The sequence below is a fragment of the Lonchura striata genome, chromosome 5, assembly GCF_050655825.1.
Source record: "Lonchura striata isolate lonStrDom1 chromosome 5, ASM5065582v1, whole genome shotgun sequence".
NCBI classification, from domain to species: domain Eukaryota; kingdom Metazoa; phylum Chordata; class Aves; order Passeriformes; family Estrildidae; genus Lonchura; species Lonchura striata.
Window position 1 is genome coordinate 2,198,033 of NC_140707.1, and position 70,457 is coordinate 2,268,489.

At 52.8% G+C, this 70,457-nt stretch overlaps 1 protein-coding gene across 1 annotated transcript; it reads right to left on the bottom strand.

The window, feature by feature from the left end:
- Window positions 1–24,314: 24,314 nt before the first annotated feature.
- On the bottom strand, window positions 24,315–27,005 carry LOC146767108 (uncharacterized). The gene has a single exon (XM_085581107.1). It carries the CDS (start codon window positions 26,542–26,544, stop codon window positions 25,303–25,305), a length of 1,242 nt encoding a protein of 413 aa, XP_085437233.1. The 5' UTR covers window positions 26,545–27,005; the 3' UTR covers window positions 24,315–25,302.
- Window positions 27,006–70,457: the final 43,452 nt, after the last annotated feature.

Here is a 70,457-nt window from a genome sequence, read left to right on the forward strand (position 1 = left end):
GGCATTGGGGTACACTGTGCACCAGTGTCAGCTAAGGCTTCATATTTCTGTGGCACTGATGTGCCAGGCCATCGGATCCACACTGACAAAAAGATCTGGTTTTCCTGTGCCTCTCCCTGGCTAGAGACAGGGCCCCTCTAGCCCTGGTTGTTATTTCTTTCCTAAGCACACATGATAGAGGTACTTTAAAGGGGATCTGACAGATCATACTCGACAGCTCAGTCATGGGAGGCTGAGGCTACCTTCACTTCACTGGAATTCCCTTGGTCAGTGCTTCCCTCCTTGAGCTGACACACCCACGCTGCCAGGACAGAAATGGGTTTCCCATCCCACCTTCCCATGTCTTCCCCATGGTCACGCAGAGAGAACTCCAGGCCAGCCCGTGAGGTGTACCCTCTCTCTCTGGCTGGGGAACGTTGGGCTCTGACTTTGGGGCCTGTGACTCGCACTGGGGCAATGTGGGAACTGTTCCTCCTCACCTCCATCCTCATCTCCCTCATCTCCTCTTTGAGTTCCTTGCCCACAGCAGAGCCATGAGCCTGCACTGGGCCATGGATCATACTCTCACAATTTCTCAGCTGTTGGCAGCAGAGCCCACTGTCTCTCGGCTGTTATCAGCATTAATCGTGGCAGTGAAGGTGGTGTACTGAGATGGCCCCAGCCTTGCCAGACTCCACAGCATTTTCCCTGTGCCCCTGACCTTGTCGGGGTCATTATCATGCTGTCCATCCCTCCCAAAGAGTACCTCCAATGCTGCCACTTCCCTCAGCTGTTGGATCCCTTCCTCAAGGGTTTTCCAGCACGTTCTATGCTGGTGCTCCTGCATTCTCTCCCTGTGGACAAACCTCTCTCTGACACTCTTTAAAATCCACTCCAAGAGGGAAAGGGACCCTGGCTCCCTTACAAAAATCTGATTCATACCTGAGCCTTGGGTCAAGGGTCCCAAATTCCTTGCCTCACCACCGTCCAGCTGGACACCTGTACCCATGAGGTCTCAGACTTGAAGCAGTCAGGTTGTATAAGCCTCACGTCTCCGTCGTACAATGTCCTTGTGCAGCTTACGGAGACTTTTGTACGTCAGGGACTCGGTGATGATCACAACCTCTGGCTCCCCTGTGGGTTGTGAGGGCCTTCCCTTATCTGGGTGCTCTGATTCCATCTTAGACCTCCTTTTTTCCACAGGGGTGACTGCTGCTGGCTGTGGCTGCCTTTGTGGTTCAGCTGGAACCTGGACAGTTGTAACATCTGTGGGTTCCACTGCTGCCCCATCAGAATCTCCTTTTTCGAGGCAGGGGGAGGGCTTCTCACCAGCTGGGGAAATGCACTCCTTCAGCATCTCCTGCATCTCCCTCACCAGACCCCCACCCAGTCTGGGTGGTTCATATCTGGGGTGGCTGTGGGGCAGGGTCAGGCTCTGGGGCAGCAGCATCCCTGGTCTCTGGGGCCGTGTCAGGTTCTGGGCTGGGTGTCAGGGTGGTTATCCAGGTTAATCTTCCCTCGTCTCTCAGTGCCAAATAGAACAGGGCTAACAGCAACACAGCCCCTGTATGAGATCATTGGTATTTGGAGTGGATCTGAGCCCTTCACAAACTGGTGGGGCAAACCCAAAGAGATGGTTAAAGGCTTGGGAGAAAATTTCCCCTGGTGTCATTTCCTCACAGCAGGTGCCATTATTAAAGTAACCCCAAAAGCACACAGTCAGTGTGTGACAGCTGTGAATCCATGTGCCTGCTTCCCAGAGGAAGTTAAAAATCCATTAATTCTTCCCCTTATTCACCCATAAAACAAACCGGAGAACAGCCACAGCAGCCTTGGCTGTAGGAGCCGTGTTTAGATCAGGGCCTGCAAATGGAGAAATGCAGCCACGGTTCCGTGCCACCCAAACCAGGGCAGGCTGGAGGACAGGGTGCCGCTGAACGAGGTTTCTGTAGCAGCACACAGAAATTGGATTACTCAAGAACTGTTATTCCCTTTTTTGTTCCTGTGCCCTCGAGCCACACGTTGGGTGCCAAAATCCGTCCTGGTTTGCAAAGACAGGAGTCTGCTAAGGAAGGCAGGAGCCTCCCCTGAAATGGGAAAAAAAATGTAGATCCTCTCCCTCTGAATTGCTGTAAATTTGAAGTTAAGGGGGGCTCTCAGGCAAAAAACTGGGAGAATGAGGGAAGAAAATTAAAAGATAAAATAAACAATACAGTGAAACAACCTCTAACAGACATCATTTGAATACATCTTGTCTTGCAATATAGGACAATAACTTACTCAGCATGAATCACATCCATTTACCACATGCTCCTTAGCCCCAGATATTGCCCACCTGGGACTGACATCCCAAAACAGTTTTCTTAAATTGTGCATTTTTCTTAATAATTAGAATTAAGTTAATTTTTAATTAAGTTAATTAAACTAATTGATTTTTGATAATAATAATTAAAATTTTATTGCTTATGCATAAAAATATTATTCTATATTTTAACATTTCATCTTAATGCTTCTATAAAAAAATCTCTGTATGTTTTTTGCAACCAAAAACGGATTGGTCATTGGTTCTATGTAACACAATTCCCTTCATTAATTCATTGACCACTATTGGCTATTGATTTTACCCCCTTTATTGTATTTTCTTTTATTTGTATTATTTTTGTCATCATTTTTTACCATGTTCGGGGTCCGGGGGAGCACTCGGGGGAGCTTGGGGAGATTTAACCGGGTTCCTCAGGGCGCAGGGCGCGGCAGGAATTTTAGGCGCAGCACTGTGTTCTGAGGGGCTCTGGGGCCGTGGGGGATGAGAGGAGAGGAATTCCCAGAAGTGGCTGTACCGGGCACCTGTGGGGCTGGGAGCACTCAGGGGATCCGAGGACGCTTTTGGGGGGTCCCGAATGGGCGCTGAGGGCACTTGGGGGTCCCGGAGGGTCTGGGGGAAACTTACATGAGAGATGGGGGCGGTACCGGGGTTCTGTGGAGCGCGGGGCATGACGGGCATTGTAGTCCCGGCCACAATGGGGCTCTATGGGGCTGCGGGGCATGACGGGAGTTGTAGGCAAAAGAAAAGATGGCGCAGACTCCAGGCACCGCCCCCAAAGACATGATCCCTGGCGCTGATTGGAGGCAATGATGATGGGCGGGAGCCTCGGCCAATGGGAGGTGGCAGGGGCGGGAACAGCCCATTCAACCCTTCAAGACCCTCCCAGTACAGCCCAGTTCATCCCCAGTACAGCCCAGTACAAACCCCAGTGACCCTCCAGTCCCTCCCAGCCCAGCCCAGTCCCTCCCAATACACCTGAGTTCATTCCCAGGCCCTCCCAGTTCCTCACAATGTCATCCCCAGTATGCCCCAGTGTTGCCCAGTCTTCCCCACAATGTCCCTAGTTTGTCCCAGTATCCCCCAGTTTCATTCCCAGTTTCACTCCCAGTATGTCCCACTGTGTCCCAGTGTACCCCCACAGTCCATCCCGTCCACCCAGATTCCCCCTCAGCATTCTTCATGTTCCCAGGCTGTCCCAGTCCCCCACAGCAACACTCCCAGTATGTCCCAGTGTGTCCCACAGCATTCCCAGTGTTCCCCAATGTGTCCCAGTCCTCCCCAGTGTTTCCAAGGACAGTTTAATTTCTCAGGGCTGCCGTGGCAGCCAAACCCAGCAGTGGGGTCAGTGCAGTGCCCATGGCCACAGCCCCTTGCAGTGCCCAGTGCAGCTGGGGCTGATGATCCACCCTCACAGCTGGCCCAGGGCCGGTCTGGAGTGGTTTAGGTGGCACCCTGGGCTGGCACACACCTGAGGAGGGTGTCTGTTTTCATGGGGAAACTCAGGAGTTTTAGATTGCTCCAAACATAGAAAAAGGGAAAGCCCCTCTTAGGCTGGGTGCAGCCAGCTCTGCAGGCACAGCAGGTCCCAGGGGAGTGAGGACAGACAGGATGGGCTGGGGCAATGTGGAGCAAGGTTGTCCACGCTGGGCCAGAGCTCAGGGCACACTTCTCTGAGCAGGCCAGAGCTCCTGAGGGGAGACCCTGGCTCAATATCAATCACAGAATGCTGCAATCGCCTCTGACCTAAAGAGAAATGTAATAAAATACACCCTTTAAAACGGGAATGTGTATTTCTTAAAAGCACTTTGAAATCTTTCTCCACAACTGGAATAGGAAAACTTTAATGACCCTCTCAGGGCTTTGGTGTTGTTTACATCAGACTCAGTCCCTGAGCATGTTTTCAAAAAACTTCTCAAGAACTCAAAGTTAAATTAAAACTCCAAAGTTTCTTGAAGTTTTAATGGGTCCCACTGAGGGACACGACTGAGAAAGTGTCCCCAGGTTCCAGTTAGAGCAGAACACTGGAGGCAGAGATGACAGCTGGGGACAATCAAGGGAAAGGTGTCTCTGGTGCTGAGCAAACCTGGATGTGTTTCAGGAATGCAAAGGGCCCAGGCCTGAGCCCCAGCCCCTGGCAAGGCAGATCCTGTCCCTCCCTCATTGCTCAGGGCTCTTCCCGGGATGGGCACTGGCACGTGGGGATGTGCAGTGCCAAGGGCAGGACCATGGGGCGGCCCCTGCCAGGCTGCTGAGCAGGGACAAGGAGGCACTGAGGCCCCAGGGCTGCAAGGGTCACTTGTCCCCTGGTGGCCTCAGGCCCAGGGCCAGCAGCCATGGCCAAAGGGCTGCACAGGTTGGCTCTGTCAGGGCCTTGCAGCTGCTGCACATCCCTGAGCCCTCTGCAGCCCAGGCTGTCCCACGGTGTCCCTGCCCTGCGCCTCTGTCCCTGCAGGCTGTCGTCACCCCCGGCTGCCCCACCTCGCTGGCCCTTCCTTTGCTGGCAGCTCTGCCTCCTGCTGCCCCTGCCTGGCCACACAAAGCCTTGGCCTTGATACCAAAAGGTCTAATTCCATTTTTACCCTCCCTGTGAACTTTTAACACAGGAACAAGGCATGCAGGAGCTGCTTTTCCAGCAAGGACAATTGGAAGTGTAGAAGACATCTGGCTCAAGGGTGCAGTGATAGAAAAAGCAAGGACTGAACCTGGGAACTTGGGGTGGGTTTTATGGAAATGGGTAAATTGTAATACACATTTAGTGACTGTGTATAAGCAACACACTGGCAGAGTTACGTGTCCACATTAGGTTAGGAGTTATCCCTCACTAGACCTAAGGCCTGAATAAATGATCACCTCCTATATAGCAAATTAGTGTTAAGGAGTCTTGTTCTGATATTTCAGAGATTTGGTGACCATGGGGCCTCACAGAACCCAGGAGTCAGCTGTGACTCTGTGCAAACTCATGGAACAAGGGGTCCATGGTGACACAGCGAAACCCCATGGAGCCAAAATCCATTTTGGCACACTGGGGCCACATTGAACCAATGGTCCATTGTGATACCACGGATCCAAGGAGACCATTGTGACCCTGAGAAACCTCTTGGAACCAAGGGGCCATTCTGACACAGCAAGGCCTTGTGGAACCACAGGTCCATGGTGACACTGCAAGGTCACACGGAACAAAGGTGGCCATGGAACCAAGGTTCTGCCATGGAACCTCATGGAACAAAGGGACCATGGTGACACTGTGGAACCAGGGAGACTGTTTTTGGCAGTAGGAAAGCTCATGGAACCCCAAGTCCATTGTGACACGGGGAGGCCTCATGGAACCAAGGGACCTTTGTTAAACTGTGTGGCCTCATGGAACCATGAGCCATTGTGACACAGCGTGGCACCTCATGGAGCCAAGAGTCCATTGTGGCACTGTGGGGCCCTGTGGAACCAAGGGGACCACAGTGACTTTTTGGGGCCTCATGGAACAATGGAGACTGTTCTGACACTTTGGGACCCACTGGAACCAAGGGGCCATGAGAGCATGGCAGGGCCTCATGGAACCAAGGGGACTGCAGTGAACACTGTGGGTCTCCATGGGATGAAGGGTCCAATGGAACCATTGTGTCACCATTGTGTCACTCTGGGGCATCCTGGAACCAAAGGTCCATTGTGACCCAGCAGGGCCTCATGGAACCATGGAGACCATTTTTACATTTTAAGGCCTTGTGAAACCAAAGGGCCTCTGTGGCACTTCAGAGCCTCGTGGAGCCAAGGGGACCATCGTGACACTGTGGGGCTCAGTGAAACCAATGGTCTGTTGTCACACTGCCAGGCCTTAGGTGTGGGTTCTCTGCTTGTTTTTTCTACCTGTGTTGTGGTCAGGATTGAAGGTACTTGAAACTATAGTTAGTGTTCAGATTCAGGTGCTTCTTGTTTCTTATCAGTGCTGCAGCCTCACAACTGTGAGTTCTGCTGGCTTTCATTAGTAAGTCACAAAATGGCCAAATAATCTCGTTACAAATTACACCAAAATTATTTTCCCTTTTAACCCAATAACTGATCCCTCGAAGCCCGCAATGCGGACTTTTCATGTTCCCAGGAACATGTTCACTCAAACCCATGAATAAGAAGGTAAGAAGAAGGTAAATAAGAAGAACCTGTCTCCACCCTAAAACTTCCATCTTGCTTCATATTTATTACTGTGTTCCAAAACCCCAAACTCTTAAGTTTTCCACACTGTGGTAGTATACACCTCTAACCAACTACACACCTGTAACCCCAGTGCTATTAATCAATTTCGAATCCTTCTCCACAGCCTCAGGTCAAATGCAGTGTTCTCTTGCAAGTCTGTGCCTTTCAGCACAGCAAGTTTAACATTTTCAGCATCCAGGGTTCCAACACTCATGGAATCAGGGACACTATGTGACACTAAAGGCCTCACTGAGCCATTGTGACACCACAAGGCCCCATTGAACCGAGGGGCCACTGTGACGCTATGGAGTGTTGGCAGGCCAAGGGGCAGCTGTCACACTGAGTGGCACCATGGAACCAAGGAGCTGCAGGGGCCATGGAACTAAGGATTCATGGAACAGTGTGGGACCCCATGGAACCAAAGGTCCATTGTGGCATTGTGGGGGCCGTTGGAATCCTGGAGGCCATTCTGACACTTTGAGGCCTTGTTGAACCAAGGGGCTCTGCAGGGCCCCATGGAGCCAAGGAGACCCTTCTGACACTGTGAGTGCCCATGGAACCAAGGGTCCATTGTGATCCTGTGGCACCAAGGAGACCCCTGTGACCCTGCAAGGCCTCATGGAAGCAAGGGACCATTGTGACACTATGGAGCCCCATGGAAACAAGAGGCCAGCGTGACAAATCTGGGCCTCATGGAACCAAGGATCCAATATGACACCACCAGTGTGACACTGCAGGGCCCCATGGAAACAAGGGGCCGGTGTGACACTGCAGGGCCCCATGGATCCAAGGGAACAGGTCACAGGTCTGGTTGGCTTGGCCTGACTGGTCCAACTGCCCTTGGCATGTCGAGGGTTTCTTCTCATGTACCCCTGAAACAGAGCCCTGGGGCTCTGGGCTTTCCTTCCAATGGAAAAGAACTGCCCTTCTCATTCAAGCATCCATGGCCAAAATGGGATTCTCCCCTCAAAATTCCCAGTATCCAGGGATTGCCCCTAAACAAAAGCTGCCATTACCAACAAGTCTGTTTGACCTTGTCTTCCTGAGAGCTGGCTCTCACCTGCCTTCAAACACTGAGGCTCTGTGCTTTTCTTCCTGTGGAAAAGAACCATCCCTCCTGCATAGGCAACCATGGACAAAATTGATATTTTTCCTCCAAAATTCCCTATATGCAAGGGTTTCTCCCAGACAAAAGCTGCCAGGACAGACTGCTCTGGCTTGCCTTGGCCTCTGGTGGTCTCCCTATTCTGCCCTGTAACACTGGGGCTCTGCTCTTTCATTCCTGTTAAAAACAACTGTCCCTCTTCATCCTTCATCCATCTTCTTCTTTTGGCCAGGTGTCCATGGCCAAAATTAGGATTCCACCTCCAGCCCTATAGTCAAAGATTGCTCCAACACAAAAGCTGCCATTACAGACAGGTCTGGCTGGCCTTGGCGTCCTTAGGGGGGGCTCTCACCTGCCTTCCAAACACAGGGGATCCATGCTTCCCTTCCTATGGAAAAGAAATGGCCTTCTCCTCCAGGCACAAATGGCTGAAATTGGGATTCAACATTCACAATTCCAAATATCCAAGGGTTGGTCACAGACAAACCTGCCAGGACAGACAGGTCTGCCTGGCCTTGGCCTCCGGTGACTGCAGAGTTCATCAGATCCTGAAACACAGGGGCTCTGTGGTTTCCTTTCTGTGAGACCATTGTGACACTGTGGGGCCTTGTGGAACCCAAGGGCCATTGTCACCCTGGGGGCCTCATGGAAGGAAGGGGCCACACTTCATAAGCAAGCAGAACATTGGGACACTGCAGAGCGCCATGAAACCAAGGGAACATGGAACAGGTCTGGCTGGCTTGGCCTCCCAGGGGCCACCTGACAGGTCCAGCTGATCTTGGAATGTTGAGGGCCTCCTCTCTTCAGCTTCTGGAACACTGGGGCTCTGTGCTTTCCTTCCTATGGAAAAGAACCATCCATCTTTGCAGGTGCTCATGGCCGAAATTTATATTCCCCCTGAAAAATTCCCTATATGCAAGGGTTCTCCCAGACAAAAGCTGCCAGGACAGACAGCTCTGGCTGGCCTTGGCCTCTGGTGGTCACCTCTCATCTGAAGGAAGCCCTGAGGAAAGTATTTGAGCACGTTTGGCTGCTGGAACATAAATGAGTCTCTCGTTCTCTGAAAAATTCAGATGCTCTTTTGATCCTATGTGTATTTTTTTCCTCATTGTGCATTATGTGTGAAATATAATTTTCAGCTAAAAAATATTATTCTTATCACATTCCCAGTGTTATCTGACACAAAACACCTCATCTACATATGGATCCAGGTCACCTGTATAAGCAAACCCAAGAAAGAGTACACCAGGCATTATTTGTCTCTGCTCCCATCTGTCACATCTCCTCTGGAGCTGGAGGTGCAGCCCCAGCACTTGGGAGGGCTCAGGGGGTCACAAGCTCAGCTCCCACACAGAGAACCTGTGGAGCCTGGGGTGCTCTTCCTGCCCCTGCCCGCTCAGCCAGGCTGAGATGGACACTGATGGTTTCTGTGCCAGGCTCTCCCAGCCCAGCCCAGCTCCCTGCCAGCTCTGCCAGCTGCCCTGAGCTCTGGGCAGCACCAAGGGCCTCTCCCCAGCACAGCCCAGCCGGCTCTGGCCCCACAGCTCTGCTCAGCCCAGGCTGCTCTGGGAATGGAGCAGCTGAGGAATGGAGTCACATCCAGGGGTGTCCCCAGGCTCAGGACTGGGGCCAGGTCAGTGAAATCTCTTTTTTGTTGATCTGGATGAGGCCATCGAGGGCACCCTCAGTCAGTTCCCAGGTGAGCCCAGGCTGGGTGGAAGTGTGGCTGTGCTGGAGGGCAGGAAGCTCTGCAGAGGGATCTGGACAGGCTGGAGCCATGGGCCCAGGACAATGGGATGAGGTTCACCAAGGCCAAGGGCCGGGTCCTGCCCTGGGCTCACAACCACCCCAAATCCCTGGCCATGCCCTGCCCCTGATCCCCACAGCCTGTCCTGCTTTCTTCATCCCTGAATTGCCAGGGACTTTCTGGGACAAGGGAGCTCTGCTCTGGGGATGGAGGGAGGTCCAAGTGCCACCACTGGAGTGGGAACCACAACTCATCAGGTTTGTGTCCTTTGGGGGTCAGGAACTGGTGAGACTCAGAGGCACAGAAAGTTTCTCTTCATGGCCAACAGACCATGGTTGAACAGGACACAATTTAATAACAATCACGCTCTTCCCTGAGCTATGTGCAATGTCCCAGCAGAGTCTGATGAGTCCACCATCCACAAGTGATTTTCATGCTAGAATGAATTTCTGACAAACGTGGTTCTGTGATAAATATATGCACAGTTAGGTTCTTGTATCAGGATGCTCATCCTGAAGTGGGGGGAAAACAGCTCAAACAATTCCTGATGTGCAAAGCTGTCAGTGGTGGATGGAGAAGGGAGGTCAGGCTGATTTTGGTGCTGAGGAAATGCTGAAATCAGCCTGACTCATTTCATCTCCTCCTGGCCTGGCTGATCTCCCCTCTTTCCCCTTACACCCATTGGATTTTGTCTCCCACCAGGCCCCCAGTGAAGAGCCTGGCTCTGTGTTCTCCATCCCCTCCTCGCTGGCACTGCCAGGCTGGGATGAGGAGCCCCTCAGCCTTCCCTGCTCTGGGCTGGACAAGCCCAGCTCCCTCAGCCTCTGCTCACAGCCCAAGGGCTCCAGCCCTACCTTGGAGGCTCTTCCCTAAGCCTGCTCCAGCTGCCAGACATCTTTCCTGCCCTGGGGAACTCAACCCATGCCACAGGCACCTGGGTAATCCACGTCCTTGATGTCCTGGTCACACAGCCCTGGCCCCTTTTCTCCATGTCAGACTCTGGGGTGGATCCTGTGGAACATCCTTTGGTGGAGGCTGTGGCTCCAGGGGGACCGGGGGGATACCGGGGGACAGGGACCCTGCTGGGCATGAACAGCATTGGACTTGTTGGGAGAAACTGTGAGGGGGAGCTGGGGCGGAGTGACCAACCCAGTGACCTCACAGACCCCACCTGGGATGTCACACAGCCCCTCTGGGATGTCACAGAGCCTCTCTGAGATGTCACAGCCCATTCTGTAATGTCACACAGCTGGTCTCTGATGTCACAGCCAACTCTGTGATGTCACAGTCTGCTCTGCAATTTCAAAGCTCTGTCCTGTGATGTCAAAGCCTCTCTGTGATGTCACAGAGATGGTCTATGATGTCATAACTTCTTGATGACATCACATTAACCACTCTGTGATGTCATGGACCATTCTGTCATAGATCACTCATGTGATGTCATAGCCCACTCTTTGACCTCATGTAACTAGATGATAAATTGTCTCCCCCAGGTGAGCTGACACCTGGAGCTTGTTCTCCAAAAACCCAGGCCGATAGAAACCACACAATGCCCATTGTGGGACAAGGGGAACTGGAAGTTCACCAGCCTCAGTGTCCTGCCAGCTCAGCCAAGCCCACAGGAACATTTGGGTCCACGACCACCAGAAACCACCAGAGAGACCCCCAGGACAGAAGAACACATGGGTAAAGGGGAGGGGAAATATGTTAATGATTCTGGGGAAATTATTATCAGATGTGTGTTTAGTCCAGCACAATCAATGAATATGTGTGCAAAATACAGAATATGAACAGAAACTTTCCTGTACTCAGCATGCTCAGCTTTGGGAGGAGCTACCCCCCGTGCATCCCCCTGAATAAAGAATGCTGCTTCTTAATGCTGCACTGGTGTTAAGGAGTTTTCTCTTTTACCCAATTTTTGGTAACATTCCACTCCCAAGGAAAGCTCTGTCTCCTGCTGTTCACAAACAGAGAAGGGCTGGTGGCAAATGTGGGGGTCGGAGGCTGCCTGGGGCACAGGGACCATGAAATAATCAAGTTTTCAATGATCTGTGACAGAAGGAGGGGCAGCAAAAAAACTTCAACACTGGAATTAGGAAGGGCAGACTTTGGCCATTTAGGATGCAGGTTTGGGGAGTACAAAATCAGGTACTGAATTTTTTTAAGGGAAAGAGCCCTTAAAAACAAAGGGGTTCAGGAACGATGGACACATTTTGAGAAAGCAATCTTAAGGAGGATGGAGCAGCCTGTCCCAGTGTGGCAAAAGATGAGCTGGTGTGGAAAATCACTGTCCTGACTGCCCATGGAGCTTTTGTGGGAACTCAGGATAAAGAAGAAGGTGCATCAACTTTGGACAGGAGATCAGGAAACTTAACAAGTGTTTAAGGATGTTGTTAGATTATGGAGGAAAAGCTGAGTGGTGAAATCTCAATTAGAGATTAACCTGGCCACTTCTGTTAAAAATATTAGAAAATGTTTCTATAAATAACTCAGTAGCAAACTATGGGATAATGAGAACCTCTACTCTTTATTGGATGCAGTGGAGAACTGAGTAATTCTAAACTCAGTAATTTGAGTAATTCTAACCAAAGATAAGGAAAAAGTTGAGTTAATTAACATTTTGTTTGTCTCAACTTTCAATATATGGAGAGGTTGTCCTCAGGACAAGAGTTCTCCTGAGCTGGTAGATGGGCACAGGGAGCAGAACAGCCCCCTTTAATCCAGGAGGAAGCAGCTAGTGACCTGCTGAGCCACTCAGATGCTCACAGGTGGATGGGATGGGATCCATCCTAAGGGGATGAGGGAGCTGGGGGATGAGCTCCCCAAGCTGCTCCCCATCATTTACCATCAGTCCTGGCTCACCAGGGAGGTCCCAGAGCACTGGAGGTGCCAGTGTGAGCCCATCCCCAAGAAGGGCTGGAAGGAGGATCTGGGGAGCTCCAGGCCTGTCAGCCTGACCTCGGTGCCCAGCAAGGTTATGGAACAGATCACCTTGAGAGCCACCACAGGGCAGCCACAGGATGGCCGAGGGTCAGAGCCAGCCAGTGTGGATTTAAGAGGGGCAGGTCCTGCCTGAGCAACCTGATCTCCTTTTATAACCAGGTGACCCACCTGTGGATGTGGGAAAGGCTGTGGATGTGTCCATCTGGACTTCAGCAAAGCCTTGGACACTGTCTCTGACAGCATTCCCTGGAAAAGCTGCAGCCCACGGCTGGGGCAGATTCCCTCCTGGCTGGGAGATGGAAGAGCTGGCTGGAGGCTGGGCCCAGAGAGGGGTGGGGATGGTGCTGCACCCAGCTGGTGTCCAGTCCCTGGTGCTATCCCCAGGTATCTGTGTTGGGCCCAGTCCTGTTTAACATCTTCACCGATGATCTGGGTGAGGGGATGGAACCCACCATCCCCAAATTTGCAGGTGACACCAAGCTGGGTGTGAGTGTGGATCTGCTGGAGGGCAGGACAAGAAGACACAGCCTCCAGCTGCACCAGGGGAGGTTTAGGCTGGACAAGAGGAAGAAGTTCTTCACAGAAAGGGTGAGTGGGCATTGGAATGGGCAAGCCAGGGGGGAGGTGGCAGAGTCACTGTCCCTCTCTAGTGGCACTCAGTGGCATGGTCTGGGTGACAAGGCGGTATTAGGGCATTGGTTGGACTTGATGATCCCAAAGGTCTTTTCCAGCCTGTTTGATTCTGTCATTCTGTGATGATTGGGACACTCTGGGGCCATTGTGACACTGCAGGGCCTCGTGGAACTAAGAGGACCATGGTGACACTGTGCAGCCCCATAGAACCAGGGCTCCATTGTGGTGCTCTGGGGCCCAATGGAACCAGGGAGTCCCCGTGACACTGGGTCCTGGTGGAACCACAGAGGCCATTGTGACACTGCGGAGCCTCGTGTGACCGAGGGGTTTCATTTCACCACTGTGACACTGCCAAACCAAGGAGAGCATTGGGAGAGTCCAGGGCCCAGGGGAACCAAGGGGCCCTTCTGACACTGCGGGGCCTCCTGTGAATGAGGGGACATTGTGACACTGCAGGACCTTGTGTAACCAAGGGGCCACTGTGACACTCTGGGGCCTCAGGGAATCTGGAAGGCCGCTGTGACACTGTGTGGCCTCGTGGAAACAAGGAGTCCATTGTGACATTGAGGGGACTTGTGGAAGCACAGAGAGCATTGTGACAGTGTGGGACCTCATGTGACCATGGGGCCTTTGTGACACCCTGGGGCCCCATGGAACCAAGGGGCCACTGTGAAACTGCGGCACCAACGAGAACATTGTGACACTGTGGAGCTCCATGGAACCAAGGAGTCCATTGTCACATTTTGGGGCCCCATGGAACCAAGGAGACCAGTGTGACAGTGCAGGGCCTGGTGTAACCAAAGGGACATTGTGACATTGAGGGGCCCCTTGGAACCAAGGACATCTTTACAGATGACACCAAGCTGGATGGGAGTGTTGATCTGCTGGAGGGTAGGAGGGCTCTGCACAGGGCCCTGGCCAGGCTGGATCCAGGGCCCAAATCCAACAAGGTGAGGTTTAACAAGTCCAAGTGCCGGGTCCTGCACTTTGGCCACAACAACCCCTGCAAGCGCTACAGGCTGGGGACAGAGGGGCTGGACAGCAGCCAGGCAGAAAGGGACCTGCAGGGAGTGATGGACAGCAGGCTGGACATGAGCCAGCAGTGTGCCCAGGTGGCCAAGAAGGCCAATGGCTCCTGGCCTGGATCAGGAATGGTGTGGCCAGCAGGAGCAGAGCTGCTGTGCCAGCACTGATCTGCCCCCAGCTCTGCACACAGACATTGCTGCTGCAGCTCCAGAGAAGGCAAGAAAAGGGCATCTCTGCAGAAAACTGTGCTGGGAGATCCTTTAGTTCCTTGAAAGCCACCAAGCGCGCAGCCCCTCATTGACACAGTCTGTGGCCACAGGGAAGGTGGAGAGAAACAAAATCAGAAATGGCACAAAAATGAAATTTATTGTGGACAGTATCAAAAAAGTAAAACAAAGGAAAAAAATCCCCACATCTAATTCAACACGAAGTATCAAAGATGATGTTAATTTAAAGTGATTTGCTGAAATTAGGCTGGCAGTTTAATGTCCTTGAAAGCATCCAGTCATCAGTCTCCTCACTGCAGCCTTGAGCTCCTGGTTCCTCAGGCTGTAGATGAGGGGGTTCAGGGCTGGAGGCACCACCGAGTACAGAACTGACAGGGCCAGATCCAGGGATGGGGAGGAGATGGTGGGGGGCTTCAGGTGAGCAAGTATGCCAGTGCTGATGAACAGAGAGACCACGGCCAGGTGAGGGAGGCAGGTGGAAAAGGCTTTGTGCCGTCCCTGCTCTGAGGGGATCCTCAGCACAGCCCTGAAGATCTGCACATAGGAGAAAACAATGAACACAAAACATCCGAAGAGCAAACATGCAGTAACAGCAAGAAGCCCAAGTTCCCTGAGGTGGGAATTGGAGCAGGAGAGCTTTAGGATCTGTGGGATTTCACAGAAGAACTGGCCCAGGGCATTGCCATGGCACAGGGGCAGGGAAAATGTATTGGCTGTGTGCCGCAGAGCATTGAGAAAGGCACTGTCCCAGGCAGCTGCTGCCATGTGGGCACAAGCTCTGCTGCCCAGGAGGGTCCCGTAGTGCGGGGGTTTGCAGATGGACACGTAGCGGTCGTAGCACATGATGGTCAGGACATAGAACTCTGTTGCAGCACAGAAAAGAAAAAAAAAAACCTGTGCAACACATCCTGTGTAGGAGATGATCCTGATGTCCCAGAGGGAATTGTGCATGGCTTTGGGGACAGTGGTGCAGATGGAGCCCAGGTCGCTGAGGGCCAGGTTGAGCAGGAAGAAGAACATGGGCGTGTGCAGGTGGTGGCCGCAGGCTACGGTGCTGATGATGAGGCCGTTGCCCAGGAGGGCAGCCAGGGAGATGCCCAGGAAGAGGCAGAAGTGCAGGAGCTGCAGCTGCCGCGTGTCTGCCAGTGCCAGCAGGAGGAAGTGGCTGATGGAGCTGCTGTTGGACATTTGCTGTGGCTGCACATGGGAATCGGTAAGAAAAAGAATTATTGAATAGTTGAGTGTGGAGAGGACTTTAAATATCCCAGCACAGCTTATGGGCATCTTCCCCCCACTGCCTGCCCAGGGCTCTTCTGCCTGGGGCTGTCTCTGCCAGCAGCTGCTTCCCTGTGCCCAGGGCTGAGCCCTGCCAGAACTGCCAGAGCCCAGCCCAGCCCTGGAGGCTCAGCTCTGCCCTACAGACCCCTCCCAGCTCAGGCACTGCCCAGGAGCAGCTCTGGCTCTGCAAGCTCTGATGATAACATCAGAGCAATCCTGAGCAGGCTGGAAAAAGCACAAAGATGATGCATCTAAGAGGCCCTGTGCTGAATTCTGTTACTGCCTGGTTTATTCAGATGTGAAAAAAAACTTTTTCTCAATATGAACTGAGAGATGCATATCTATAGGGAATTCCCCATCCAGGCAACAAAGATTAGTACATAAGAAAGCAGAAATTTCCCATTTATGCAGTTCCTGTCTTGCTATGCTCCCTGTATAATCCATTTGGAAAAGTTCTGGAGTTAAATGCCATGCTGGGAACAGTCCTGAACAATACAGCATCCTCACCACACAAGGATTACATTCCAAGACTTAACAGCTGTCTCCTTCCCCCCAGATCTTGTCCCCCAGCGCTGGGAGCAGCTCCAGGGCCGGCTGAGAGCTGTCCCTGGCAGGCAGCAGAGTCCCTGGCCCAGCACAGCGCCCTGGGCTGCAGGACCCTGCTCTGCAGGACAGCCCTGGGCACCCCTGGCTGCTCTGCACAGGAGATGAGCAGAGAATGCACTCACAGGCTCTGTGGGCATTGGCATGTTCCAGCTTTAGGAGATCTCTCCCGGAGCTGCAGCTGCATTGTCCTGCTGCCAGAGGTTCCTGTGCCAAGGGCTGGCAGTGATTCTGCCCCAGGCACTTCTCAGCCCCTTCCCAGCCCTGACTGATTGAAGCTCTCTGTGCCTCTGTGCTGTGCCCGGGCTGGCTGCAGGCAGTGCCCCAGCCCTGCTGGGCTGGGAGAAGAGCTGCTCAGCAAGAGAAATGTGCTTTTGAAGCTCTGCTTGATTACCAGGATCACCCTCTGTGCCAGGAGCCCGGCCCAGCTCAGCAGCACAGACACAGCACAAGGACTTTAATGAACCTCTGGGGCTTTGTGCTCAGCCCTGAACATCAGGCCCTGAGAGGGAGCTGCAGAAACCTCTCCAGAACTCCAAGTCAGAATCCAACTCCAAAGTTTCTTGGACTTTTAATGGGTCCCACTGAGGGACACGACTGAGAAAGTGTCCCCAGACCCCAGGCAGAGCAGAGAACTGGAGGCACTGATGCCAGGTGGGGACAAAGAGAAGCCAAGTCTTGGTGCCCTGGGGCACAGCAGGGTCTGTGCCACCAAGGGCTGTGAGGAGACACCTTGGCCTGAGGCCCTGGGGCCTCCTGGCACAGCCCCAGCCAGGCTGGGCACTGTCAGCCCCTGGTCCTGCCCTCAGCATCCCCCCCCTAGCCCACATCCCAGTGGCCTGAAGGATCTGCTGGAAGGAGTCCCTGGGGAGCCTTGGTCAGGAATGGCCCTGGGGGCTCCTTCATGCTCCCAGGGACTGCAATGTCCTTTTTCAAAGTGCTTTGGCTTTTGCTTTTGCCTTGGAGTCTCTGAGAGGTTTCTGCAATCCTGGCCTCCAATATTTTGCTGTAATTAATCCTTTGCGAGGATTTGTCAGTAACAACACTCAGTGGGGCCCATTAATGCTTCAAGGTACTTCAGTTATCTGAAGGTACTTGGTGTTTCCCTTTTGCTACAGACTCTGTGAGAGGTTTGTGCAATCATGGCCCCATTTATCTGCTTTAATGAGTCCCTTGGGAACTTTGTACTGACAGTCAGTGGAGCTCATGAATACTTTAAGATTCTTAAATTTTGTATGGTACTTTGGATTTTCCTTTCCACATTGAGAGCTCTTTGTGCCATTTTTGTCCCTGAGGAAGAACCGTCCAGTGGTATCTCTGCAAAGGTTATTTTCTATTGATGCTTGGGACAGAAAATGCAAAGCGTGGAGCACCATCTGGATGAAGTGGAATGCTGAAAAAACAGTCCTTGAGATCAATGATCACAAGCGACCAGTCCCTCGGGATCATCGAGAGAGATGGAAGCCCAAGCTGCAGTGGCCCCATGTCCTCGATGACCTCGTTGATTTTCCTGAGATCATGAAGCAGTCTCCAAGACCCTGAAGTTTTCTTGCGAATGACAAACACTGGGGAATTCCATGGGCTGTCTGTTGATTTGATGTGTCCCTTCTGCAGCTGTTCCTGGACCAACTTTTTCAATGCACTCAATTTTTTCCTCTCCAGGGGCCACTGATCCACCCAAACAGGATCATTTGTTTTCCATGTCAATTTCAGAGTGGCGAGTGCCACAGTGACCCCTGTTAAAAATCCAATTCTAATTCCAGTCCCCATTGTGCCAAAAGGTCCCTTCCCCATACTGTGATGGGCTTTTGCATGATGAAAGGACGGATAACTGCTGTCTTTTTTCCCGGACCTGTGACAACAATTGCGTTCTCACTTTGCATGCACAGGGAACTCCCCCCTATGCCTGTGAGAGAACCCAAAGGTGCAACCAAGTCCCATTCCCGAGGCCAAAAAATGTATGAAATAACTGTAACATCCGCTCCTGTGTCAAGCATCCCTGTAATAGCAATTGTCTTTTCATTACAAGTCAACTGACAAGTAACAATGGGCTGATCTCGGCTCAAATGTTTCACCCAAAATGCATGCACCTCTGCTTGATCACCAGGAAAAGAGTCCCGTTTGTTGAACACCGGCATGGCTTGCCTTTCTGGATGAGATGGCAGAGCCATAGCTCGAGCAATCGGTGTGTTTTGTGGAATTGTCAGAGGTGGTCGCAAGGCTTTTGCCGTGACCATCAGCTCCTCATTACGGTTTGCTGAAATCAAAGATGGATAAACAACAAGTCCAAGGATACTGCTCCTGTCCCTGGCCATTATTAAAAAATCCTGCCTTTTCCAAGAAGTCCCTGTGACACCTGTAGGTATCACTGCATGGCTATTGTCCAAAAGACACGTCAATTTGGAGGTTGCCAAGATGCATTGGAATCCGGGTGGTACCAAGTCTGGGTCGCTGGGGATTTTGGAGATTGCTCTGCTGAGGGGTTCTGTTTGTTGCTCCCCAAGGATTGTCCCTGCTGGTTCTGTGTCACTGCCAGGATTTGTGTCTGAGCAAGCTGGCGTTGATTTGCGCTCTTTTTTCCATTTCCCGGAATAGGAAGAAGTTTCCCATCCATATCTGTCTGTGAGTGACACTCACTTGCGAGATGTTTCCCTCTCCTGCATCGAGGGCAAAGGTCTGGTGGTTTGTTGGGCTTTGCAAGTTGTGGGCAGTTCCTTTTAATATGTTCTTGTGCCCCACACCCAAAGCACCGTCTCTCTGCATTAGGGTTGCCCTTTGTATAATTTCCAAGAACTTCCCTAACACGTTTTTCAATTCGATCCCCCAAGTGTTCCTCCATGATGGAAGCAACATGTTGTGGTGTCCCCACCTTGCTGCACGCCTCGATCATGTCTGCCAAGTGGCCTGGTGAGGCATCATGCTGATGATCCGTCTGCACTCCAGATTGGCATTGGAGAACACGAGGCTTTTGGTCAGATGTGGTTTTGCTCCCTCCTCGGTCACCTGCCGCTCCACCGCCTGAGAAAGACGATCCACAAATGAAGAAAATGGCTCTGCAGGACCCTGTTTGATCTCGGTGTAGATGGTGTCCTGGACCCCCACTGGAGCAATCTGAAGAATCGCCCTCCGTGCTGCCTCTTTGATGTCGCTGAGCATGTGACACAGGAGTCTCACTGCCTGTTGAGTTGGATCGTCCTCAGGAGGATCACCAGCAAGCTGCGCCATGGTGAGGTTAGCATTCGGCCCGCCCTGGTATCTGGCTCTCAGCTCCTCCAGGGATCTCCTCCATGCCTTCTGCCACACGAGAGCTTGGGTGTCTGTAAGAACTGATGTTGCAAGATATTTAAGATCATACGGTGTTAAGTCATACATTCCAAAAATACTTTTAAACATTTGCTTGAAATATGGTGATGACAACCCATTGTCCTGAATGGCCTTAGATAAATCTTTGATTGCTCCACGATCCACACGTTCCCATCTCGGGTTTTGGCCCTAAGTGTCATAGTTCACTGGCATCATTATATTTCCCGAGCCCTGCAATAAACCTTTCTCTTTCTCCAACTCTGCTCGAATGTCCTGCCAGTCCACTTTTGCGCTCTGCAAAGCTGTAAATTCAGTGGGTACTTGCCTGTAGAGTGGAGTCATCTGTTGTGGCTGCAGTTCTGGTGCAGCAGCACTCACCGATACCAACGGCGTCTGCAGCATCTGCGAAGATGAAGGCTGGAAGTCTCTGGAGAAAAGTGAAGCATCTGCTGTGGAGGAGAATACACGACTGCCCTGCATTACTTGGAAAATTTTTGGAAGATGAACCAACAGTTCTGGCTGTGACTCCAAGGCTGTGCTTAAATATCGTAAAAGAAATTCAACAACCCCCTTTGATATTAAAATTGACTCTCCCTGCCCCGAAAGTTTGGCAGACCTTGATTTTGGAATTGTCCAAGCTGGAACACTCTCCGAAGCGGTGATGCGTATTGTTTCCTCCCGTTGCTGCGCCTCAGCAGAAGTGTCCTGAGTCCCGCACGGTTCTGGTGTCAGTGGAGGTTCCTGCTGCCGTGCAGATGTGACCTTTTTCACCCTGGAGTTTTTCTTGTAAGAAACTGGAAAAAAGTCCTGCAATGTCACAGTCCCACCACTGGGTGGCGCAGTGCCTTGACCGGACAAGTTCTGTGCCGCCTGGTGCAATGTTGTGGTTCCGCCGCTAGATGGCGCTGCCGCCTGACCAGCTGAGGTGGGAACCGCACTCTGCTCTTCAATCTGCACTTCGATAAACATTTTAGCATTTCTTCTGACAATTTATTTACATTTGCAAATCCTGCACTAATTCCCGATAAACCTTTGAGCATTTCTCCTAATAACTGATTCACGTTTGCGATCCCTGTAGTCGGTGAAACTGACTCTCGTTGCAATAACTGTTCTAATTTGGCCATGTCTGAAGCTGACAGGGATTGGCCGTGGACTTGGGCTGTCTGTTGCCATGGGGAACGATGATGGAACCGCGCCCTGAGGAATGTTTACCTCCTGGCCACGCCCCATCCCTGCCTGCGCCATCATGGGGGTGTGGATGCCCCTGCTCCTACCCTGGCTATACTTTGGCCTCGCTCCGCCCCACACCGCCTCTGAATCAGAGCCACTGCCATCCCCCCCAAGGCTGACGTATCCACCCTCCTGTTCCCATTCCGGTCCTGATGTCTCCGTCTCACTTTGCCCGTCTCCTGGCTCTGTGCCAGCACCCACAGCCCGCGCACGCCGGCTCCGCCCCGTCTGTGCCCGTCCCGTGCGTTCGAAATGTGAGAAATCCCCTCCACCCGTGGCTGTCGGGTTTTGCTCGACCTTCACACACGTGCCCACCGCCTGAGCTGCAGCGAGGAACGCCTCCCGCTGTCCCTCTGCTGCTTCCTCAGCAGCCCTGGCTGCTGCGGTCAGGGAGCCAAGTTCCCGCACCTCTTGGGCGGCCGCTTCTGCAGCCTCACGGATTCTCGACACCGAACGCGTCCCCGGGCGCTCCGAGCGTACCACCGCCGCACTCACACTCCCCGCTTTCGCCCCGATCCGTCCCGCCCCCGCCTCTCTCCCCGGCCTCGCTTTCTGCGCGGGCTGTTTTGAACTCTCAGCCTGCGCAGATGTGGAGGCGCTTTCCTCTCCCTCCTCCCCCTGCTCTGCACTCACGTTCGCATCCTCCCCCACCGGGGCTGCGGCTGCTGCCGCCCCACCGTGGGTTTGGACTCGGGCAATGCCTTCCCCCCACTGAGGGTCGTGGCTGTGCCTGGCTCGCTTGCCTCCGTCTGGGGAATTTCTGCGTCGGAGGAGCTTAGGGACTCTTGGGAAACTGAGGAACAGTGAGAGCCTGGGGACACGGGAAGCAATGGGGTATCATCTACCTGATTTTCCACAGGAAGCAATCCTGCCTGTCCTGTGCCTGTGTTGAGAGGGGCTGTCCCAAGCTGCTGGCTGGACTGTCCCCCGTTCTGTTTGTCACCAGGAGCCGTAGCTGCCTGGCTTGAGCTGCCACGTTGTGAGAGTGACTCTAAAACTGTTCTTGCTGAAGATAAAAGTTTTGTGGCAAGCTTATTATTTCTTATAGCCTGATAATATAATTGCTTATTAATTTCCTGCCAAAAATTTGGCTCAAACGATAAATCTGGATCTGAGTGTGGGAAGTTACACCTCACCCACAATAATAAATCTTTCACCTCTTTTTGTGCAATCTCCACCGGATGGGCAGAGATGATGCCCTGGAAGGCAGATACAATTTCTTTTTCCTCTTGGGAGAATTCCCTTCCCATGTTCTTAATTTTGACCGTTCTCACCAAAAGCTGAGTCGGCCCGAGGTCAGTCCGGAGATGGCACTGATCACCATCCAGCAGGTCACAGGTGAGAGATCCCAGGCGCGCTTCTGGGTCGTCTCCTCCCTGAAAGTCCCCGAGACGAGTTGTTTCAGTGAAGCTCAGGTTCTAATCTCGAGCTGTCTGCTCCCTCTCTTCTGGGAATTTGCTGCGAGTGTGTGTGCTCTGCTCTTCTCTTTTTTTTCTTCTCCGCTGATGCAGGTTGGAGGTTGTTTGATGTTTCTTTTCGGTCTTCTTGCTGATGCCCGCAAAGGGACGCCAGATGTGAGAACCCTAGGTTTGGTTTGGGGTCTCGTGTGGTGGTAAAGCTTCTCCTCCAACCCGTGCGTCCAAAGAAAAACTCCGCAGCCTCTTGTTATTTGGTCTCAAGAGGATTTATTGCTAGTTATCTAACAGATTATGTTCTTGGGCTGCGGCCCTTTGATCAGCGGCCTGGGTAGAGACGCACACACTCCTGACACCCTGACTGTCCAGTGTCTTCTTCTCTCTACCAGCCCAGGGCTGCTGCTATCTTTTATGAGATATATTATGTATTACATGTTTACAGTTATTCCCCGATACCTACTACATATATTACCAAGTGCTTTTCTACTCTAAACCAACCTGTGAGTGCCAACATCACCAAGAACATGGAGGCAAGGAAGAAGAAGGAGGAAGAACAGGATCATCCCACTTTCCTCCATCTTAGAACTTCTGACCCCCATGTACAATAGAAACCCCCCCCCCGTACATGTGCTAAAACCCCCCTGTACAATACTAAAAAAATTCCCCTCTACTTTGTAACTACTTTTACTATTCTATCTAACCCTTTGTGACTGCTTGTTCCACCTTCAAATTTGGTAATTCATTCCATGGTTCAAACACAAAATCACAGCTGTTTCCAGCTGTCTGCCAGGGTCAAAAATGCTTCTGACCAAGGCCTGGAACCTCTAAAAATATCTGAGGGACATTTTGAGTTCCCACAACCTGGGAGCCTTCGGCAGTCCCTGCCCTCAGTGGGGCCCAGTGATGCTCCAAGGCACTTTGAGTTTTGCTCCTGACTCCTTGAGCAGCTTCTTCAGCCTTCTCTCAGTACCTGAGGGTCCTGGACTCTGTCCCAAAACCACGGTGGGGATCGTCAAAATACAGAAAGCCCTCACGGGTGCTTTGTCTTTATTCAATTGTCTGCAAGCCTCCAGGGCTTGTGCAGCTGACTGGAGTCAGTCTGGAGTTCTGTTAAGGAGGAAGATTTCCACATGCACCTCATGACCTTTTATTCTTCAATCAAATGAGTGGGGTTTTTTATTTCCCAGTTTGGAGAAGAGCAGATAGAAGCATTCCCCAGGTGATCCTGACACTGAATTTCTCTATAGGAGGTCTGGGCATGTACCAGAATGAGCCCCCTGAGGACTGACCCTGTTTGGACAAGCTGCTCCTCACCCCCAGCCTCACCATGTCTGACATCGCCCACCTGGCACTGACATCCCTGTGCCCTGCAGCAGAACCTTGTCCCTGGGCTCTGCAGCTCCATGTCCCAGCCCATTGCACCGTGTCCCACCTGCTCTCCTCAGGGCTCTGCCTGCACACAGGCCCAGGAGAAGTTTTCCTCTTGGGAAAGAAAGAATGGAAAAGCCTGAGCAGGTTTCCTGAACAACAAACCCCACTCAGGAACCACCTGCTCAGTACAGGCTGCATGGAATGGTTTCACCTTTCTACAAGGGACAGTGTGACCAGAAATGATCTCTGGAAGCAGAATTCTCTGAGTCTCCCAGCTGAATTCTCTGTCCCTGTCCTTTCCCTAGATCCATGTTGCAGATGGAAGCTGCTGGTGCCATCCTCACCTTTTACCTCTCTTTGGAATGCAAACAGATGTTCCCAGGTGCGTTAAACAGGATTTGCTCAATGTTTCTATAAATCTTTTGTGCCACTCATGGAATGAAGGGGCCATTTTGGCACTGAGGGGGTGACGTGGAAGCAAGGAGTCAATTGTGACCCTGGGGTCCCATGGAACCAAGGGGCCACAGTGACACAGCAGGGCCACGTGGATCCAGTGGTCCATTGTGACACTGTGGATCCAAGGAAACCATGGAGACACCCCCAGAACCTCATGGAACCAAGGAGTCCATGGTGACCCAGCAGGGCTGCATGGAGCCAATGGTCCATGGTGACACTGCCCATCCAAGGAGGCCATTTGGACACTGCAGAAGCTCATGGAGTGAGGTGGTCATTGTGACACTGAAGAACTTCATGACACCAAATATCCATGGGACACAGCAGGGCATCATGGAACCCAGGAACCGTTGTTGGCAGTGCAGAAACTCCTGGAACCAGGGGCCGTGGTGGCACTGCAGCACCAACACAGCTGCTGCACCTTGTCCCCTGCCCTGCACAGCTCCTTGGGAGGCACGGCAGGAGCAGCACCCTGGGAGCCTCGGGAATGCCCCTCTGGGATCCATGGCACACACTCCTTGGGGATGGAATTCCATTTCCCAGCCAGGAAAAGATAATCCTGCCCTTGAAGGCAAAGCTCTTGTGGAAGAGTCAAAAGCCAAGTGGAGCAAGATCTTAGAGTGACATTTCACTGCCAGCCTTCATAACTTCACCCATGGTGGTTGTAGTTCATGGATTGGGAATGAAATCAGGGCAGGGCCTTTGGTGGGAGCTTCCCTGGGTCAAGGGAGACACTGAGAGATAAACAGAGCAGGCAAAGGAAGGCAGGAGAGAAAGGAGGACACAAACACAATCAACTGAGAAGGTGGCACTCTGAAAAGCAAAACAGAACTGACTGAAAATTAATGGGACAGGAAGCAATAATTCTGAATGTTTTATTTACTTTCAAAATATATCCCATACACCCAGCTGCACACAATCGTGATCCCACACCCTTTAAATTTGGATCCCTCTTCTCCCAATTTCCCTCCTACCCCATCTCACACTGGAGGCTGTGGAATTGGTTCTTTTGTCATGGGTTAGAGTTTTTTGAGGTGGAAATAAGCCATTTTGAGGTGGGGTAAGATTTGGGTGTTTTCAGTGAAACTGAGTCATTTTGAGGTGACAGATCAATCCATCTTGACTTTGGGAGGGCAAAGATGTGGAGAACACAGCCTGAAATCCCCCAAGAACCCACAAATCCTTCAGAATATGTCCCCAGACTATAAATTTCATCTCAAATACCTGTTAAAGGGTTGGACTTTGAATCTCTGAATAATTACTTTCTTTTCAGTCCTATTTCAGGTGTTTTAATTGATAAAGATATATCTGAAGAATGTTAAGGCCAAACCAAAAAGATGACCAGTCAGGTGTCTTCCCAACATGGATCACAGGGAATGTGGGTCACCAGGCCTTTGCACAGCATGGGTCTTCCCATGGGGGATAAGGCTGGAGCAGGGCACAAAGATCTTCATGCAGTTTGGGGACTCTCAGGGCTTCCTTTACTAGTGTCTCCATTGGTGTTTGGTCAAGTGAGAGCTCTGGGTGAAGCTCTTCCCACACTGGGGACACTGGCAGGGCCTCTCCCCAGTGTGGATGCGCCGGTGCTTGACAAGGGAAGAGTTGTACTTGAAGCCCTTCCCACAGTCGGGGCAGCGGAAGGGTCTCTCCTCTGTGTGAATCCGCTGATGGCAGAGGAGATTAGAGCTGGTCTTAAACTTCTTCTGACACTCAGGACACTCATAGGGCCTCTTGTCAGTGTGGATCATTTGGTGGATGATCAGGTTGGACCTCTGGCTGAAGCCCTTCTCACATTGCTCACACTTGTATGGTCTTTCCCCAGTGTGGATCCTCTGGTGGCGGATCAAGTTGGATCTTGTGCTGTAGCTCATCCCACATTCCTTACACTCATAGGGCTTCTCCCTGGTGTGGATGTGCCAGTGGGTGACGAGGGTGGAGTTGCGCTTGAATCCCTTCCCACAGTCCGGGCAGTGGAAGGGCCTCTCATCCGTGTGAATCCGCTGGTGCAGGAGGAGAGTGGAGCTGGTGTGAAACCTCTTCTGACACTCAGGACACTCATAGGGCCTCTCCCCAGTGTGGATGCTCTGGTGGGTGACAAGGGCAGAGCTGCAGCTGAAGCCCTTCCCACACTCCCCACACTCGTAGGCCCATTCCCCAGTGTGGATCATCTGGTGGCAGATCAGGCTGTTGCTCTTCCTGAAGCTCTTCCCACACTCCAAGCACCTGTAGGGCTTCTCCCCATCAGGAAGCTTCTCAGGCACCACCAGCTCCGAGCTCTGGCTGAAGCTCTGCCCACCTTCCTGGCCCAGAGTGGGTCTTTCCTCCTCAGAGCATCCTGGGCTGGGTTTGCAGCCCCTCCTCCTGTGGGATCTCTGGGGCTTTTCCTCACTGTTGTATTCCTGCACCATGGAGCTGCTCAAAATGGCCTCTTCCATGAGGTTCTGCTGCGGGGATTTATCCTCCCTGGTCTTTATCTTCTTCTCCTTGTCTGGGGGAGGAAGAACAGGGAGAGGATGGGATTTGCCTCCGTGCCGCAGGGAAGGGCAAGGAGATCCCCCCAGTGCATCCCCGGCAGGAGGGCACTGGCAGCGGGGCTGTCCTGCAGGCGGGGGCTGTGCTGGGCTGGGAGATGGAGCAGGAGAGAGGGGGAAAGGGGCACTGACTTCCTTCTCACCTGCCTCAGTGTCCCAGGGCATCTTCCTCTTCCTTGCAGCCTCCTCCTCCATCTGGCGAATTTTTGGGGATGGGAAATCCTGTTTTGGGAGGAAAAAAGTTATGAGCACAGTGAGTTTGTTACTGGTTGGAAGGCAAACCAGGGGGAGAGTCTAAGCCAGAATGACAATTGAATAAGAAAATTAAGATCAAGGCAATGATGCAGGAACACTGTCTTAATCTGAGAGAGTCAGGATATAACCTGACACCCCGTTGCTCAGGGTGGTGGTAGCAGGCTGATGAAATGGTGGCTGCAGTCCAGCTGGAGTGATGAATGTGATTCTGTCAAAGCAGTGATCCTCTAGAAGGGTCTGGTCTTCCTCTGAAGGTCCAGTGGTGCTTATGGAGCTCTTCTCCTCTGGGAATGCAGTAGGCAAGGTGGTTGTGGTGTTGCAAATGGTGAGATTATATCCAGGCAGGAATGCTTGGTTCCTCCCCCTGGGCAGAGCATCCCACAATGGGATGATGTAATTTTATCAGTCCTGCAGTGACACTCAATGGCCCATTAACAGAAGATGGCCCTGGAGGGCGTTATCAGGGCTGAGCCATGGAAGAGATAAAGAGCACTGCCCCATCTGTTGATAACAGTTTTTGGAGATGGGGACTGAAAACACTTTTGGTTACATCTGACACTGTAACCTGAAACAGTGAGTCAATCCCTGCTCGGGGTGGGGGTTGAACACCACCCCCCTTACCCAAACTGGCTCAGGTGTAAAACCCCCACCCTGGGAAGGCCACGCACACAGTGGACAATGTCACACTTGCCCCGCCCCAGGGGAGATCTCTGTCCCTGTCACTCCCTTGCTCTCTCCCCTTTTCTCTTTCTTTGCATCTCTCTCTACCTCACATTTACTGTTCAATAAAATCCACTTTGGATTTGGTCTTGTTAGCACCTTAATTGGGGCAGAGGCATCTCTCTAACAATTTTATTATCCAGATTGCAACATTATTTTACACAGTGAGTTCAGGGCTCTGTTGTCTGACTCCAAGTGCCTTTGACAACAGCATGTTTCTCTCCTCTGAGGAGTTTGTGGCTCTTTCTGGAGGAACTCTTGGAAGCTTGGATGCAGCTTCCTCTGAGTGACTTTTGGGAGAACTTACGAGGAAAATGGCTCTTGTGGGTGGCCAGTGTAAAGAAAATATTTTGTTTTCCTTCTTTGAAAATTCTGTTAAAATCACTGGAGGAAAGGGACCAAATGATACCAGCAAGACTGACAAGGATCATTCACCTCAAAGTGAGGAACACAAGGCTACTTAAATCCTACAAGAAGCCCAGCTCAAGTAGGTAAATTCCCAAATAACTCCTGAATTCACGGGCTTTGGGGGGAGAAGCATTATTTTCTTGGTCCCTGTCACCTTTGTGATAGCTACACAGACCTTTCCCTTCCTTTTAATAATCTGTATTGGGCCAAATTTCCATGGTTTTTTTTTTGTTTGTTTGTTTTTTATTTTTTTTTGGAACCTGCCAGCATCTGAGCTGGAGCTGTACTGGAACTGATGAAATTTGGAATTGCCGGAGAATTGCTTCTGTTGTTTGTCTATTCATGTTTGGGATTTATTTGTGTTTCCATCAGAAATGACTTGTGGGAAGAGCAAATCTTCCTCAAGGCATTTTATGTATGGTTAACTTTGATTTCTGCTGAGTTTGTTTTGTCCAGTGTCCAGGAGATGCTCAAGGGGTCTCTGGTTTTGGTTTGGCCCTAATTTACTTCTGATTTGTCTTTATCACTTAAAAACACCTGAAAAATGACTAAAAAGAGTATTGACCGGAGATGTCAGAAGTCCCACCATTTAAGAGGTATTTGAGGTGGACTTTACTGTTTGGGAACATATTCTGGAGGATTTGTGGGTTCTTGGGGGATATCTGGTAGTATTCTCCATATCTTTGCACTCCAAAACCCAATGTGGATTTGTCTGTCACCTCAAAGTGACTCAATCACACCTCAAAATGGCTGGTTCCCACCTCAGTCCCATGCCAAAATTGCTCAATTCTTCAGCCTCCAGGATGAGATGGGGTTGGAAGGTGATCGGGAGAAGTGAGATCCAAATTTGAGTGTGTGGGGTCAGGATTGTGTGGGGCTGGGTGGGTGTGATTTATTTTGATAATAAGTAAAACTATCAGAATTATTGATTTCTGTCCCATTCATTTTCTGTCAGTTCTGATTTGATTTTCAGAGTGCCGCCTTCTCAGCTGATTTTGTTTGTGACCTCCTGTCCCAGACTGAAAAGCAAGATGTGTTCTTTTTGCCATCTGTATGGCAGTTGTCCTGTGTTAAGTGGGCAGTTTTTCCTTATCTCTTCCACAATCAATCCTCCCTCAGGACAGACATTTGCTGATAATGGGCTATTGAATGTCACAGCATGAATGATAAGAAATGTGGAGAGTTATGTGGATGAATGGCTTCATGAGAAAGGACATGACTACGTGCAGTTAGTGAAGCAGTAGCTGAAAATTGCATAGTGCAGCAATAGCAGATGTAACAATAATATCTTATGTCCTTGGGTAAGCTGGTTCCCAACAGTAGAATGGTCAGCAAAAAGATAAATGTAAGGGAAAACAAAGCAAGCTCAGAAAGCTCCAAAGGCGGGGTTGACCTGTTTTTAATACACCAATGATGAGCCTAAGTTTTGCAATATCCATGAGCTTCATTATAACGGGTATAACTATACATGTGTGCTTGGAATAAACTGAGACTTGTTGACATTATAGAATGGACTTGTCTCACGTCATTATTTACACAGGGAACGCATAAGAAAGGGGCAGGGTGAATGGGGGGAAGAAGGGAAAATTACAAACTCCCAAACTCCTCCTCGTCCTCATCCTCCATTTACTCGTCGTCCTCCTCCTCCTCCTCCTCCTCCTCCTCCTCATCCTCGTCCTCCTTGTCCTCCTTGTCATCCTAGTCCTCGCCCTCCTCCTCCACCTCCTTGTCCTGCTCATCCTTATCCTCCTCCTCCTCAATTTCCCCCTACACATCCTCATTCTCATCCTCTTTATCCTCCTATTCCTCCTCCTCCTCCTCGTCTTCCTCGTCCTCCTCCTCCTTGTCCTCCTTGTCCTCCTTGTCCTCCTCGTCCTCCTTCTCCTCCTCATCCTCGTCCTTTTCCTCATCCTTGTCCTCCTCCTCATCCTCCTCCTCCTTATCCTCCGCATCCTTATCCTCCTCATCCTCCTAATTGTCGTCCTCATCCTCATTCTCCTCCTTCTCCTCATCCTCATCTTCCTCCTATTCCTCCACCTCGTCCTCCGCATCCTGCTCATCCTCATCCTCCTCGTCCTTCTCCTCCTGGTCCTCCTCATCCTTGTCCTCCTCCTCTTTATTCTCCTCCTTGTCCTCCACCTCTTCCTGTTCATCTCCTTTCTCCTCCTCCTCCTCTTACTCGTCCGCCTCCCCCTCTTCCTCATCCCCCTCCTCCTCCTCCTCATCCTCGTCCTCGTCCTCGTCCTCGTCCTCCTCCTCCTCCTCGTCCTCCTCCTCGTCCTCATCGTCCTCCTCCTCCTCCTCTTCATCCTCCTCCTCCTCCTCGTCCTCCTGCTCCTCGTCCTCTTCCTCCTCCTACTCCTCGTCCTCCTCCTCCTCGTCCTCCTCCTCCTCATCCTCCTCCTCCTCGTCCTCCTCCTCGTCCTCGTCCTCGTTTTCCTCCTCCTCGTCTTCCTCCTCGTCCTCCTCATTCTCGTCCTCCTCCTGGCCCTCCTCCTCGTCCTCCTCGTCCTCCACGTTGTCCTCGTAGTCCTACTCATCCTACTCGACCTTCTCCTCGTCCTCCTCCTCGTCCTATTTCTCGTCCTCATCCTCGTCCTCGTCCTCGTCCTCCTCCTTCTCGTCCTCATACTCCTCCTCCTCCTCCTCCTCCTCGTCCTTCTCCTCCTCATCCTCGTCCTCATCCTCCTCCTCCTACTCCTCCACCCCCTCCTCTTCCTCCTCCTCTTCCTCCTCCTCCTCCTAGTCAACTTCATCCACGTCCTCGTCCTCCTCCTCCTACTCCTCATCCTCCTCCTCCTCCTCGTCCTCCTCCTCCTCGTCCTCCTCCTCGTCCTCCTCCTCTTCATCCTCATCCTCCTCCTCGTCCTCCTCCTCCTCATCCTCGTCCTCTTCCTCCTCGTCCTCTTCCTCGTCCTCCTCGTCCTCCTCCTCCTCCTCTTCAGCCTCCTCCTCCTCGTCATCCTCCTCTTCGTCCTCCTCCTCGTCCTCGTCCTCATTTTCCTCCTCCGCGTCCTCCTCCTCCTCATCCTTGTCCTCCTCCTCCTCGTCCTCCTCCTCGTCCTCCTCCTCCTCATCCTCGTCCTCCTCCTCCTCGTCCTCTTCCTCGTCCTCCTCCTCCTCCTCTTCAGCCTCCTCCTCCTCGTCGTCCTCCTCCTCGTCCTCCTCCTCGTCCTCGTCCTCATTTTCCTCCTCCGCGTCCTCGTCCTCCTCCTCCTCGTCCTCCTCCTCCTCTTTGTCCTCCCCCTCGTCCTCCTCCTCCTCATCCTCCTCCTCCTCGTCCTCCTCCTCCTCGTCCTCCTCCTCCTCGTCTTCGTCCTCCTCCTCCTCCTCCACTTCCTCCTCCTCGTCGTCCCCCTCCTCGTCCTCCTCCTCCTCATCCTCCTTCTACTCGTCCTCCTCCTCCTGCTCCTCATCCTCATCCTCGTCCTCGTCCTCGTGCTCGTCCTCCTCCTCATCCTCCTTGTCCTCCACCTCCTCCTCCTCATCCTCCTCCTCCTCGTCCTCCTCCTCGTTGTCCTCCTCCTCCTCCTCGTCCTCCTCCTCCTCTTCCTCCTCCTCATCGTCCTCCTCCTCCTCTTTGTCCTCCTCCTCCTCATCACCTCCTCCTCCTGCTGCTCATCCTCATCCTCGTCCTCGTCCTCATCCTCCTCCTCCTCATCCTCCTCGTCCTCCTCATCCTCCTCCTCGTCCTCCTCCTCCTAGTCCTCCTCCTCCTCGTCTTCGTCCTCCTTCTTCTCCTCATTCTCCTCCTCCTCGTCCTCCTCCTCCTTATCCTCCTCCTCGTCCTCGTCCTCCTCCTCCTCGTCCTCCTCCTCCTCGTCTTCGTCCTCATTCTTCTCCTCGTCCTCCTCCTCCTCGTCCTCCTCCTCCTCTTTGTCCTCCTCCTCGTACTCCTCGTCCTCCTCCTCCTCGTCCTCGTCCTCCACCTCCTCGTCCTCCTCCTCCTTGTCTTCGTCCTCCTCCTCCTCCACTTCCTCCTCCTCGTCGTCCCCCTCCTCATCCTCCTCCTCCTCGTCCTCCTCCTCCTCTTTGTCCTCCTCCTCCTCCTCCTCCTCCTCCTCCTCCGCGTCCTCCTCCTCCTCCTCCTCGTCCTCCTCCTCCTTGTCCTCCTCCACCTCCTCGTCCTCGTCCTCCTCTTCCTCCTCCTCGTCGTCCTCCTCCTCCTGCTCCTCATCCTCATCCTCGTCCTCGTCCTCCTCCTCCTCCTCCTCCTCATCCTCCTCGTCCTCCTCATCCTCGTCCTCGTCCTCCTCCTCCTCGTCCTCCTCCTCCTCGTCTTCGTCCTCATTCTTCTCCTCGTCCTCCTCCTCCTCGTCCTCCTCCTCCTCTTTGTCCTCCTCCTCGTACTCCTCGTCCTCCTCCTCCTCGTCCTCGTCCTCCACCTCCTCGTCCTCCTCCTCCTTGTCTTCGTCCTCCTCCTCCTCCACTTCCTCCTCCTCGTCGTCCCCCTCCTCATCCTCCTCCTCCTCGTCCTCCTCCTCCTCTTTGTCCTCCTCCTCCTCCTCCTCCTCCTCCTCCTCCGCGTCCTCCTCCTCCTCCTCCTCGTCCTCCTCCTCCTTGTCCTCCTCCACCTCCTCGTCCTCGTCCTCCTCTTCCTCCTCCTCATCCTCCTCCTCCTCCTGCTCCTCATCCTCATCCTCGTCCTCGTCCTCCTCCTCCTCCTCCTCCTCATCCTCCTCGTCCTCCTCATCCTCGTCCTCGTCCTCCTCCTCCTCGTCCTCCTCCTCCTCGTCTTCGTCCTCCTTCTTCTCCTCGTCCTCCTCCTCCTCGTCCTCCTCCTCCTCTTTGTCCTCCTCCTCGTCCTCCTCCTCCTCGTCCTCCTCCTCCTCGTCCTCCTCATCCTCGTCCTTGTCCTCCACCTCCTCGTCCTCCTCCTCTTCGTCTTCCTCCTCCTCCTCCTCCTCCACTTCCTCCTCCTCGTCGTCCCACTCCTCATCCTCCTCCTCCTCGTCCTCCTCCTCCTCTTTGTCCTCCTCCTCCTCCTCCTCCTCCTCCGCGTCCTCCTCCTCCTCATCCTCCTCCTCCTCCTCCGCGTCCTCCTCCTCCTCATCCTCGTCCTCCTCCTCCTCGTCCTCCTCCTCCTCATCCTCCTTCTACTCGTCCTCCTCCTCCTGCTTTCATCCTCATCCTAGTCCTCGTCCTCATCCTCGTCCTCCTCCTCATCCTCCTCGTCCTCCACCTCCTCCTCCTCATCCTCCTCCTCCTCGTCCTCCTCCTCCTCGTCCTCCTCCTCCTCTTTGTCCTCCTCCTCGTACTCCTCGTCCTCCTCCTCCTCGTCCTCGTCCTCCACCTCCTCGTCCTCCTCCTCCTTGTCTTCGTCCTCCTCCTCCTCCACTTCCTCCTCCTCGTCGTCCCCCTCCTCATCCTCCTCCTCCTCGTCCTCCTCCTCCTCTTTGTCCTCCTCCTCCTCCTCCTCCTCCTCCTCCTCCGCGTCCTCCTCCTCCTCCTCCTCGTCCTCCTCCTCCTTGTCCTCCTCCACCTCCTCGTCCTCGTCCTCCTCTTCCTCCTCCTCGTCGTCCTCCTCCTCCTCTTTGTCCTCCTCCTCCTCATCCTCCTCCTCCTCCTGCTCCTCATCCTCATCCTCGTCCTCGTCCTCCTCCTCCTCCTCCTCCTCATCCTCCTCGTCCTCCTCATCCTCGTCCTCGTCCTCCTCCTCCTCGTCCTCCTCCTCCTCGTCCTCCTCCTCCTCTTTGTCCTCCTCCTCGTCCTCCTCCTCCTCGTCCTCCTCCTCCTCGTCCTCCTCATCCTCGTCCTTGTCCTCCACCTCCTCGTCCTCCTCCTCTTCGTCTTCCTCCTCCTCCTCCTCCTCCACTTCCTCCTCCTCGTCGTCCCACTCCTCATCCTCCTCCTCCTCGTCCTCCTCCTCCTCTTTGTCCTCCTCCTCCTCCTCCTCCTCCTCCTCCGCGTCCTCCTCCTCCTCATCCTCCTCCTCCTCCTCCGCGTCCTCCTCCTCCTCATCCTCGTCCTCCTCCTCCTCGTCCTCCTCCTCCTCATCCTCCTTCTACTCGTCCTCCTCCTCCTGCTTTCATCCTCATCCTAGTCCTCGTCCTCATCCTCGTCCTCCTCCTCATCCTCCTCGTCCTCCACCTCCTCCTCCTCATCCTCCTCCTCCTCGTCCTCCTCCTCCTTGTCCTCCTCCTCCTCCTCATCCTCCTCGTCCTCCTCATCCTCCTCCTCGTCCTCCTCCTCCTCGTCCTCCTCCTCCTCGTCTTCGTCCTCCTTCTTCTCCTCGTCCTCCTCCTCCTCGTCCTCCTCCTCCTCATCCTCCTTCTACTCGTCCTCCTCCTCCTGCTCCTCATCCTCATCCTCGTCCTCGTCCTCGTCCTCCTCCTCATCCTCCTCGTCCTCCTCATCCTCCTCCTCATCCTCCTCTTCCTCGTCCTCCTCCTCCTTGTCCTCCTCCTCCTCCTCGTCCTCCTCCTCCTCTTCCTCGTCCTCCTCGTCCTCCTCCTCGTCCTCCTCCTCCTCGTCCTCCTCCTCCTCTTTGTCTTCCTCCTCCTGCTCCTCATCCTCATCCTTGTCCTCCTCCTCCTCGTCCTCCTCCTCCTCGTCCTCGTCCTCCTCCTCCTCCTCCTCCTCGTCGTCCTCCTCCTCGTCCTCCTCCTCCTCGTCTTCGTCGTCCTCCTCCTCCTCCTCGTCCTCCTCCTCCTTGTCCTCCTCGTCCTCCTCGTCCTTCTCCTCCTCCTCTGTAGCCTCCTCCTCCTCGTCTTCATCCTCCTCCTCCTCCTCTACTTCCTCCTCCTCCTCGTCCTCCTCCTCCTCCTCCTCGTCCTCCTCCTCCTCGTCCTCCTCCTCTTCTTTGTCCTCCTCCTCCTCCTCCTCTTCATCCTCCTCGTCCTCCTCCTCCTCGTCCTCCTCCTCCTCATCCTCGTCCTCCTCCTCCTCATCCTCCTCCCCCTCGTCCTCCTCGTCCTCCTCATCCTCTTCATCCTCCTCCTCGTCCTCTTCCTCCTCGTTCTCCTCCTCCTCGTCTTCGTCCTCCTCCTCGTCCTCCTCATCCTCCTCCTCGTCCTCCTCCTTCTCATCCTCCTCCTCATCCTCGTCCTCGTCCTCATCCTCGTCCTCCTCCTCCTCGTCCTCCTCCTTGTCCTCCTCCTCCTCCTCCTCCTCTTTCTCCTCCTCCTCCTCCTCCTCGTCCTCCTCCTCCTCGTCCTCCTCCTCCTCCTCGTCCTCCTCCTCCTCGTATTCGTCCTCCTCCTCCTCCTCCTCTTCCTCCTCCTCCTCCTCCACCTCCTCCTCCTCCTCCTCCTCGTCCTCGTCCTCCTCCTCCTCGTCCTCCTCCTCGTCCTCATCCTCCTCATCCTCCTCGTCGTCCTCCTCCTCCTCGTCCTCCTCCTCCTCCTCTTCAGCCTCCTCCTCCTCGTCGTCCTCCTCTTCGTCCTCCTCCTCGTCCTCGTCGTCATTTTCCTCCTCCTCGTCCTCCTCCTCCTCATCCTCGTCCTCCTCCTCCTCTTTGTCCTCCTCCTCCTCCTCCTCCTCCTCCTCGTCCTCCTCCTCCTCGTCCTCCTCCTCTTCATCCTCGTCCTCCACCTCCTCGTCCGCCTCCTCTTCGTCTTCGTCCTTCTCCTCCTCCTCCACTTCCTCCTCCTCGTCGTCCTCCTCCTCATCCTCATCCTCCTCGTCCTCCTCATCCTCCTCCTCGTCCTCCTCCTCCTCGTCCTCCTCCTCGTCCTCGTCCTCTTTTTCCTCCTCCTCGTCCTCCTCCTCCTCGTCCCCCTCCTCATCCTCCCCGTCCTCCTCCTCCTCCTCTTCAGCCTCCTCCTCCTCCTCGTCCTCCTGCTCCTCGTCCTCGTCCTCGTCCTCGTCCTCGTCCTCGTCCTCGTCCTGCTCCTCCTCGTCCTCCTCATCCTCCTCCTCGTCCTCCTCATCCTCGTCCTCCTCCTCCTCATCCTCCTCCCCCTCGTCCTCCTCGTGCTCCTCATCCTCCCCGTCCTCCTCATCCTCTTCATCCTCCTCCTCGTCCTCTTCCTCCTCGTTCTCCTCCTCCTCGTCTTCGTCCTCCTCCTCGTCCTCCTCATCCTCCTCCTCGTCCTCCTCCTTCTCATCCTCCTCCTCATCCTCGTCCTCGTCCTCATCCTCGTCCTCCTCCTCCTTGTCCTCCTCCTTGTCCTCCTCGTCCTCCTCCTCCTCTTTCTCCTCCTCCTCCTCCTCCTCGTCCTCTTCCTCCTCGTCCTCCTCCTCCTCCTCCTCGTCCTCCTCCTCCTCGTATTCGTCCTCCTCCTCCTCCTCCTCTTCCTCCTCCTCCTCCTCCTCCTCCTCCTCCTCCTCCTCCTCCTCCTCCTCGTCCTCGTCCTCCTCCTCCTCGTCCTCCTCCTCGTCCTCATCCTCCTCATCCTCCTCGTCGTCCTCCTCCTCCTCGTCCTCCTCCTCCTCCTCTTCAGCATCCTCCTCCTCGTCGTCCTCCTCTTCGTCCTCCTCCTCGTCCTCGTCCTCATTTTCCTCCTCCTCGTCCTCCTCCTCCTCATCCTCGTCCTCCTCCTTCTCTTTGTCCTCCTCCTCCTCCTCCTCCTCCTCCTCGTCCTCCTCCTCCTCGTCCTCCTCCTCTTCGTCCTCGTCCTCCACCTCCTCGTCCTCCTCCTCTTCGTCTTCGTCCTCCTCCTCCTCCTCCACTTCCTCCTCCTCGTCGTCCTCCTCCTCCTCCTCCTGCTCCTCATCCTCATCCTCGTCCTCGTCCTCCTCCTCCTCCTCCTCATCCTCCTCGTCCTCCTCATCCTCCTCCTCGTCCTCCTCCTCCTCGTCCTCCTCCTCCTCGTCTTCGTCCTCCTTCTTCTCCTCATTCTCCTCCTCCTCGTCCTCCTCCTCCTTATCCTCCTCCTCGTCCTCGTCCTCCTCCTCTTCGTCCTCCTCCTCCTCGTCTTCGTCCTCCTTGTTCTCCTCATTCTCCTCCTCCTCGTCCTCCTCCTCCTTATCCTCCTCCTCGTCCTCGTCCTCCTTTTCCTCCTCCTCGTCCTCCTCCTCCTCGTCCTCCTCTTCCTCGTCCTCCTCCTCCTCGTCCTCCTCCTCGTCCTCGTTCTCTTTTTCCTCCTCCTCGTCCTCCTCCTCCTCGTCCTCCTCCTCATCCTCCCCGTCCTCCTCCTCCTCCTCTTCAGCCTCCTCCTCCTCCTCGTCCTCCTGCTCCTCGTCCTCGTCCTCGTCCTCGTCCTCGTCCTGCTCCTCCTTGTCCTCCTCATCCTCCTCCTCGTCCTCCTCCTCCTCGTCCTCCTCCTCCTCCTCCTCGTCCTCCTCCTCCTCCTCCTCGTCCTCCTCCTCCTCATCCTCCTCCTCGTCCTCCTCCTCCTCTTTGTCCTCCTCCGCCTGCTCCTCCTCCTCCTCCTCGTCCTCCTCGTCCTCATCCTCCTCCTCCTCCTCTTCCTCGTCCTCCTCCCAGTCCTCCTCCTCCTCTTTGTGCTCCTCGTCCTCGTCCTCGTCCTCGTCCTCCTCGTCCTCGTCCTCCTCCTCCTCGTCCTCCTCCTCCTCCTCCTCGTCCTGCTCGTCCTCCTCATCCTCCTCCTCGTCCTCCTCCTCCTCATCCTCCTCCTCCTCCTCTTCCTCCTCCTCCTCCTCATCCTCCTCGTCCTCGTCGTCCTCCTCCTCCTCCTCGTCCTCCTCCTCCTCCTGCTGCTCCTCCTCCTCCTCCTCCTCCTCTGAGTGTGGTTCTCAGGATTCAATGACTCTAGGATTACAGGAACCTGGAACTCTGGGATTCCATGGCTCTGTGACCCCATGGATGGATTCAGGACTGTCTCCAAGGCCACGAGGGAACATTGGTGCCGGCAGGAGGGGCTGCAGTGCAGGGGCACCAACAGCTGAGAGGCGACTGCAGCTGCTGCTGCCTCTGCTGCTGCTGCTGCTGCTGCTGCTGCTGCTGCTGGCAGGGGCAGGGCCCTGGTGTGGCTGAGCATTGCCATCTCAGCCTGTGAGCTCCTGGGAGCTCAGGACAGAGCCAGGACTGACCCAGGTTGGCAATGCACTTGAGGACAGACACAGAGAATGGAAAGTGCCCACGGAGTGGTTTCGAGCAGGTCTGTGGGAAGGAGGAGGGAGGGAGGATGAATCCCCTGCCCAAGGCTGCCAAGGGAAGGCTTTGGGAGGGAAAGCAAGCCTTGACCTGACACTAAGTCCTTCAAGGGCTCAGTTGCCCATGCTGAGCAGGATTTCGTCGCGCAGAACTGACAGGGCCAGATCCAGGGATGGGGAGGACATCGATGCGGGCTTCAGTTGAGCAAATTCTGCAGTGCTGACAAAGAGAGAGACTACAGCCAGGTGAGGGAGGCAGGTGGAAAAGGCTTTGTGCCGTCCCTGCTCAGAAGGGATCCTCAGCACAGCCCTGACGATCTGTACATAGGAGAAAACAATGAACACAAAACAACAAAATGATAAACTGCTAGTAACCACAAGAAGCTCAAGTTCCCTGAGGTGGGAATTGGAGCAGGAGAGCTTGAGGATCTGTGGGATTTCACAGAAGAACTGGCCCAGGGCATTGCCATGGCACAGGGTCATGGAAAATGTATTGGCTGTGTGCCGCAGAGCATAGAGAAAGGCACTGGCCCAGGCAGCTGCTGCCATGTGGGCACAAGCTCTGCTGCCCAGGAGGGTCCCGTAGTGCAGGGGTTTGCAGATGGATACGTAGCGGTCATAGCACATGATGGTCAGCAGGAAATATTCTGTTGCAGCACAGAAAAGAAAAAAAAAATTGTGCAGCACATCCTGTGTAGGAGATGTTCCTGGTGTCCCAGAGGGAATTGTGCATGGCTTTGGGGACAGTGGTGCAGATGGAGCCCAGGTCGCTGAGGGCCAGGTTGAGCAGGAAGAAGAACATGGGCGTGTGCAGGTGGTGGCCGCAGGCTACGGCGCTGATGATGAGGCCGTTGCCCAGGAGGGCAGCCAGGGAGATGCCCAGGAAGAGGCAGAAGTGCAGGAGCTGCAGCTGCCGCGTGTCTGCCAGTGCCAGCAGGAGGAAGTGGCTGATGGAGCTGCTGTTGGACATTTGCTGTGGCTGCACATGGGCACCTGTTCATGGAGAAAGGACAGGGACAAGTCAGGAGAGGCTGCTTGGAGCCAAACCTGGGCCATTCCCTGCAGCCTGTCCTGCTGGGACTCACCCACACTTGTTCCTGCTCTGGGAAATCCTTCACCCAGGTCCCTGCCTGAGCTCCAGTTGTGCTGGCTGAGTGTGCCAGAAGCAGACAGGCCTGGGCGTGGGGGCTCTCGAGGAGCCATCCCTGCCCTGCTGCCCTGGGTTTGTGGCCATGTGGCAGAGAGACAAGGCTGGATATTCAGGATCTGTCAGGGGAATCACTCCTACTGCAGAAAGGGTTGGTACCATCTGCACTTACATATCTAAGAGAAATTGATGGCAGGGGTTGGATTTAGGAATTGATTTCCTACCCAGACACGATTCCTGTCTCTTTGAGGTCAGAAATCCCCAGCATTCCTGCTGCACTCAGAGTTTGCCACTGAGAGATGTGAGAGGCAAAGGATTCCCTGTGGCTGAGGGAAGCTGAGGGGCTGGATGTGCTTGTTCCCCCAGCACTGCTCTGTTCAGCCCCCTCTGCTTCTCTGAGCATCTCCCTGGGCCTGGACATCCCCTCCTGAGAGGTGCCTTGTCCCTGCCAGCGCTCACAGAGCCCATCCCACCCTGTGTGGCCTGGGCCCGGCCCTACAGAAACCTGCCTGTGTGCAGGGCCCTGGCTGGGGCAGGCTCTGTGTGCAGCTGGGCAAGGGCAGCTCAGGAGAGCCCTGCTGGGCCCTGCAGAGGTGATGCTGCTGCTGCCCAGGGCTGAGGAGTGGCTGAAGGCCCTTTGGGAGGCTCCCAGCAGAGACACTGACCACCCAAAGTCACAGTTCTGGAGTCTCTGGACATGTTCGAACATTCCTTTGATGATCCTGTGTATCCCTTTCAACTCAGAATGTTCTGTCATTCTGGGATTTCAGTTCCTGTTCTGCTTCTCTCAACCCCCTGTTCTCTATAATTGAAGGAGAAAAAAAGACCTTGCAACAGTATTAGAAGAGTAAAGTAAAAACCAGACCTTTATTGGAAGCTTCCAGGTGTCCCAGTGGGGATGAGGCACACCCAGCCCCTGATTTCAACAATTTGTTAATGTTGATTATTTAGGATATTTAACAGGAACATCCTATGGGAGATTCAGTACCCAGTTACACACCCCTGGCTCAACCCACTGGAATAAGTCCAGGGCCTTCTTTGTCCCAGTTTTTCTTATCACTGCTCACATTGAAATCCCAAAATACACTTCTTGTGGATTCTTTCTCTGATAAAAAGATTAGATAGCACTTTAAAAATGTATTTAGACAGGTTATAGTTCTAAAATCTAAGATAAGGTAAGGAAACATACTAGAGTTAATTAAGGATCATAAATACATTAAATATATAATAGTAGTTAAAAAGAGTTATTTAAGAGTTTAATAGAGTTAGTTAAGGATTGTAATTTTAAAACTACGTAACAGTAATTTACAGAACTATGAATATATGAAAAATATATAAAAAGCAAAAATATTTTTATCACCATCACAACTTCATCATTTTTCTCCAAGCAGAAAATTGAAAACACTCTCAGGAAAGCTCCTGACCTTTACAGCAATCCCAGGCTTACCTTCTTTGGGAAGCATCCTCCGGAGCTGGTCTGGAGCTGGAGCAGCCCTGCCCCAGCCAGCCCCTCTCAGCAGCAGCACCTGCCCTGCTCAGGGTGGCTCCTTCCCCCCACAGCTCCTGGCCAGCGCTGGGAGCAGCTCCAGGGCCGGCTGAGAGCTGTCCCTGGCAGGCAGCAGAGTCCCTGGCCCAGCACAGCGCCCTGGGCTGCAGGACCCTGCTCTGCAGGACAGCCCTGGGCACCCCTGGCTGCTCTGCACAGGAGATGAGCAGAGAATGCACTCACAGGCTCTGTGGGCATTGGCATGTTCCAGCTTTAGGAGATCTCTCCCGGAGCTGCAGCTGCATTGTCCTGCTGCCAGAGGTTCCTGTGCCAAGGGCTGGCAGTGATTCTGCCCCAGGCACTTCTCAGCCCCTTCCCAGCCCTGACTGATTGAAGCTCTCTGTGCCTCTGTGCTGTGCCCGGGCTGGCTGCAGGCAGTGCCCCAGCCCTGCTGGGCTGGGAGAAGAGCTGCTCAGCAAGAGAAATGTGCTTTTGAAGCTCTGCTTGATTACCAGGATCACCCTCTGTGCCAGGAGCCCGGCCCAGCTCAGCAGCACAGACACAGCACAAGGACTTTAATGAACCTCTGGGGCTTTGTGCTCAGCCCTGAACATCAGGCCCTGAGAGGGAGCTGCAGAAACCTCTGGAGAACTCCATGTCAGAATCCAACTCCAAAGTTTCTTGGACTTTTAATGGGTCCCACTGAGGGACACGACTGAGAAAGTGTCCCCAGGCCCCAGGCAGATCAGAGAACTGGAGGCACTGATGCCAGGTGGGGACAAAGAGAAGCCAAGTCTTGGTGCCCTGGAGCACCGCAGGGTCTGTGCCACCAAGGGCTGTGAGGAGACACCTTGTCCTGAGGCCCTGGGGCCTCCTGGCACAGCCCCAGCCAGGCTGGGCACTGTCAGCCCCTGCTCCTGCCCTCAGCATCCCCCCCATGCCCACATCCCAGTGGCCTCAAGGATCTGCTGGAAGGAGTCCCTGGGGAGCCTTGGTCAGGAATGGCCCTGGGGGCTCCTTCATGCTTCCAGGGACTGCAGGTTTTTCAAAGGACTTTGGCTTTTGCTTTTGCCTTACAGTCTCTGCGAGCTTTGTGCAATCATGGCTTCCAATTATCTGCTGTAATTAGTCCCTGGAGAGGCTTTGTCAGTAACAACACTCAGTGGGGCCCATTAATGCTTCAAGGTACTCAGTTCTTTTAAGGTACTTGGTGTTTCACTTTTGTTACAGACTTTGTGAGAAGTTTGTGGAATCATGGCCCCAATTATCTGCTTTAATGAGTCCTGTGAGAGCTTTGTACTGACACTCAGTGGGGTTCATTAATACTCTGAGATACTCAACTTTTGTGAGGGTCTTTGAATTCTTCTTCCAAAAATGAGTGGTTTTTGTGCCATTTTGAGTGTCTGAGAGGTTTTTGTGCCATCCTGGCCTCCAGTTCACTCCTCCAAGGAGTCCATCAGGAACCGTTGTTGGGGATGGATCTCAGTGGGTCCCATTAATACCTCGAGAAACTTTGGGGTTTTTTTCTGACTTTTGCCTCCTGGAAAGGTTTGTGCAATCTCCTCTCAGGCCCTGAGGTTCCAGGGCTCAGCTCCAAATGCACCACGGGATTCATTAGGATCAAGCAAGTCCTGACAAACCATGGCTGTGCCTCGATTTCCCTCTTGTCTGGGGCAGTTCATCAGGAAGATTTCTATGGTGGTTTCCGTTTGCCTATTTGATATTTCTTGGTCAACGCATCAATTAGTGTGGTGGGTTCAGTGCTGGCTAATTACCAGTGCACTCACTAGAATATACTTACTCATTTCCTGCTGTGAGATAGGATTAGGAGAAAGGCAAAGTGGGCCTAAAACTTTAAAAGAGTGTAAAGAAAAGTTTATTAACAGTAACTAAATGAAAGAGTAATAAGAATATGAACAAAACTTTCAGATCACATCCTCTCTCCATACAACCTGACAATGTAGAGACAAAACCTGAAATTTTCAAGTCAGTTTACCACCTCTAGAATATTCTAATCTTTCTTCAGTTCACATCAGGAGAGAAGTACCTCTTGTTAATGTTATGGAGAATTCTCCACAAGAAAACATTTATCTCATGGCTTTTCATTTCCATGAATAGCCACTGCCTGGAAAAATCTTCAATTGTGAAGTCCCTCCCATGTTTTCACAGCTTTTCCCACAGCTGTGTTTAGCGGCCATGCCAACTTATGGGGTATTAGTTTCAAGATGAGCTGTTTAAGAGCAAAGGATCTCTTCATATATTTATGAAATCATCTTAATCTCTGGGAACAGACGCCTTCTTTTCTCCCTGAGGGCACAGGGTCTCATCACTCTGCTCTCTTTCAATGTTCAGACTTCTCATGAGATCACAGCTACTTCAACATTTCCGTACTTTAGCATGGAGGCCTTTGCTGAAACAAGTAATCTCCTCATACTTTTCAATGCCTTATAGGGAAAAAGAGAGTCTGATGTATCAATGACATCCTTCTCCACAGCTTTAGCAGAGGATTTCAGCCCCAAGATCAAGGCATCTCCTCATCCCTCCCATCTGGGACTCAACTTCCTCTTCCCTGACCTCAGTGTGTTCATGTTGCTCCTCTGTGTGCCTGCCCTGTGTCCTTTTCTCTCACTGGAGGGAGGATGGCAGCACTGGCAGAGTCAATATCTCCCCCTGGGTCTACAGATGGCTATTTGACTCCGGCTGGGCTTGATGTCCAATTCTTATTTTGGCCATGCTTCCTGGACATGAGGACCAGTTGTTTTCCATAGGAATGAAGGAACAGAGTCCCACTGTTTTAGGGGCAAATGAGAAGTGACCACCTAAGGACAAGGCCAGCCAGAGCTGCCAGATTTTGTTCTTAGAGATACCCTTGAATATAGGAATTTTTTTAGGCAGAGTATCAGTTTTGGCAATGGGCATCTGAAAAGACAGACAGTTCTTTTCCATACAGAGGAGAGCACGGAGCTGCAGTTCTCCAGGAGCTGATGAGAAGCAGCCCTTGACATCCCAACATCAGCCAGACCTGTCAAGTGGCCCCTGGGAGGCCAAGCCAGCCAGACCTGGTCCATGTTCCCTTGCTTCCATGGGGCCCCACAGTGTCCCAATGGTCCCTGGCTTCCAGGAGGCCCTGAGGTGTCACAATGCCCCCTTGGTGACACCAGGCCCTGCAGGGTCCCAATGGTCTCCATGGTTCCATCAGGCCCCACAGAGTCATAATGGTCTTTGGGTCCATGAAGCCCCGTGGTGTCACCATGGCCCCTTGGTTCCATGGGCTCCAGTGGTGCCACAATGATCCCCTTGGTTCCATGAGGTGCCCACAGTGTCACAGTGATCTCCATGGGAAGGAAAGCACCGAGCCCCAGTGTGGCAGGGGCAGCCACCAGAGGCCAAGGTCAGACAGACTTGACAGTACTGGCAGATTTTGTCTGGGAACAAACCTTGGATATAGGGAATTTTAGAGGTGGGATCACAGTTTCAGATATGGACACCTGGAGAAGTACAGGTTTTTCCGTAGGAAGGAAAGCCCAGAGCCAAAGTGTTTCAAAGGCAGATGAAGAAAGAGGTGGCTTCTGGGAGGCTGAGACAGCCAGACATGATCTTCATGGCAGCTTTTGTCATGGAGGAATCCTTGCATACACAGAATTTGGGAGGATGAATCTCAATTTTGACAACAGTCACCTTGAGAAGAAGGACAGTTATTTCCACTGGAGGGAAAGCACCAAGCCCCAGTGTTTCAAAAGCAGATGACAAGCAGCTCCCAAGAGGCCAAGGGCAGTCAGACCTGTCTGTTCTGGCAGTTTTCACTTGGGAGCAATCCTTGGATGTACAGAGTTTTGGAGGAGAAATCCCAGTTTTGGCCATGGCCCATGGAGGAGAAGGAGAGTTCTCTCCCATAGGAAGGAGAGCCCAGAGCCCCAGTGCCTCAGGGCAGGTGAGAAGCAGCCCTGGACATGCCAAGGTGGTCAGGTGGTCCCCAGGAGGCCCAGCCAGCCAGACCTGGTCCGTGTTCCCTTGGTTTGGTGGTGATGCCTTGAGAGGCTGCCTAGAACAGAGCCAGGCAGTGTTAAAGGAATAAAGCAGGATTTATTAAAAGGCCTTCAAGGGATACATCTTGGGCTGTACAAGAGCCTGGCCCTGGCTCCATCCTAGATGGAGCCCAGGTCACGAGTTTTCACTGGGACAAACAGGGGGATTCGGTCTGGCAGGATGTGTAAAACAATCTCCTGTAATATCTACCTGTTCTCACAGAGAGCACTTGGCTGCAGGGACACATTCCCATCGTTCCTGCCCAGGTTTCAGGATTCAAACACTGCTGTCCTTCCCAGGAGCTGTTCTTCAGCTGCCTCAGGAGGGCCTTTTGGCCCACGGACCCACACTCTGGCTCCAATATTAGCACTGCTGGATCCAAACCCTTTATCTCCACCAACAGCAGTGATTTGAGGTGGATCTACTTTTTTCCCAATTGTTTTAAACACTGACAACATCAATAATTGTGCTACCCTGTCATGGGGTTGAATAATCCAATCTTGTTCACTATCCTTTAACCAAATTACTTCATTTTCTCCTTGATAATCTGCATCAGTTCCTCCTCCCATGGCATGAGCACTTTGCAAGGCCAAGCTCCAGTGAGCAGTTACCAAACCAAAGTGTCCTGGAGGAATCTGGATTCCTGATCCTGTATTTTTAACTCTCCTTTGCTTCTGATTTATCCTGACTAATTCCAGTGGATGAAGGTCCAGCCCTGCAGCCTCTGGGCTGGCCCTGCCAGGGCCATCACACCCAGAACAATTTCCCAGGCAGTCCCAGTCTCACTGCCCAGGGCTGTATTTGCACATTGGGAGCAGCCGTGCACAGCCAGGGGGTTTCCATTTCCCCAGGGGCCATTGTTAAGGGCATGGAGCACATCTGGAGATGGGTTCCCCATGGGGACAGGTTCCCATCTCCTCATTCTTTAAGTGGTCTTTTAACAAGCCCTTCTCTGCCTCCTCCTCCTCATCCTCCTCATCTTCCTCCTCCTGCTGGTCTTGCTCGTCCTCTTTGTCCTGTTCCTCCTCCTCGTCCTTCTCCTCCATTTACTTGTCCTCATACTCCTCATCCTCCTCCTCCTCATCCTCATCCTCCTTGTCCTCCTTGTCATCCTAGTCCTCCCCCTCCTCCTCCTCCTTCTTGTCCTGGTCATCCTTATCCTCTTCCTCCTCATCATCCTCCTCCACATCCTCATTCTCATCTTCTTCCTCCTCCTATTCCTCCTCCTCCTTGTCTTCCTCGTCCTCCTCATCCTTGTCCTTTTCCTCATCCTCGTCCTCCTCCTCATCCTCCTCCTCCTTATCCTCCTCATCCTTATCCTCCTCTTACTCCTCATCTTCCTCCTCCTCATCCTCATTCTCCTCCTTCTCCTCCTCCTCATCTTCCTCCTCCGCCTCCTCCTCGTCCTCCCTATACTGCTCGTCCTCATCCTCCTCGTCCTTCTCCTCCTGGTCCTCCTCATCCTTGTCCTCCTTTTTTTTATTCTCCTCCTTGTCCTCCTCCTCCTCCTGTTCATCTTCCTTCTCCTCCTCATCCTCCTCCTCCTTGTCCTCCTTGTCCTCCTCATCTTCATCCTTTTCCTCATCCTCATCCTCCTCGTCCTCCTCCTCATCCTCCTCCTCCTCCTTCTTTTCCTTCTCCTCCTCGTTCTCCTCCTCCTCATCATCCGCCTCATCATCCTCCTTGTCCTCGTTCTCTCTCTTCCTCCTCCTATTCATCCTCCTCATCTTCCACGTCCTTTTCATCCTTCTCCGCCTCCTCCTCCTCCTCTGAGTGTTGTTCTCAGGATTCAATGACTCTAGGATTCCAGGAACCTGGAACTCTGAGATTCCATGGCTCTGTGACCCCATGGATGGATTCATGACTGTCTCCAAGGCCACGAGGGAACGTTGGTGCCAGCGGGAGGGGCTGCAGTGCAGGGGCACCAACAGCTGAGAGGTGACTGCAGCTGCTGCTGCTGCTGCTGCTGCTGCTGCTGCTGCTGCTGCTGCTGCTGCTCCTTGTGGGGGTGCTGCTGGCAGGGGCAGGGCCCTGGTTTGGCTGAGCATTGCCATCTCAGCCTGTGAGTTCCTGGGAGCTCAGGACAGGGCCAGGACTGACCCAGGTTGGCACTGCACTTGAGAACAGACACAGAGAATGGAAAGTGCCCATGGAGTGGTTCCAAGCAGGTCTGTGGGAAGGAGGAGGGAGGGAGGATGAATCCCCTGCCCAAGGCTGCCAAGGGAAGGCTTTGGGAGGGAAAGCAAGCCTTGACCTGACACTAAGTCCTTCAAGGGCCCAGTTGCCCATGCTGAGCAGGATTTCATTGGGCTTTGTCTCATGACAGTGCCTGGGTCAGAAGTGGTGGGAGGAGCTGAAAAGCAGGGCCATGTATTCCCTCCCCCCAGCCCATTTGGGAACATCTGGGCAAGGTCTCCATTGTCTGCCTGCAGCCAGCTTGGGGGGCCCTTCCTCTCCTCCTCCTGCTTGGGGGACTGGGCTTGGTTTCTTCTGCCATCTGCAATGCTGAGCTTCTCTCTCCTCAAACCCAGCTGCTCAGGTTTGTGTCCCTGTGTCTCACACCTTCCTCCTCTTCCTCCTCACCACGTGCTCATGGAGCCTCTTTGGGCAGCTGGACTGGAACTGGCAGCAGCAGGCGAGCCCTGAGGAGCACCTCTGGCCTCCAGCCTTTCTGCAGGGCTGGCCAGAGCCTTCCTGCCAGGGGCGAGCCTCTTTCCTGTCTCTTCCCGAGGCAATATAGTCTGGATCTTGGCTCTGTCCTCCTTTCTTTCTCTTTCAGGGAAGGATCAGCCATGGCTGAAGGAATCTTCCATAGGTACCTGGTGCTGATGGCCATTGTCAGCATCAACCAGCCCTCTGGAAAGAATGGGATTTCTCCTGAGGATGATAAAGGAATTGTCCAGAGTATGAAGGAGCAGGAGGTGATCCTTTGGCAACACCAGCTGCACTTGGAGGAGGAAATTGCAGACCTGGAAGCCAGACAGGAGTGTCTGGCATGGCCTCTGTGGGAACTGGAGGAAAGATCCAATGGCACACATGCACAGTGGTTTGCTTGGGTGTCCCTGCCACTCTGGAGGCAGCATAGGAATGGAGCCAGAGGGGAGAACAGAGAAGAAAAGACTGACCCGGGGCTCCTGGGGAAAGCCTGGAAAGGATTGGCCTTCCTGACAAAGCCCTTTGTGCTGCTCAGGGCCATTTGCATCTCCAAGGGCAGAACTGGAGGATATCTTCCAGCATTTGTGGATAGACTTGTTGAATTACCTCTTCAATTGCTTCATTCCTGTAAGACAAACTTGGTGCTTGAAATTCTTTAAGTTCCTTAGGTTAAGAATGTCCTTATTTCTGTGTAATGATTGTTAAATATACTGTATTGATTGCTATAATGTCTTTATTGATGGTTAGAAATACTCTACATTGTTAGAAATACTTTGAATTGACTGTTAAAAATTCTCCATATTGGTTGTTAGAAATAGGTTCTGTATTGATTATAAGAGATACTCTTTGTATTGATTGTTAGAGATAGCCTATATTGTTAGAAATACTCTGTACTGATTGTTAAAAATACTCTGTTTTGATTGCTATCATCTCTGTATTGATTGTTATGCTCTGTATTGATTGTTAGAAATAGTTTCTGTATTGAGTATTAGAAATACTCTCTGTAATCATTGTTATAAACAATAGGCTTCTATTAATAAGATAGATTTAAGCAAAGGAATAAACTTTTCAGAGTTGTTTGTTTGCAACCAGATGACTTCCTGTTATCTTTTGCCTCTGGCATTCTCCTTGCACCCTGTGCTCCCCTTACAGACTGAAATGCAAACACCGCAGAAACAGAGACCCAGTGTGCAAAGCACAGCCAGGGGTGTGTGCTCCTCTGAAGGGACAGACATTTAGGGGAGGATGTTTCAGAAGGAGGCTGTGGACATTGTGGCTGGAAAGCAGGGAAGGAACAGTTTGGCACGAGCTTTCCTTCAGCAGGAGGGGAGCACACAGAGGAGTTTGTGTCAAGTGGAGTCTGACACTGCCATCCAGTGCTGGCAAGAAGGGTGGAGCAGAGAAGCTGAGAAAAGGGCCTCAGCATGTTTAGTGATGATGTCTGGACTTCAGTGATGGGGACAAAACCTTCCTAAACTGAACATTAATTCTCAAACCCATAGCATTTTGGGAAGGAATGTTACTTTCTTCACAGCATCAATATATTTTCCTACCCTCTTCAGGTAAGAAAGGATTTCAATCCTTGTCTGCATTAATGGATGCTGGAATTCCTAGTGCTTCCTTCAGACTTCCAGGGATTGGAGGGTGCACTGCGGGCTGTGAGGAAACACTTCCCAGGCATGGCCGAGGTTGTACATCTGTTCAAACAAAGGGGAACTGGAGAGGGTTCTTTCAAAGCTTGACTCCTCCCTATTCCATCAGCAATAGTCTCACAGGATTTATGGGTCAGGAACATGTACAACACATGGCAGGGAAGCTGGGCAAGCAGTGAGTGCTGTACCAGCAGGGCCAGAACGGTGCAAGAGCCAGCGCCAAACAGGCTGAGGCAGCCAGGCCAGTCCCATCTTTCCAGGGCTCTGGGCTGAACACACAGCTTCAATAACGTCAGGTGCTCTCCCCACAGAGCCTTCTGCAGAGCTCTGGGATAGGACTGCCAGCTTTCCTCTTTATTTCATATCAGAAAGAGAAATTTTTCTCTTGTTTTGCCAATCTTACCTATGCAGATGTGATGGGAGGCCATCTCTCTGTTTGTGTAGGTGTTGAACCTGGGAAAGACAGTCTGTAGTGTCAGCTGGATACCTGAGGGCTGTCACATAAGCAGTAAGTGTGAGCTGTCAATTTAAATCATGATCAGGAATGTAGTCCGTTCCAATCCTTCTTAACATTAAAGTTCAGTGACACCTGTGGCTCCAGTGGGCTGTGGATCAGGCATGTGTCTTTACCAAAAATGTAATGGTTATTATAATACTTTTCAATTGGGATATTTCCAAAAGCAGGAGGGTCTTGGTGTGAAATTAGTATCCAGCCTAATGATTGCAAAAAATTATGAGTTTTATTGAATAAATGCACATGTACAAATGTGCCAGCAGTTAATCTCTGTGATTAGTAGGTTTGAGGCATTTTTTTCATTTAGTCTGTAGTGTGAACTTCAGTGCCTGCAGACTTACATATTAAATTTCTCTCTTGGTCACCACTTGATGATTATCGTCACTAGAATTAAATTCTTAGTGTAGTGAGGAGGTGGGAAATAGATAAGAAAGTCTGTTGGGTTTGCATGGGCAGGTTTTGGTAGGTGAAGTAATGGTTTCTGTAAGAAGCTGCTGGAAGCTCCCCCATGCCCACAGAGCAAATGCCAGCCGGCTCCAGGAGAGGCCCACTGGCCTGGGCCGGGCCCGTCAGGGATGTGCTGATGCCTCTGTTATTGCTGTGAATATGTAAACTCACTGAAGAAGGGAAAAGCAATTGCAGCAAAGGAATTGTGTCCAGAAAGGAGCGAGGATGTGTGAGAGGAGCAGCCCTGCAGACAGCCAGGTCCCTGCAGGAGGGGCAGGAGGTGCTCCAGGCACGGGGATGCTGAGATTGCCCTGCAGCCCTGCAGGAGCACATGCCCCAGCAGGAGGATGCCTGAGAGGAGGCTGTGAGCCCGTGGGAGGCCTGTGCTGGAACAGATTGCTGGCAGGGACCTGCAGACCTGTGGAGAGAGGAGCCCACCCCAGAGGAGGTTTCCTGGTTGGACGTGTGATCCTGGGAGGACCCAAGCTGGAGCAGGCTGTCCTTGAAGGACTGCGCTCTGTGGAAGAGTGATTCCCAGTTTGGGAAGAACTTGTCAGGAAAATTAATCCACAAACACCAGAGGTTTATGTCATTGTCACATGCCCCCAGCTGGGTAATAATTAGCATTGACCCCATGATTCACAGAAGGCTGATCAACCTCTTCATTATATTATATATCATTATTAAGAAACCCATTGCTTTTATACAGTTATAATACACCTGGACCTAATTGGTCCACTAATCCAAACACCACCAACATTGGCTAATTAAAAATCACCCTTTGGTAAACAAATCTCCATAACACATTCCAAATGTTCACAACAGCAGGTGCAGCAAGTGAAGATAAGAATTGTTTCTCATTCTTTTCTCTGATCTTCTCACAGCCTGCCCCCAGGACAATGCCTGGGAAAGTTATTTCTCTCTGTGGCCAGAGAGCTGCCTGCCACAGGTTTATGTCCTAAACAGGGACAGAGGAGTCCTTTTATTTTATTCAAATAAAGGGAGAGGCCATGGGGCATTCTCTTGAGGTCTTTCCAATTTTTGGAGGACACAGCCTCCTTTTTATCCTAATTTCCCTTCTGTCTTTCCACACTGGATAAGGTACTTAAGTGGTACAGACTTCCTGATATGCCTGATACCAAAGATTCCCCTCTAATCTATGACCCTCACTTTTAGATTTTCATTTTCATGGAATCTATGTTTTTTCCCCATCGTTTCTTTCATCTTTCAATATCCAATTTCATTTATCAGTAAACATACAGTTTGTTTGCTGTCTGAGATTGAGAGGCCAGATGTTTTCTATTGCCATCTGTGTAGCAGTTGCCTCTGGACTGTTTTCCTTATCTCCTGTGAATGGGCCCATCAATGTCTCCCCACATGGCTCAGAGATAACTCCCTCCAGAGCCATTTCTGTTTAACAGGGGATCAAGTGTTGCAGCATTTCTGAGCATTTCTGAGGTCATGATTTATGTTTGGAATGAGATTTGAGCTACTCCAGTCTGGGCCTCAGATTTGGGCCCTGTGAGGCCTTCCAGCCTCTGAAACAGTTAGAAATTAAGAGTTTGTGGTGCAGTTAGAAATTGTATTAAGGTATGATGGGGAGCACTGGGCTGTCTGGGTGTGAAGAAGTATAGATTTATAGTGTAAGGTTTCGGCCACTTTAAGACAAAGATAAACAATGTTAGCTTGCCAATCAGAGTGCCTTTGTAAATTGTAAACTATGTAGAAGTGTATAAAAACTGCCATCTTCTCTCAAATAAGTGGAGAACATTGCATTAATAATATTGTTTGGATGTGCGTTCTGTCCGGCCAGCTTTCTGGTTTTATGACGTCCCTGGCTTTTATCAAGGACCCACTGTGTTACTGAGAATGAAATCAGCCCATGGTGAGATGCTCCATCCAGGGGGAAGAGCTAAACATTCCCACCTAGATATATCCTGGGATTTCTAGACAGAGAGGCAGCCTTCCCACAGGTTTCCAAGAGGACACAGCTAGGGTTTTCCACTGGACTGACTACAACTTTTCTACAGGACCACTGCTCCAACAGAAACCAGCTTTGGCTGCCCTCGGGCAGAGAAGCCCTTTTGGGGCACAGGTTTCTGGGCAGGAGACGGGCACCGCTGCTGCCGGGGCTCGGGGGAACTCTGCTTGGGCGGGGACTGTGCCTCACCTGCTGCTGTCAGCGCTGCCCGGGCCCCAGGGCTCAGAGCAGCATTCCTGCCCTGGCCCACACGTTCCCGGTCTGTGTCCCACGGCCGTGCTCAGGATGGCCACCATGTGGGACGTGTCCCGAGGAGGCCGTGCCAGCTTCTGTGGAGGCCCCGTGCCCTTCCCGCTGCGGCTGCGTCGGCAGCTGCGGGGGCTCCTGCTGCTCTGAGCCCACAGAGCAGGGCAGCGTTTGCTGATGGGCTGAGCCCTTCCTAAAGATCCTGTTGGGCTGTCTGACACACCAGGGGCAAGGCATTCCTTCCACCCTGAGCCACTCTGGGGGGCTGGGGGTGGCCCCAGGGCAGGTGGCAGTGCGTGCAAGGGCCCTTGGTGACACGGTGCAGCATGGTCACCGTGGAATGGAACGGGACAGGGGATCCAAGGGCCCTTGGTGACACGGTGCAGCATGGTCACCGTGGAATGGAACGGGACAGGGATTCCAAGGGCCCTTGCTGACACGGTGCAGCATGGTCACCATGGAATGGAACGGGACAGGGATTCCAAGGGCCCTTGGTGACACGCAGTGGCATAGGTGTTGGTAGTGACAAGGCCACACCACAGTGCTCGGTGCACGCGACGGGACAGGACAGGACAGAGTGGTGCTGTGAGGAGCCCTCGCACAGCCACTCGTTCCTGGCTGACTCCGAGGCTTTCCCGAGGCGTTACTCCTGCAGGTGATGTCGTGGGCAGAGCAGAGCATTTGGTGACCCTTGGCCTTCCCGAGGCATCTCTTCTGCAGCTGCCCTCAAGGGCAGACTGTGGCATTTGCTTTGCACCATCCTTGACAGGAGTCTCCTGTCCTTGTGGCTGGAGCCCCCAAGAGCAGAGTGCAGGACTCGCTGACTTGGACCTTTTCCGAGCCACCTTCTCCTACAAGTAGCCATGAATCCAGGCAGTGACCTAGAGCACAGACCTGCGAGGGTGCCCAGGGTGGCCTGGGGCAAGGAAAAGAAAGAAGGCCCTGGAGCTGCCCCAGCACAGCAGCCTGAAGAAGTGAAGCAGTTCCAGCCACGGCAGAAGGGTGAGTGGCAGAGCCAGGCCACTTGGACACAGAGAGCTTGGCCCCATCCCATCCCATCCCATCCCATCCCATCCCATCCCATCCCATCCCATCCCATCCCATCCCATCCCATCCCATCCCATCCCATCCCATCCCATCCCATCCCATCCCCTGGGGACGTGCCCATGGACAGGATGGAAGAGGGCCCGGGCAGACACCCCGCAGTGGCCGTGCTCCATCCACCTGGGGCATCCCGGGTCTGTCCCTGCCTGGGCAGCGCAGGGCTGGGCTGTGTTCTCCGGCCTCTCCCGCAGCCCCTCAGCTCGGGCTGCGCTCGCTCTTTGCCAGGTGCAGCCGTGCAGCGCACACGAGAGCAGGAACGCACCCGTGGCCGCTTCCGCAGAACAGCGCAGGTACCTGCAGCCATCCCCACCTGGGCTGGGCCTGCTGGCACTGCTCAGCCCAGCAGCACGCCTGCAGCACTCCATGGCTTCTTGCCCTTCTCCAAAGCTCGTTTGCAAATTCATCAAGAGAATTCGGCAGGAAGAGACCAGCGCCATGGGCCCTGGGCTCAGAGCCTACTCAGAGCTCCTCGGACATGAGACCAGTGCCGCCCTGCTGGATTTGCTTGTGCAGAGGGGTGTTTCCAGAGCAGAGCAAGTAGGCAGCTGTGGCCAGGCTTCAATTCCCCCATGAGTCACACGGCTTCCCAAGCCACAGTGCTGGCCCCTGTGAGCCTTTGAGGCCATCACATTGTGGTGGGAAGGGAAACACTTCTCTGGGGACACTGGGAACACTGCTCCCTCTGGCAGCTTCCCAAGTCTCCCTGTGCCTTCTCCAGGTGCCCGCCATGGTGAGGTACATCCACCAGTGGCTCACGGCCAATGATTCTGCAGAGCACAGGCTGGACAACGCCCTGCTGTATCTCACAGAAGCGCAGCCAAATGACGCAGTAATGACACTCCTGCGTGTGGCCCCATCCTGTGACAGGTACGGGGCCCACCTGCCCAGAGGGCTCAGGGCTCACCCCAACCCATCGCCCTGCACAGCCTGTCCCAGTGTCTGACCCACAGAGAGTCCCAGGGCCCTCTGGCTGCTCCCTTTCCCAGCCCTGGCATGTCAGCCCCCGAGCCTGCTGCCATTCTCCCTCGCTGCCCCACAGGGGCCTGTCCCCACAGGGCTGGGCTGCCTGGCTGCTGCTGGAGAGGGGCAGTGAGCAAAGGCAGAGCCGTCGGTCAACCCGGGCCCCTAGAGATGCCCAGGCCACGGTGCTGTGTCTGAGATCCCCTGAGACAGATCTCTAACCCCACAGAGCTGCCATGGCCATGTGGAAGACCATCATGTGCACGCCCTGGACTGCAGAGCTGGCACAGCAGATACTCCTGGATGTGCTGGGGAGCTGGCCAGAGCACAGCACGTGCACCTCCGATGGGGACAAAATGGGTGTCTTTGTCCTGGCTGTGAGTTTCTGCCAGTGGCCTTTGCTGGCCCCAAGGTCACCTGTCCAGCAGCTCTCCATCCTCCCTGCCTCAGGGCCTGAAAGCTGGCCTAGGGACAGCTCCAGGGCCACCAGGCCCGCTGCTCCCCCTGTGGCTCTCCGGGCCTCTCCCTCCCGTGCTCGGGCCCTGCCACACAAACACCTCGGCACTGAGCCCTGTCTCAGGGGGCTTTGTCCTTTGCAGGCAACTGTGGTGATATGGAAGATCCTCCAGGAGTCCTGTGTCCCAGATATAGTGATGGAGCATTTCCCACAGTTATTTGTGCATTTGCTCTTCCAAGTGCTCTTCAGAACCAAAGAGATGCCAGAGGAGGTCGATACCTTCTGGAAGGGATTCCAGGAAGAACACGGCCTTGCCACTAGCCCCAAATAGTGCTCCATCCCAGTCCTTCTGTCCCTGCCACACAGCCAGGGCAGGAGCCAGTGCTCCCAGTGTGACCCGGGCTTTGCTCTGCACTCAGGTTTGCAGTGAGGACCCTGAAGTCCCTGCTGTGCCAAATGGACTATGAGGATGTGGTGGTGGCCATGGAACGCAAGCGTGGCTGGGACACGCTGCTCTGTGCTGACACCCACATTTATGCCGTGGGTCTGCTGGCCAGGTGAGACCCCCTTCTCCCCATTGCTCCCGGCATTTGTGCTCTGTGTCTGGGGTATCCCACTCAGTCCCTGTGGCTGTGGGCCAGAGGCACAAGGGATGGCCAAGCAGACTGGGAAAGGCTGGGAGAGGAGGGTGCCCAGTAGCAGCCACATCTCAAAGGGCCCAAGTCCCCCTGCAGGGTGGGGGGTAGAGACAAGAACTCCGTCAGTCTGTCCTGGGAGGGGCTTCCCCCCCCGGCTCAGGGTCTTAGTGTCATAGGAGCGGGCCCCCAGCCGGGTAATCATTATCACTGACTCCATGTATTGCAGAAGTCTGATCAATAATTAACTTTATTAGGAAACCCATTGTTCTTATAGATAGTTATGATATAGGTAGATTTAATTGGTTTTCTAGTCTAAACACTATCACCATTAGTTAATTAAGAAAGAACCCTTTGGTAGACAAATCTCCATAACATATACCACATGTTCACAATACGAGGTGCAGCATGTTAAGATAAGAATGTTTTTTCTTTCTTTCCTCTGATCTTCTCAGACTTTCTCAGGCGATGCCTGGGAAAGTTGTCTGTTTCTCTCTGAGGCCAGAGAGCTGCTGCCACATCTTAGTGCCATTTTCCGCCTTCCAGGGAGATGCACAATGAATCCATCTGCTTGTGCAAAAGCATCTCATGATGTCTCCTTGAGTTGCTCAGCAAAGAGATGCCATACTGGAACTTCCCTGCCCTGGCATTCCTTGTGGAGGTGAGTTTGAAGGCCGGCACTGCCTCCCAGCTCTCTGCCCTCTCGTAGCCGCAGCTGCCTGGGACGATGCCCACGCCCTGTGCTGCTGCCTGGTCCCCGCCCTGTGCCAGGGATCCCTGGCCAGGATCTGCTTCGGGGCGGGGCCGGGAGGAACTGGGGACCCCCAGGAGCCCCCCGGGTTTGGGGGTTTCCATCCCCCCTCCGCCCCCGGGGCGGCCTTGGGGCCACCCCAACACCCCAAAATGGGGAGGGTCCCCGGAGCCGCTTGAAAGTCCCAAAAATGGGCTGGAAGCGGCAGGAGCCGCCCCAAAAAGGGATTGAAGGGTCAGGGTCTCTCCCCTTCCCGATCCCAATCCCGTTCCCTGATCCTGTTCCCGATCCCATTCCCATTTCTGTTCCCGTTCCTGGGCCAGTTCCCGATCCCGATCTCATTCCCAACCCCATTACACTCCCACTCCAGATCCCGATCCCATTCCCGTTCCTGTTCTCGATCCCGATCCCACCGCTGTTTCCAGGGAATGGCTCCTATCCCTACCCCGACCCCAAACCCGGGGGGTCAAACATTGGGGTCAAACACCCCAAATCCCAACACTGGGAGGGGAGAGGTCAAAAATCCCCAAACCCAAACTCTGGGATGTCAACCTCCCCCCTGCCCCAAACCCCAAATTTTAGGATCAAACCCCCCAAATTCCAGATCCTGGGGTGTCAAACACTCCCAAAATCCCAAACGTTGGTGTTAAACCCTCCTGACCCGAAATCCTGGGTTTCAAAATATTTGGGGTGTCCAACACCCCCAATTCCCAAAGTCTGGGGTCAAATACCACCAAATCCCAAATCCTGATGTGTCAAACACCCCCAGCCCCCAAAGTTTGGGGTTAAAACCCCCAATCCCCGACTCCTGGGGTTTGAAATACCTGGGTTGTCCAACCCTCCTCCTCTCCAAAGTTTGGGGTGAAACCCCTCAATTCCCAAACTTTGGGGTCAACCTCCTCAATCCCAAACCCTGGGGTGTCAAATCCCCCTGATCTCCCCCACTTTGGGGTTAAATCCCCCAAAATCAGTTGGTCAATCCCCCCAGTTTCCAAATTTTTGGGTCTAAACCCCCAAACCCCAAATCCTGGGGGTTGAAACACCTGGGTTGTCCAATCACCCTGATCCCAACGTTTGGGGGTGAAACCCCCTGATCCCCAAATCATGGGAAAAAAACCGCAAAATCCCAAAGCCTGGGGTGTTGAACTCCCCCAGTTCCCAAAGTTTGGGGTCAAAAACTCCCAAACCCCAAGGTGTCAAACCCCCCTAAACCCCAAATTTTAGGATCAATCCTCCCAGTCCCCAAAGTTTCGGGTCATGACCCCCCCATATCCACTCCAGTCCTGGGGGACACAGTGGGGTTTGTTTGGGGTTATTTGGGGTTTGTTTGGGGTTATTTGGGGTTTGTTTGGGGTTATTTGGGGCAGCTCCAGGTGCAATGTCTGCAGAAAGACCCTGGGTACAACACCGGGAAAAAAAGGGGAATGGGTGGGAATTGGGGGATTCAGGATGGGGAAAGATCCTGCGTGGGAAAAGGGGATTTATGGTGGACAGGGAAGGATTTGGGATGGGAAAAGGGGATTTGGGATGTGGAAAGGGGAACGAGGCGGGGAATTGGGGTGGAAAAGGGAGATTTTGGTATTGGAAAAGGGATTTGGGGACAGACAAAGGATGTGGGGACTAAAAAGGAGAATTTGTCATGGGAAAAGGAGGATTTAGGTTGGGAAAAGAAGGATTTAGGGTCAAAAAGACATTAGGGATTAAAAATTATTTTGGGGTTAAAAAAAGGAGGATTTGGAATTAAAAAAATGAGGATTTGGGATAGAAAAGGAGGATGTAGGACAAAAAAGGATTTAGGATAAAAAAGGGAGGATTTGGGCTGGGCTGAGCTGAATTTACCTGGGGGAGTGGGGGCGTGCAGGCAGTTTGGGGCAGGGTCAGGACCATTTTTGGGGCAGTTTTCTAGGATTTTGGAGTATTTTCTTGGGATTTAGCGGGAGGTCTATGGGATTTGGGTGCAGTTTTATGGGATTTAGGGTGTTTAGGGGTGGTTTTGAGGGATTTTCAGGTGTTCCTATGGGATTAGGGAGCACATTTATGGGATTTCAGGGGTTTCTACAGGATTTTGGGGCACTTTGAGGGATTCCAGGGTATTTCTATGGGATTTTTATGTGGTTTGGAGGGACTACAGGGTGTTTCCATGGGATTTTGGGGCAGCTTGAAGGCATTTGAGGTGTTTTGGGGCAGCTTTAGGGTATTCTGGTGCAGCTTTGAAGAATTTTGGGGTGATTTGGAGGGATTTCAGGGCATTCCTCTGAGATTACAGGGTGGTTTGGAGGGATTTGGAGTGTTTGGGGGCACATTTTGGTTATTTAGGGGTGGGTTTGAGGCAGATTTTTAGGGATTTTGGGGTATTTCAGGCCCATTTTTTGGCATTTGGGGTTATTTTGGTGGGGTTTGGGGTGTTCTGGGTCACTTTTTGGTGAAGGAGATCTCCATGGGTGGCTCTGGGTGATGCTGGAGCCCTGCAGGGCCTCGCGGGCGGCGCCCGCCTGCACCTCGGTGTCCAACTGCAGCGAGGCGATGTCGCAGCGCCCGGGCACCAGCGCAGATCCTGGAACCCCAGGAACCTGGGATGGGAACGGGGCCAGGAGAGCCCGGAACACCCGGGAACCTTCCCCACACACCCAGGAATGTTCCCCTAGAAACCTGGGAATCTTATCCCAGAAACCCAGGAATGTTCCCCAAAAAACCCCTGAATGCTCCCCAAAAAATCTGGGAATGTTCTCCCCAAATTCAGAAATGCTCTGAATCATTCCCCCAGAATTTCAGAAATGTTCTCCAAAGAAATTCAGAAATGTTCCCCCAAAAAATCCTGGAACATTCCCATAAATAGGAATTTCTGTTCCACAGAAAATCCAGAAATATTCCTCCCCACAAAAATCCAAAACTAACCCCATTCCTCATCCAGAAACATTCCCCAAAAATACAGAAGCGTTCCCAACAATCCAGAAATCCCCCCCCCCCAAAAAAATCCAGAACTTTCCTCCAAAAATCCAGAAACATTCCCCGTCAAAAATATCCAGAAATCCCTTCCCAAAAAAATCCGTAAGTCCTCACCCAAAAATTCATAAATTCCCCCCTAAAAATCCAGACATTCACAACCAAAAATCCAGAAATTTCCTCCCTAACAATCCAGAATATCCTCCCCCCCAATCCTGGTATTTTCCTCCAAAGATCCAGAAATTCCCCCTAAAATCCCAGACATTCACCCCCAAAATCCCGATATTTTCCCAAAACATCCAGCTCCAAGCCCCCCTCAGCCTCTCACTCCCAAGCCCCAAAATCCCGCAGTGCCCAAAGCCCGGCCGGAATGCCGGAATGCCGGGATTGCCCCAGATCTCCCTGGCTGAAGAGCAGGGGGAGCATCAGCTCCTGGGGCTGCTCAGGGAGCTGGGCAGGAACAGGATGTGCTTCGGGGCTTTGCCACAGTGGGGGGAACCGGGAGACAAACCCCAAAAGCTGCCCCAGAGCTGCCCAAAGTCACTCTGGATACGCAACACAAAATCTGCCCAAAATCCCAAGAGAAAACACCAAAACCCCACCAAAATCCTGAGAAAAAACACAAAATACCCCACCAAAATAATAATAATAATAAACTCACAAAGATGCCCCAAAATCCCTCACAAAAATATCAGCAAAATCCAACAAAAATCCCCAAATAAACACCCCAAATCCAACAAAAATCTCTCAAAATCCTCACAAAAATTCCCACCAAAAATACCATTAAAATCCCATAAAAATTCCACCATAGAATCCTTGAAAATGCCAGAAAATCCACACAAAATACCAGGTAAATCTCCACAAATTTCCACCCCAAAGCCCACAAAATTCACCCCAAAAATCACCCCAAGGCTCACAGAAATCCCTCAAAATCCCCCTAAATGCCACAGAAAAATCCCTCAAAAGGTCCCACTAAATTCCCATGAAAATCCCACAGAATCCACAAAGAAAAAACTGTACAAAAATGCCCCCAAAAATGCCCCAATCACACAAAATCCACACAAAATATCCCACCAAATCACCCAAAATATCCCACCGAAATTTCCCCAAAAACCCCCTAAAATCCACTCCAAATCCACTCCAAAAATCCGCACCAAAATCCCACCAAACCCCTCTCAAATCCCACAAAAAATGCCCCCAAGTCCCTTCACATCCCACCCAAAGCCCGAGGAAATCCACCCAAAAAATCCCCACGAAAACTTCCCTCAAAATCCCGGCCAAACCTCCCAGAAGCAGCCCAAGAATCCCGCAGAGATCGCTGCGAGTGCCCGAATCGCCCGGAACAATCCCCGAGCCATCCCCGCCCGGCCCCGCGCTCCGGCCCCGCTCTCTGTGGGGCCGGGGCCTCTCCCCCCTTGGCTCTGCGCTGGTCCCGTTCGCGCTCCGCTCCCGCTCCCGCCCCACCAGCGCTCCCTGCCCTGGGCCGCGCTGGCCGAGCCCGGCCGGGCGCGCTGGATCCGCTGGGACGGCGCATCCCGGCCCCGGCCCCGGCCCCGCGGGGCTCCCGGGGCAGCTCCGGCCGGGATGCGGCACTGCCGCGGGGCTTTGGGCTTTCCCGGCGCTGCCCGGCGGCTCCCGGGCATCTGCGGCTTCCCGGGATTCGGGGAGGCTCCAGAGGGGACCTGGGCTGGCTCCGGGGGGATTTGGGATCAGTCCGGGGGGAACTGTGGACGGCTCGGGGGGTTTGGGGTTGTTCCCGAGGATTTTGGGGGCATCTGGGAGAGGTTCCAGAGGGGATCTGGGGCTTTCTGAGGGATCTGGGGGAATTCAGAGGGGGTCTGGGGAGGATTTGGGGCTTTCTGAGGGATCTGGGGGAATTCTCAGGGATTTGGGGCAGTTCCAAGAAGGATTTTGGGGTTTTCCAAGGGATTTTCCGAGGTATTTGGGGAGGTTCCAGAAAGGATTTGGGGCAGTTCCAAAAGCAATTTGGGACGTTATTGAGGGATCTGGGGAAGTCCTAGAAGGATTTTGGGGAATTTCAGAGAAATTTTGGGGGAATTCAGAGGAATTGGGGAGGTTCCAACAGCGATTTGGAGTCCTTCCCAGGGGACTGGGGGTGGACTGGCTGGATTTATGTTTCTTCACAGGATTTTGGGTTTTTTCCCCAAAATGTCCTGTTTTCTCAAGGATCTGTGGACTTTTCCCTGGATTTGGGTATCACTATGGGGTAGAAGGGGAAGCTTTGGTAGATTCAGTGTGAATTCTGGGGGGTTCCTGGATGGATTTGGGTGTTTTCCATGGGATTTTGGGTGGGTTCTCAACTGCATTTTGGGATTTTTTTTCCCCAGAATTTCAGGATTTTTCCCAGAATTTGGGTATTTTCCCCAGGATTCTGTTCTCATCATGGGTTTGTCCCAGAAGGGGAAGCTTTGGGTGGTTATAGTGTGGATTTTAGAGATAATTGAGGCTGGATTTGGGGTTCTTCCAAGAATTTTGGCTTTTTTTTTTCCTGGAATTTCAGGATTGTTCCCAAAATTCCAGGACTCCTGCTCGGATTTCTCTCTCACAGTGGGCTTGTCATAGAAGGGGAAACTTTGGTGGATTTGGGTGAATTCAGGAGTTTCTGGTTGCATTTGGGGATACAGGTTCATTTGTGCAAGTGAAATATAATTATTATTACTAATAATAGCATTTATATAAAAATATAACATGATCCTTTTTTTTGACATAATAAAAAATTGATAATGTGAAATAATGCTGACAATACTAATTTGTCAGCTTTGGCTGCCCACTGTGACAGTGAAGACCCTACAGAAAAGGACTGGCCAAGACCCAAATGTCAGTGGTAAACTCTGCAAGATTGTGTACGACAAATACCAGAGGAATGCATGAAATTGGCTATTTTTATAGGGCTTGCTGATACTGTGGTGTGGAATGCTTTGTCTGTTACATGAGAAATACAGTGATTAGGAGTGCTGGGTTTTCATGTACCAGACAATCCACAAGCTGCAGGATTGGTTGAACTGGTGAAGGGTTTGTAAAAAGAGCAGTTAAAGAATGAGGAGCTGGGAACCTGTCCCCATGGAGAACCCATCTCCAGATGTGCTCCATGCCCTTAACAATGGCCCCTGGGGAAATGGGAACCCCCTGGCTGTGCACGGCTGCTCCCAGTGTGCAAATACAGCCCTGGGCAGTGAGACTGGGACTGCCTGGGAAATTGTTCTGGGTGTGATGGCCCTGGCAGGGCCAGCCCAGAGACTGCAGGACTGGACCTTCATGCACTGGAATTAGTATAGGATAAATCAGAAGCAAATGAGAGTTAGCAACACAGGATCAGGAATCCAGATTCCTCCAGGACACTTTGGTTTGGTAACTGCTCACTGGAGCTTGGCCTTGCAAAGTGCTCATGTCATGGGAGGAGGAACTGATGCAGATTATCAAGGGGAAATTGAAGTAATTCAGTTAAACAATAGTGAACAAAATTGGATTATTCAAACCCATGACAAAGTAGCACAATTATTGATATTGTCAGTGTTTAGAACAATTGGAAAAAAAGGAGATCCACCTCAAATCACTGCTGTTGGTGGAGATAAAGGGTTTGGATCCAGCAGTGCTAATAATGGAGCCAGAGTGTGGGTCCAGAGGCCAAAAGGCACTCCCGAGGCAGATGAAGAACAGCTCCTGGGAAGGACAGCAGTGTTGGAATCCTGAAACCTGGGCAGGATCGATGGGAATGTGTCCCTGCAGCCAAGTGCTCTCTGTGAGAACAGGTAGATATTACAGGAGATTGTTTTACACATCCTGCCAGATCAAATCTCTCTGTTTGCCCCAGTGAAAACTAGTGACCTGGACTCCATCTAGGATGGAGCCAGGGCCAGGCTCTTGTACTGCCCAAGGTGTATCCCTTGAAGGCCTTTTAATAAATACCTGCTTTATTCCTTTAACACTGCCTAGCTCTGTTCTAGGCAGCCTCTCAAGGCATCACCACCAAACCAAGGGAACACGGACCAGGTCTGGCTGGCTGGGCCTCCTGGGGACCACCTGACCACCTTGGCATGTCGAGGGCTGCTTCTCACCTGCCCTGAGGCACTGGGGCTCTGGGCTCTCCTTCCTATGGGAGAGAACTCTCCTTCTCCTCCATGGGCCATGGCCAAAACTGGGATTCCTCCTCCAAAACTCTGTACATCCAAGGATTGCTCCCAAGTGAAAGCTGCCAGGACAGACAGGTCTGGCTGCCCTTGGCGTCCTGGGAGCTGCCTCTCATCTGCTTTTGAAACACTGGGGCTTGGTGCTTTCCCTCCAGTGGAAATAACTGTCCTTTATCTCAAGGTGACTGTTGTCAAAATTGAGATTCCTCCTCCCAAATTCCATCTATCCAAGGATTCCTCCATAACAAATGATGCCAGGAAGAACAGGTCTGTTTGTCTGAGCCTCCCAGGAGCCACCCCTTTCTTCTTCTGCCTTTGAAACACTCGGGCTCTGTGCTTTCCTTCCTATGGAAAAAACTGTCCTCCAGGTGTCCATATCTGAAACTGGGATCCCACCTCTAAAATTCCCTATATCCAAGGGTTGCTGCCAGCCAAAATCTGCCAGTACCATCCTCTGGTGGCTGCCCCTGCCACACTGGGGCTTGGTTCTTTCCTTCCCATGGAGATCACTGTGACACTGTGGGCACCTCATGGAACCAAGGGGATCATTGTGGCACCACTGGAGCCCATGGAACCAAGGGGCCATGGTGACACCGCGGGGCTTCATGGACCCAGAGACCATTATGACTCTGTGGGGCAGATGGAACCATGGAGACCATTCTGACCCTTCAGGGCCTGGGGTCACCAAAGGGGCATTGGGACACCTCAGGGCCTCCTGGAAGCAAGGGACCATTGGGACACTGTGGGGCCACATGGAACCGAGGGAACATGGACCAGGTCTGGCTGGCTTGGCCTTCCAGTGGCCATCTGACAGGTCTGGCTGATGCTGGGATGTCAAGGGCTGCCCCTCATCAACTCCTGGTGCAATGGGGCTCCTTTGTTTCCTTTGTATGGAAAAGAACCATCCGTCTTTTCAGATGCCCATTGCCAAAACTGACACTCTGCCTAAAATCTTTCCTATATTCAAGGGTATCTCTCAGAACAAAATCTGGAAGCTCTGTCTGGCCTTTGCCGCTTGTGGTCACTTCTCATTTGCCCCAAAAGCAGTGGGGCTCTGTTCCTTCATTCCTATAGAAAAGAACTGGTCTTCATGTCCAGGGACCATGGCCAAAACAAGAATTGGCTACCGAGCCCAGCCGGGCTCACGGAACCATCTGCAGCCCCGGGAGATATTGACTCTGCCAGTGCTGCCATCCTCCCTCCAGTGAGAGAAAAGGACACAGGGCAGGCACACAGAGGAGCAACATGAAGACACCGAGGTCAGTGAAGAGGAAGTTGAGTCCCAGATGGGAGGGATGAGGAGATGCCTTGATCTTGGGGCTGAAATCCTCTGCTAAAGCTATGGAGAAGGATATCATGGATACATCAGACTCTCTTTTTCCCTATAATGCATTGAAAAGTATGGGGAGATGACTTGTTCAGCAAAGGCCTCCATGCTAAAGTAAGCAAATGTTGAAGTAGCTGTGATCCCATGAGAAGTTTGAACAGAGAAGGAGAGCAGAGTGATGAGACCCTGTGTCCTCAGGGAGAGAAGATCTCTGTTCCCAGAGATGATGATTTCATAAATAGATGAAGAGAACCTTTGCTCTTAAACAGCTCATGTTTATACTAATACCCCATAAGCTGACATGGCCCATAAACACAACTGTGGGAAAAGCTGTGAAAAAATGGGAGGGACTTCATGACTGCAGATTTTTCCAGTCAGCTGTTATTCACGGGAATGAAAAGCCATGAGATAACAGTTTTCTTGTGGAGAAGTCTTCATAACATTAACAAGAGGAACTTCTCTCCCTAAGTGAAGTGAAGAAAGACTATTTTAGAGGTGGTAAACTGACTGAAAATTTTGGGTTTTGTCTCTTTACATTGTCAGGTGGTATGGAGAGAGGAAGTGTTCTGAAAGTTTTGTTCTAATTCTTATTACTCTTTCTTTAGTTATTGTTAATACAATTTATTTATACCCTTTTAATATTTTTTGACTACTTTGCCTTTCTCCTAATCCTATGTCACAGCAGGAAATAGTAAGTATATTCTAGTGAGTGCACTGGTAATTAGCCACCACACTATTGAAGCATTGGCCGAGAAATCTCAAAATGATGACCCAAAATCACTACAGAAACTTAATGACAAGCTGCACGAGAGCAGAGAGAAATTGAGGCAGACCCGTGGTTTGTCAGGACATACTTGATCCTAATGAGCCCCGTGGTGCATTTGGAGCTGAGCCCTGGAACCTCAGGGCCTGAGAGGAGATTGCAAAAACTTTTCCCAGAGTCAAAGTCAGAAGAAAACCCCAAAGTGGTTGGGGTCTAAAGCATTAATGGGAACCACAAAGGTTCATCTATACCACAGTCTCTTCATGGAGTCCTTGGAGGAGAGAACTGGAGGCCAGGATGGCACAAAAACCTCTCAGAGACTCAAAATGGCACAAAGAACTGTCAATGTGGAAAGGAAAATCCAAAGTACCTTACCAAAGCTAAGAATCTCAAAGTATTAATGAGCCCTACTGAGTGGCTGTACAAAGCTCTCAAGGGACTTATTAAAGCAGATAATTGGGGCCATGATTGCACAAACCTCTCACAGAGTCTGTATAAAAAGGCAAACACCAAGTACCTTAATAAAACTGAAGTACCTTGAAGCATTAATGGGCCCCACTGAGTGTTGTTCCTGACAAAGCCTCTCCAGGGACAAATTACAGCAGATAATTGGAGGCCATGATTGCATAAACCTCTCAGAGACTCCAAGGCAAAAGCAAAAGCCAAAGTCCTTTGAAAAACCTGCAGTCCCTGGGAGCATGAAGGAGCCCCCAGGGCCATTCCTGACCAAGGCTCCCCAGGGACTCCTTCCAGCAGATCCTTGAGGCCACTGGGATGTGGGCTAGGGGGGGATGCTGAGGGCAGGACCAGGGGCTGACAGTGCCCAGCCTGGCTGGGGCTGTGCCAGGAGGCCCCAGGGCCTCAGGACAAGGTGTCTCCTCACAGCCCTTGGTGGCACAGACCCTGCTGTGCCCCAGGGCACCAAGACTTGGCTTCTCTTTGTCCCCACCTGGCATCAGTGCCTCCAGTTCTCTGCTCTGCCTGGGGCCTGGGGACACTTTCTCAGTCGTGTCTCTCGGTGGGACCCATTAAAAGTCCCAGAAACTTTGGAGCTGGATTGCGACTTGGAGTTCTGCAGAGGTTTCTGCAGCTCCCTCTCAGGGCCTGATGTTCAGGGCCTGAGCACAAAGCCCCAGAGGGTCATTAAAGTCCTTGTGCTGTGTCTGTGCTGCTGAGCTGGGCCGGGCTCCTGGCACAGAGGGTGATGCTGGTAACCAAGCAGAGCTTCAAAAGCACATTTCTCTTGCTGAGCAGCTCTTCTGCCAGCCCAGCAGGGCTGGGGCACTGCCTGCAGCCAGCCCAGGCACAGCACAGAGGCAGAGAGCTTCAATCAGTCAGGGCTGGGAAGGGGCTGAGAAGTGCCTGGGGCAGAATCACTGCCAGCCCTTGGCACAGGAACCTCTGGCTGCAGGACAATGCAGCTGCAGCTCCTGGAGTGATCTCCTAAAGCTGGAACATGCCAATGCCCACAGAGCCTGTGAGTGCATTCTCTGCTCATGTCCTGTGCAGAGCAGCCAGGGGTGCCCAGGGCTGTCCTGCAGAGCAGGGTCCTGCAGCCCAGGGCGCTGTGCTGGGCCAGGGACTCTGCTGCCTGCCAGGGACAGCTCTCAGCCGGCCCTGGAGCTGCTCCCAGCGCTGGCCAGGAGCTGTGGGGGGAAGGAGCCACCCTGAGCAGGGCAGGTGCTGCTGCTGAGAGGGGCTGGCTGGGGCAGGGCTGCTCCCAGCTCCAGACCTGCCTGGGCACAGCTCCGGAGGACACTTCCCAAAGAAGGTAAGCCTGGGATTGCTGTAAAGGTCAGGAGCTTTCCTGAGAGTGTTTTCTATTTCCTGCATGGAGCAATATGGGAAAGTTGGGGTGATGAAAAAAACATTTTTGTTTTATACATTTTTCATATATTTGTACCTCTGTAAATTACTATTTTATAGTTATATACAATTATATAGTTATAAAATTATAATCCTTATTAACTATTAAACTCTAATTAACTCTATTGAAATACTATTATATATCTGTAATCCTTAAATAACTCTAGTACATTTCCTTACTTTTATTTTAGATTTTAGAAGAATAAACTGACTGCCTAAACACATTCCTGAAATACTGTATAGTCTTATTATCAGGAAAAGGACCTACGAGAACAACATTTTGGTTTTCGACCAAAATGTGAGCAGTCACAACAAAAAGTAAAGGCATAGAAGCCCTTGGACCTACTCCAATGGTTTGAGCCTGGGGAGTATAACTGGGGCAACTGAATCACCTATTGGATGTTCCTGTTAAATACCCTAATTAATTAACCGTAATAAATTGTTGAAATCAGGGACTGGGTGTCCCCTGGGGACACTTGGAAGCTTCCAATAAAGGTCTGTTTTTTACTGTAGTCTTCTAACACTGTTGCAAGGGTTTTTATTTTTTATTTTTTTTTTCTCTTTTGATTATAGACACCAGGGGGATGAGAGAAGCAGAACAGGAATTGTAATCCCAGAATCACAGAATATTCTGAGTTGAAAGGGACACACAGGATCATCAAAGTCATGTTTGAACATTTACAGAGACTCCAGAACGGTGACTTTGGGTGGTCAGTGTCTCTGCTGGGAGCCTCCCAAAGGGCCTTCAGCCACTCCTCAGCCCTGGGCAGCAGCAGCATCACCTCTGCAGGGCCCAGCAGGGCTCTCCTGAGCTGCCCTTGCCCAGCTGCACACAGAGCCTGCCCCAGCCAGGGCCCTGCACACAGGCAGGTTTCTGTAGGGCCGGGCCGAGGGCACACAGGGTGGGATGGGCTCTGTGAGCGCTGGCAGGGACAAGGCACCTCTCAGGAGGGGATGTCCAGGCCCAGGGAGATGCTCAGGGAAGCAGAGGGGGCTGAGCAGAGCAGTGCTGGGGGAACAAGCCCATCCAGCCCCTCAGCTTCCCTCAGCCACAGGGAATCCTTTGCCTCTCTCAACTCTCAGTGGCAAACTCTGAGTGCAGCAGGAATGCTGGGGATTTCTGACCTCAGAGAGAAAGGAATGATCTATGGGTAGGATAACAATTCCTTAAACCAACTCCTGACATCTGTTTTGTTTCCCTTAGAAGTATGAATGCAGATGGTATCAAGCCTCTCTGCAATAGGAATTACTCCCCTAATAAATCCTGAATATCTAGCCTTGCCCCTCTGCTAAATGGCCACAAACACAGGGCAGCAGGACAAGGATGGCTCCTCGAGAGCCCCCACACACTGCCCTGGCTGCTTCTGGCACACACAGCCAGCACAACCGGAGCTCAGGCAGGGACCTGGGTGAAGGTTTTCCCAGAGCAGGAACAAGGGTGGCTGAGTCCCAGCAGGACAGGCTGCAGGGAATGGCCCAGGTTTGGCTCCAAGCAGCCTCTCCTGACTTGTCCCTGTCCTTTCTCCATGAACAGGTGCCCATGTGCAGCCACAGCAAATGTCCAACAGCAGCTCCATCAGCCACTTCCTCCTGCTGGCACTGGCAGACACGCGGCAGCTGCAGCTCCTGCACTTCTGCCTCTTCCTGGGCATCTCCCTGGCTGCCCTCCTGGGCAACGGCCTCATCATCAGCGCCGTAGCCTGCGGCCACCACCTGCACACGCCCATGTTCTTCTTCCTGCTCAACCTGGCCCTCAGCGACCTGGGCTCCATCTGCACCACTGTCCCCAAAGCCATGCACAATTCCCTCTGGGACACCAGCACCATCTCCTACACAGGATGTGCTGCACAAGATTTTTTTTTTTCCTTTTCTGTGCTGCAACAGAATATTTCCTGCTGACCATCATGTGCTACGACCGCTATGTGTCCATCTGCAAACCCCTGCACTACGGGACACTCCTGGGCAGCAGAGCTTGTGCCCACATGGCAGCAGCTGCCTGGGCCAGTGCCTTTCTCAATGCTCTGCGGCACACAGCCAATACATTTTCCCTGCCCCTGTGCCATGGCAATGCTCTGGGCCAGTTCTTCTGTGATATCCCACAGATCCTCAAGCTCTCCTGCTCCAATTCCCACCTCAGGGAACTTGGGCTTCTTGTGGTTACTAGCAGTTTATCATTTTGTTGTTTTGTGTTCATTGTTTTCTCCTATGTACAGATCATCAGGGCTGTGCTGAGGATCCCCTCTGAGCAGGGATGGCACAAAGCCTTTTCCACCTGCCTCCCTCACCTGGCTGTAGTCTCTCTCTTTGTCAGCACTGCAGAATTTGCTCAGCTGAAGCCTGCCTCGATGTCCTCCCCATCCCTGGATCTGGCCCTGTCAGTTCTGCGCGATGAAATCCTGCTCAGCGTGGGCAACTGAGCCCTTTGAAGGGCTTAGTGTCAGGTCAAGGCTTGCTTTCCCTCCCAAAGCCTTCCCTTGGCAGCCTTGGGCAGGGGATTCATCCTCCCTCCCTCCTCCTTCCCACAGACCTGCTCGGAAACACTCTGTGGGCACTTTCCATTCTCTGTGTCTGTCCTAAAGTGCAGTGCCAACCTGGGTCAGTCCTGGCTCTGTCCTGAGCTCCCAGGAGCTCCCAGGCTGAGATGGCAATGCTCAGCCACACCAGGGCCCTGCCCATGCCAGCAGCACCCCCACAAGCAGAAGCAGCAGCAGCAGCAGCAGCAGCAGCAGCAGAGGCAGCAGCAGCTGCAGTCGCCTCTCAGCTGTTGGTGCCCCTACACTGCAGCCCCTCCCACTGGCACCAACGTTCCCTTGTGGCCTTGGAGACAGTCATGAATCCATCCATGGGGTCACAGAGACATGGAATCCCAGCGTTCCAGGTTCTTGGAATCCTAGAGTCATTGAATCTTGAGAAACACACACAGAGGAGGAGGAGGAGGAGGAGGACGAGGACGAGGAAAAGGATGAGGAGGAGGAGGAGGAGGAGGAGGAGGAGGAGGAGGACGAGGAGGAGGAGGAGGACAAGGACGAGGAGGACGAGGACGAGGAGGACGAGGATGAGGAGGATGAGTAGGTGGAGGACGAGGAGGACGAGGACGAGGAGGACGAGGATGAGGAGGATGAGTAGGTGGAGGACGAGGAGGAGGAGGACGAGGAGGAGGAGGATGAGGAAAAGGAGGACGAGGACGAGGAGGACGAGGAGGAGGAGGACAAGGAGGAGGAGGACGAGGAGGACGAGGAGGACAAAGAGGACGACGAGGAGGACGATGAGGAGCAGGATGAGGATGAGGAGGAGGAGGAGGAGGAGGAGGAGGACGAGGTGGAGGACGAGGAGGAGGACGAGGAGGAGGAGGAGGAGGAAGACGAGGTGGAGGACGAGGAGGAGGACGAGGAGGAGGAGGAGGAGGACAAGGAAGAGGAGGAGGCAGAGAAGCATGAAGAGGAGGAATAGGAGGAGGAAGAGAGAGGAGAAGGACAAGGAGGATGATGAGGATGAGGAGGAGGAGGACAACGAGGAGGAGGAGGCTGAAGATGAGGAAAAGGATGAAGATGCAGAGGACAAGGAGGGCGAGGAGGAGGAGGACGAGGAGGAGAAGGAATATGAACAGGAGGAAGAGGA

Coding starts and splice junctions, on each gene's coding strand:
- LOC146767108 (XM_085581107.1), bottom strand. CDS start 26,544: ATGGAGGAGGAGGCTGCAAGGAAGAGGAAGATGCCCTGGGACACTGAG.